The sequence below is a fragment of the Carex rostrata genome, chromosome 6, assembly GCF_964058835.1.
Source record: "Carex rostrata chromosome 6, lpCarRost1.2, whole genome shotgun sequence".
NCBI classification, from domain to species: domain Eukaryota; kingdom Viridiplantae; phylum Streptophyta; class Magnoliopsida; order Poales; family Cyperaceae; genus Carex; species Carex rostrata.
Window position 1 is genome coordinate 3,754,923 of NC_135923.1, and position 60,948 is coordinate 3,815,870.

Here is a 60,948-nt window from a genome sequence, read left to right on the forward strand (position 1 = left end):
ATCTAGATTAGCTAAGATAAGCAAAAATCTAGAAAATAGTAGCCGTCCCCGGCAACGGCGCCAAAAACTTGTTCGCGTGAAAGCGCAACTCAAGTTTCGGTACGCTTGAGAGCGTACCTTTTAAAACCGCGGTTACACCTTCCGATTAGGGTTGCAAGTGCACAACCCTATCGAGGAGTATAATCGGGTATCGATCCACAGGGACGGATTCTTTTTCTAGAGTCTACTTATCTCGACTAAAGACTAGAAGTGAGAAAGAAGGAGTTTTGGTATTTAATCTTCCTAAAGGATCAATTCAAACAATCAAACAATGCAATAGAATAGTAACTGTGCAAGGAAAAGTATAAACTGTGTTTTGATTTAGGATAAAAGATGTTTCAAGGGTTTCAGACTTCATCTCTGATTTGCCTCTAGTGGTACGGGTCTTACCAAGTTGGTACGGCTAGGCCGCACCAACCTGGTTCGACCAAGCCGTGTGGGGCTTGGTACGGGTAGGCCGCACCACTCTTGTAAGACCCGTACTGATGTACCAGAACAGAGCTTACAAGTTCGAGTTGATGCATTTCTTGCTGGTACCTCGTATAAAACTCTTGAGAAAGGTTCAATTGACCATACCTAAGGTTCCTAAACCTCAACTCTCGTTTGTTGGTTCAAGATCTAGGTTTTGGAGTCAATTCTTCACCTTCTAGGGTTTCTAAACCTCAACTCTCGTGTTTTGGTCCAGATCCTCTAGTTGATTGATTGGAGATCTAAGGTATCCTCTAATCTGTCAATTAGAGGAGAATTCAACCTTTCGGCTTCAATTCGAACAAGTCTAGCTAAAGGGATTGGTTTGGTTGAGAGAAGGCAATGGTCACATGACCTTGTTAGGGTTGATCTACCACTATAGGCACACCATATGCAATCACAGAAAGACAAATCAATTAAGACAAGCAAATACACAATCAATTCAATCAAAAGAGTTCATACAAGATCCAAATCAAGAAAAGCAAAACAAATCAAGAAAATCCATCATCAAACCCTAGAAACAATGATCAACTACTCACAAGTCATAGATCTGTCCAGAAAATACAAATAAAGAGATAAAGAGAGGCATGATAGAACTAGATCGAAGATCGGGAGTTGAGAAGAGGTTGATCCGTCGATTCTCGCCTCTTCCTCTTCCTTCTTCTTCTCTCCTTGCTCCTTTGCTCTCTTTCTCTCTTTCTCTGAGCTCTCAATCTGGAATGGAATGGAATGGAATCCCCGAAAATGGAGAGATCCCTCGCTTTAAATAGCCTCTGCCAAGATTTGAATTCTGTCAGGCGGCATCTATGTACGGCCCGTACCAAGGTGGTACGGCCAGGCCGTACAAGATGGGGGGAGGGGCTGAATTGGCTAAGTCTGGTAAGGGCCGTACCAAGCCTGGTAAGGGTCGTACCAGAGAGTCCAAAAACACCATTTCTTCGTTTATTTTGCTCCAATCCTGCAGAAAACAAACAAACTCTCAGCAGTACCAAATTCTAAAGATATATCAATGAAATGCACATGATTTTGACAATTTAGAACGTGAATTTGGTACGAAATCAAGTCAAATATAGGCTAAATATGCGAGGTATCAACGAGCTATAGCATCACTGGGCCCCTTGATAGAGTAAGATTATCTGCTAGCGGTATAATTACAAGAGTAATTATATTTGATAATCTGCTCAAGATCAAGAAAAGATTCAGTTAGCAAGGATGACACACATCTACCTTGAAACTAATCTGATAGCTATGAGATAGAAGAACAGACACAAGTAAATTGTTTACTGGATCGTGATATTGTACTGTACAGCATCATCTGTGTAATTGGATGGTCATGATGTGTTGCCAGATGCCGCTCATGATTATAGAAGTTAAAACAGTTTTAACTCTGTTTACCAACATAACACAGATCCTATTGGGTCACACCATATAGGAGTTAATCGGAGAATCTTATTGTGATTGATTATAAATTGGTTATGATCAATAGTAAGATGGTTATAATTAATTATACGTGTTATAATTAAATTATAAATGTTATGTAAAAATAACAAGCAAAAACATTGGTTAATTTATAAACGTGTGTGACACGTTGTATAAAAGTTAACCGGTTAATTTATAAATGTGCAGGGCACATTGTATAAATTACCGAAACAACAACCGCAAGAAAAATATATATAATTGTTCAGAATAATTATACGAATATTATTTGTATTCGGGCCGAGGGCATTCGGGTATTTTCATATTCGTGCTTATCCGCATGACATGTCATCGATCCTATCCAGATGACACGTCATCGATACCGAAACAAACAACCGCAAGAAAAATATATATAATTGTTCAGAATAATTATACGAACATTATTTGTGTTCGGGCCGAGGGCATTCGGGTCTTTTCAGATTCGTCCTTATCCGCATGACATGTCATCGATCCTATCCAGATGACACGTCATCGATCTTATCCACATGACATGTCATCCTTATCCATTCAATGGCATATCTTGTAAATAGGCCGAACTCGGAGGGCATTTTTGTCTTTTGGCAACCGACCCTAAACCCTATAAATAGGGGTGGAGGGGTAGAGAGAAAAATCGCTAATTCACTCATACCGTTTCGTGTCGAAACGGATCGGTATTTTCTCTCTTTCTCGGTTTCTCTCCCAAATAGTGTTTCGATTGAGAAAAGAAAGTTATACGTAGTTGACGTATAATCTTGCGAGTTGTTGTGAAGTATATTTACGGGATCGATGAATAGTGTTTTACCAAATTTCGCGGTATGTCATTTTTGCTTATTAATGAAACTGAGCAACCGAAAATTCGTGATTATGGGTTTTCATCTTTTCCCCGTGAATAGTGTTTTTGCAGAATTCTGCGGTTTACGGTATTTCTGGCAGAAGAAATAAACCGCTCTCCGGTTAGTCCTGGTGGATAACCGATAGAGGTATCGCACGTGTGATACTCCGAGTCGATTCCTTCCCTGGTGAGGCTAGATCTACTCGCTCGGTCTGCATTCCAACTGTGATTTGGAAACAAGGTATAAATATGCTATATTAATCTATTTAATTGGTAAGTAGATTAAAGTTTTAGAAATCAATCATGGAGTAGATCTGTAAAAGGGATTAAATTGGGTTTTGATGCCAAAGGAATACTGAAGGTGGACCGCCTTGGAAAGTTTCCTGACATACCCCGTTTAATCCTGAGCTTAAGTTGGCTGTAGAAATTTTTGTTCTACGGTCATTCCGCAGCTTAAGTCTAAACGGGCTTTGGTTACAGCACCGTAAACCCCAACAAATACTTGATATTTTAAGATGAATACTTGAAATTTTAGAAATAAATGCTTCATTATGAATCTCATTCGAAACAAAAAATTACGTAAAAAACATTTGTGGTTTTAGATTCGTAAAATTTATCATAGATTGTCAGAAATTTTGACAAGATTAAATGGAGAAAATAAAACTCACCTCTAAATTAAAATGTGTAAAAGATGGACGTGTAATTAGACAGAAAAGAAAATTGATGTCCAATTTTTTTTAAAAAAAAATACTTGATTCCTTAAGTATGAATAATATTCATACATGCACTCGCCTGTTGTAAAAAATTTCAAATATAGACAGTTCTTCAAGTAGTTAGTGGTCCCTTAAATAGTTAATACTTAACTACCTGAGAGCATTTAGAGAACTTCTGAGAGAGATTTTTAGTTGCTCCATAAATCGAATTTGAACCAATATCCATCCAACCGCCACCGATTCCATTATTAGCACAGCCCATGCTTCCAAAAAGTAACCGATTGCTTATTCAGTTTGTAATTATTTATGGGCCGCTTTTATGGATCACTAACCGTAGTTGCTAGGCTTGACCCAATATTTAGTCTTATTTCGTATCTTGGGTACTTTATTTCAATGTAAAGAAGGAAATACGTGAGACACCGTGACGTGACAAATACATTGTGATTTGGTGACGTGACGTGACAAACTTTTTTTTTCACGTGATGTGACTAAAATTGTTACGTTACGAAATTTTTACAATTAAATTCAAATGAATTAAAATCAAGAATCAAGTTAATTGTGCTAACAAAATGGAAGTTAAAACCTTAATTTAGGTTCCTCTAATTAAGTAAGTTAAGTGTGAATCGAAACCGCGTCGAAATTTCGAGAATTTGAGACTTTACAGGCTCACTGCGTCCGCACTGGTAGGTGACTGCGGGTGACTGACCCGCACTGACTTCTGTTTTCCTTAAATTGCCTTTGAAATTTCTGTGAGTGCGGGTGAGGCCACCCGCACTGCGGGTGGGTGCGGCCGCACTCATGATTTTCTGTGTTGAACTGAAATTGGCTAAGTACTGAGTGCGGGTGAGGCCACCCGCACTGCGGGTCAGTGCGTCCGCACTGGGCTCGGACTTTTTCTGAAATTCTGTCAAAAATCTACTAAGTTCTCACTGCGGGTGAAGTGACCCGCACTGCGGGTGAAGCCAGCCGCACTGCGGGTGATTTCTGTGTTAAAATTCATGCTGAAAACTGACTAAGTGCTGAGTGCGGGTGAAGTGACCCGCACTGCGGGTGGAGGACCCGCACCGACACCGATTTTTGCACTGGAAAGTGCTGGAAGGACCTACAAACTGCCGAGTGCGTCCGCACTCAGATCCAGTGCGGGTGAGTGATCCGCACTGGGTGATTCCAAGGGCTTATTTGCATAATTCCTGCTCTCTCTCTCTCCCACTTCATTCCTTTACCATTTTAAGTGAAATTTCTGCCAAGAGAGAAGAAAAAGAGCGAGAGAGTTTCCCGTTCCTCTCAAACCCCCGATTGTTGCGAGAAATCGAAACCGGAACCGAGTAAACGCCCGTGGATCTCTTCTAACTCTCCTATTTGGTATTTCTTTCTCTTTCTCTTTCTATTTCTCTCGAAAAACTCAGATTTCTCGATTTCTCATATTTTCGTTTTAAACTCGAGATTTGTGTTCGAATTGCTCGAGGACTAGTTCCTCTACACTCCTTGCTTGTTTATTTGTCAATCTTTTTCCCGATTTCTTCCGATTTGTGAAATCTGATTTCTAGGGTTTCGTGCCAAAATTGAAAGTTGGCATAATCGTGATTTGATTTGTTCAACCCGACCAATTAGACTTGTAATCGGTAGGGTTGCCTCCTGATCGTGAATTTTTAGAACGTTTAACGGTTAATTTGAGGTTTTGACCAAATTAGGGTTTAACCAATCGGTAAATTGAATTGATCCGAGAACCAAAGTATTGAAACGGTGATTGATTGTTACCAAAGTGAAATAGTATATGGCTAGAAGGCCTAGATGCATTTGTGCACCGTTATATGAGATTTTTAATAAGAAAGAAGGAACCGAAAAGAATTGATTTGAGACTGTACAAACCCTAAGTAAACGTATAGACCACGGAACCCGAATTAAACCAAGTAAACGTATAATATAGGTGTAGGCTCGGTCGAGCAAGATATCGCGAGACAATTCGAGACGCCCGATCCGTAATTAAGCGGTACGCTCATCATAATAAGGTGCGGGATTCTTGGACTTGTTTGATACTTTATTTTCAGGAATTAAACTGTTTATTCGTTTGTCATGTTGAATGTTTAATTGTTGCATATTGTGGAATTCATACTGCATATTGATTCGTGCATAAATGAGAATGATTGAATTGTTTTAGTTAAGATTGATTGGCATGTTGGTATGGTTATTATTTGTTTAGTTCTATTAATTGTACTTGTTGTGAATGAATCTGCCAGGCCGACCTGTTTAGGTGGCTGGTTAAGGTAACGGTGACCTATCCGTTGACCGGTGTTTATGAATTTGCCAGGCCGACCTGTTTAGGTGGCTGGATAGGGTGACGCTGCTGACTTATGCGTTTTGACCTGTTAGAATTTGCCAGACCGACCTGTTTAGGTGGCTGGATAGGGTGACGCTGCTGACTTATGCGTTTTGACCTGTTAGATTTTCCAGACCGACCTGTTAAGGTGGCTGGATAAGGTGACGGTGACCTATCCGTTGACCAGTTTTGTGAACTGTGCGAGGCTGATAGCTGTTTGTGATTCTATTTGGATGAAATTGCAAAGTTGAGCGGTATGGCTAACTTTGATTCTGTGTGGTTGCATTTGTGTCAAGTTGACCTGTATTGGTGACTTGTAACCGGACCTTAGGAAATGGTTAAGCCAAACAGCAATTGCAGATGGGTGTCTGATAAAGGGTCCAGCTTGGTTGGCCACCTGTAGGCGTCTGTAACCCTACAGATGTGGGTTTGATAACGGTTCAGCTCGAAAGAACATCTGTAATTGCTACAAGCCAAATGAACTGAGTTAGGAATCGAGTTAAGCCAAAATGTATGTTGTGTTTTGAAATCCATCTTGGAAATTCCGTGAACTGTGTTTCAGGTTGATTAACTGTTGTCGAGTAGTGGCATTCTGTTATTTATGTTTTCTTATATAACTGTTGCATTGTTATTGTTTGGGTTTCATTGTTGAATATAGAGTTTGATTGCAAGTCCAATAGTCTAAACTGTGGCAAAAATTCACACTGAGAATTTATTCTCACCCCCCACCCTCCCGATTATTTTACAGGTACTGGTGCGACTAATTCCGGAGAGGCACGAGAGTAGTAGGCCTTAGTAGCTTACCAGTATATGACCCTAGATATGTTTTGTTGTATAGATTTAGGGTAGGCCTCGTGGTTGGTATCCGGATGAGATACTTTTGTTGTATGATATTCTGACCAGACTGTGTACTCTGATCTGTGTATCTATAAACTTAGTTTATATTATTATCTGTTGAATTGTTGAGTAAGATTTGAATAGCCTTGTAAGTATACACGGCGTTGTATGCTTACGGCGGGAGACTGTCGCATCCCGTGGCCGCGGGGTGTGACAAAAATGGTGGTGGACAGTCACATCACATGTGTTCAGCTATGACTTACGTGCCGTGACATAAATTAGACAAGCAAAAATTTTTTTATATTTTAATTTAAATTGTTTAAAATTCAGAAAAAAAAGATATCAAAAATAAATAAATAATGTTGCAAAATTTTTTTTTTTTAAGAAAGGCCGTTGAACATCTTATATTATTTTAAAAATTCAACTTACAAATATTTATTGGACTAAATTAGAGAAAATAAAAACTAATACTATATAAGTACCAGTATCACTGAACTTGTACTAAAAGATGAACTTGAATATAGTATGCGTATAAAAAAAAAGTTGAAAATTAACTAGAAAAAACTGAATAATTTATTTTTCATACCGTGATGTGACGACGTAACATAATGTGACGTGACTAATTCGCATGACATAACGTAATGCAGTACGTGACATGCGAGTTACGTCACGTAATCGATACACGTAACGTGACATGACATAACGTCACGTAGCGTGACGTTCTGTGACTTTATTGATCATGGCATGAAAAATTTTATTCTCTAACGCAGTGCCATCTCCACAAAATCATAAACCCATCTTGCAATCTTGGCATTGACCATGCCCATGACACGTTAATTAATTATTGCAGATTAATTTTAGTTAAACTTATTTGATCCAATTCAAAATTTATAAGAGGTGGATCACATTTAAAAATTCACACTAATATTATGATGGGGCGATTATACGACGAGGACATTTCACTCTGGTCATGTGTTATCTCGATGCTTTATGCAAGAGGGTTGGTATACCAATCAACCAAAAATCTCGATGCTTTAGTCAATCCGAACCGTTAGATGCGATTTACATATTAAGATGTGCTTGGAGACCAAATTTTACATTTTTTGGAATTTGTTTACTATTTATTAAGCCACTTTGAAAATCGCTGATCCAATGGTCCAGAAAATGTAAAATCAGCGATTTTCAAAGTGGCTTAATAAATAGTAAAAAAATTTCAAAAAAATGTAAAATTTGGTCTCCAAGCACATCTTAATATATAGATCGCATCTAACGGTTCGGATTGACTATTCGGACTTTGAAAACAGCAAAAAAGAATTAAAAAGATAGAGTGCATTTGAGTGCACAAAAATTTGGGTGCATTTGAACCCTCCTCTTTATAGAAATAAGACTTAATATTGGAATAAGGTATTTACATTGGAATAAGGTACCCAAGATACGAAATAAGACTTAATATTGGGTCAAGCCCAGCAACTACAGTTAGTGATCCATAAAAGTAGCTCATAAATTAATGATTGCAAACTGAATAAGCAATTGGTTACTTTTTGGAAGTTTGGGCTGTGCTAATAATGGAATCGGTGGTGGTTGGATGGATATTGGTTCAAATTCGATTTATGGAACTAACAGTCTCTCTCAAAAGTTCTCTAAATGTTCTTTCAAGTAGTTAAGTATATATTAACTATCTAAGGGACCACTAATTGCTTGGAGGGGCCACTAATTGCTTAGAAAGACCACTAACTACTTGAGGAACCACTTACATTTGAAAATTTTTACAACTGACGCGCGCATGTATGAATATTATTCATACGCATTAAGTATTTTAAAAAAAAAATTGACATCAACTTTATTTTCTGTCTAATTACACATCCATTTTTTACACGTTTTAATTTAGAGGCGAGTTTTCTTTTCTCCGTTTAATCTTGTCAAAATTTATGACAATCTGTGAGAAATTTTACGAATCTAAAACCACAAATGTCTTCTACGTAATTTATTCTTTCAAATGTGATCCGTAATGAAGTATTTATCTCTAAAATTTCAAGTATTCATCTTAAAATACCAAGTATTCATATTAAAATACCAAGTATCCATCTCTAAAATTCAAGTATTCATACTACTTAAGATACTAAATATTTCTAAAAAAACTGGACATCAATTTTCTTTCATCTCTCTCATGACACATCCATCTTTTACACATTTTTAGAGATGATTTTTTTCTCGGTTTAATCTTGTCAATATTTCTAACGATTTGTGAAATTTTTTGTGAATCTAAAACCACGAACGTCTTTTACGTAATTTTCTCTTTCAAATGAAATATATGATGAAGTACTTTCGAGTTCTCTGTTGCGCAAGTATTCATATTTAATGATACAAGTATTCATCTCTCCTCATGCAGTATTCATCCACATCGTGCAAGTATTCATACTTTAAATCCTTGTCGTTTGTTTCAGATCCTACAATTGTCATCTTCTGTTGGTATTCTTATTTTTGAAAGAATATAGTTATCAATCTTGAAATAAATATTAACAAAATCATTGTAATATTTATATCACAAATATGATCGACGGTGATTATAAGTTATATTATTTGATAAACAGCGATAACAATAATAATGATTATAATAATATTATTATTATTTCAAAATTATTAGCATTTTAAATGCCACAACATTTTGTATTAACTTTTCAAAATTTTAAATCTAAGCTGTTATGTATTCTAGATGGAGAGATTGGAGCGGGACTAGTTTCTATCGAAGAGCAAATCTCAATTCTAATTATTCTTGTGTCTTCTTACAAACAGAAATATATAAGACAAGAATTAGTATTTGATATAGTGGGAAAGGCACATGATCTCTATGTGAGAGGTCATAAGTTAATTTGAAACTCGTATGCGGAAAATTCTTTGTTGTAATAACAATGATATTAAATAGTTAGACGGCTTGACCTCCAACCTTTACTCAAAATATATATATATATATAGGAATATGCTAGCATGCTATGCATAGCATAGAACTTCTCCATGCAACGCCTTGGAGTTCGACTTTTCAAAATCCTAACGGTCGATCCAAACCGTTCATCTTGTTCTCCATATTAATATGTGTTTGGGGACCAAATTTTATATTTTTTGGAATTTTTTTACTATTTCTTTAGATTTATTGAATATCGCTGTTTTCAGCAAATCTGGACCATAAAAAAACAGCGATTTTCAATAAATCTAAAGAAATAGTAAAAAAATTCCAAAAAATGTAAAATTTGGTCTCCAAACACATATTAATATGGAGAACAAGATGAATGGTTCGGATCGACTGTTAGGATTTTGAAAAGTCAAACTCCAAGGCGTTGCATGGAGGGGCTCTATGCTATGCATAGCATGCTAGCATATTCCTATATATATATATCTATATGAGTAAGGCTACCATACATTGCAATACATAGGCATTTTTGTACATTGGACTATAAATTACCGAAAGTCCAAATAACTGATCCAAACCATTTATATTCTTCTCCATATTAACATCTGTTTGAAGACCAAATTTTATATTTTTTTGGAAATTTTTTACTATACTTCTAGATTTATTAAATATCGCAGTTTTTTATAGTTCAGATTTGTCAAAAAATAATACGGCACGAGACTAAAGTCACAACTATGTTAATAATAACAGGGAACGCCACGACACTTTTTTTTTCAACTCTAGGCCTGGGTGCGAATTTGTATGTTTTTCTGTTGCGTTCTAATCACAGTGGTGCAAAAAGACAGAAAACAACATCTACATGGTTCGCTAGATTTGCTGAGATGTAAGGTGTGTGAATAATTTTCTCTGTTTTAATTGTTTTATTGGCTTGTGGTGCTTTCTGTGGTCTCTTTTTAGACTTGATCTTTACTGCCTCGGCTCTTTTGTCTATATATATCTCCATTCTTATATTATGCACGTAGTTGTCCTGATCCGCCAACGGCTGAGATTTAAATATGAACTTTCAAATTGAATATCAACCCTTCAATCACATAATCTATCTTCTTTTGATTAAATACATCTATTTTATGTGTAGAAGTCTAAATTTAGTTTAAAACAAACTCGCCACTAAAACTGCTACATAGTTCGTCACTATTAAAATTGAATGAATCCCTAACGATTCGTTTCCTTATTTCTCGTTACAACTAGCTTTAATTGGCTGCAGATTTTATAACATCTACAATTTTAATTCCCACAGATATGAGGTGAGACAAAAATAATTTTTGGACCAAATTATCCTTCGGTGGAGAAGGAAACAGTAAAATAGAAAATAATAGAATTGGATTCCAAATCTTTAAAAGACTAACAAATTTTCTATTCGGATTTTTTTAATAGAATTGGATTTCAAATAAAAAATAACTAGATCCGAATAAAAAATTTGCTTGCTAAAACAATTCAGATCGTTGACTTAGAATTGAATTCCAAAAACATTATGAAGTTATTTGGACCTGCTGACGTTAATTAGAAAAAATGTTATATTTTAAATAGACAAAATAACAATAATTACCACATGTAATTCAAATAAACAAATTAAGATTCACAACTATAATAAATAAAAAAATACTACCTGTTTGATAGTATAAAAAAAATTCATACAACTATAACATAATCAATTCATCAAAATTCATATAAATTCAAACTATAAAATTAACAACTTAACAAACAAAACATAAAAAAGATAAAAAAAAACAAATATTTAAAAGCTTGCGATCTAAAATTAAAAACTCTACTCCTAAAGACATTATTTTAACAACATAAATTCGAATAATGTGTTTGATAGACAATTTATTATTCTTCTAACAATAACTAAAAACTTAAAAAAAAAAATCATTTAAATTAAGCATAGTATTTGATTGTTTATACATGACTTGTGTTTTTTTTTTATGTTTTCACAAATTTAAATTTCTAAGGATATCGTTTGGTAGAACTTAATGCTCTTTGTTTTTTTTGTCGTTGAAGCCTACACTTGTTGCATGAAACTTTTGGTTTGAGTATCAACTCGTAATTGGTGATAAAGGAGTTGGCATGTAATAAGTTCTTTAGCAGCTTCCTTTTGTGAATAGGTTATTGTCGATACTTGAATTGAAACTCATTAAGTAAACTTAGCATTTCACTATCAACATAATTAGCCGCGTCGGTTGGTGAAGTATCTAAAAGTGTTCTATCAGTTCTGCATCGCAGATGAACCAAATCCAGATGTAATATTGAGTTTGTGAAGTTCATCATGTTATGGGCACATAGAAGATCCATCGTCGTCTCAAAATTTCCCGTTTTGTACAACTTTTCATATTGTTTGTAGTATTCAAAAGTCATATTTTTGATATTTTCACATTGTTTGTACAACTTTTCAAAGCATAAATTGAGATATTCGATAACACTGAGCAAAAGTTTCTTATTCAAATTTGACCTCATTTCACTAAGCAAATCAATTATTTATTCTCTTTGTGTTTGCTAGGCTGGTTGGATGTAACATGTATCAATTTAAAATTGTTCCGATAGAATGCTTAATCAAATATATCATATCTATAGTATAGCTAAATGAGCCTAACAGTAAAATCAAAGAACAAATGTGGGTGCACTGTGCATGGGTCCACACCAAGATAACTTTCTAATTTAAAAGATTTGAAATCCAATTCTCTATTGTTTCCTTTTTGACGAAAAGATAGTTTGGTCCAAAAATAAAAATTCTCTCACCTCTGATATGTGAAAATTAAAATTGTAGCTATTAAAATTTGTATCCTCTCAAATTCTTGCAATTAAATTATTTTCTTATTTCTCTATTTCCTCCATTTCATTTTTCTTCTTCCTCCATAGTTTCGAAAATAAAAATGAAAACTATCATATCTTTTCGGATTTTGTTTGGGGCTAATATATCTTTGTGAATAGATGAATAACAAATCTTGTGTTGATGGAAACAATCATATCTATATGTAGAGAAAATCATTATTTAAATCATATCTTGCTTGTGGAGAAAATTAGATATTAAATCGCAATGATACTTAAATTTTTTTTTTCATATTATATTTAATCCGTTATTTTTTTCATTTGTTGTTGTTTCTTTATTATTTTGATATCTATTTTTTCTCATTTGTGTATTTTATTTTCATTTAAATATATTTTTCTTAATTTTGTGTGAATGTCAAACAAAAATGTCTTTTTATATTATATTCAATCTTATAATATATTTCCGTTGCAACGCACGGATAAGTTACTAGTATATATATATATATACTTTTGCTATTATAATCCTACGACCTTACCAAAAAAAAAAGGACCATGACGTACATTACTTAAAAAAACATTTTTATTATCGGATGTGCTTCCGCACAAATGGTGTACATAACGAGTGGCAGCGCTGTAATTATTTCAAATAAATAAATATCAAAAATAAATAAATAATGTTGCAAAACTTTTTTTTCTAAGAAATGCAGTGGAACATCTAATATTATTTTAAAAATTCAATTTATAAATATTCATTGGATTAAACTAGAGAAAATAAGAACTAATACTATATGAGTACTGGTATCACTGAACATGACGTAACATGACGTAACGTGACGTGACAAATTTCCTTCTCTAACGCAGTGCCATCTCCTTAGAATCATCAACCCATCTTGCTATCTTGGCATTGACCATGCCCATGACACGTTAATTAATTATTGCAGATTAATTTTAGTTAAACTTATTTGATCCAATTCAAAATTTATAAGAGGTGGATCACATTTAAAAATTCACACTAATATTATGATGGGGCGATTATACGACGAGGACATTTCACTCTGGTCCTGTGTTATCTCCATGCTTTATGCAAGAGGGTTGGTATACCAATCAACCAAAAATCTAGATTTAATGCATCATCACAACAGCATGAACAATCTTTAATTTGTCCTTCAAACTTTTTTATTTTTACAAAAAAAAATTATAGTAAGTACTGCTTCTGATACTTAATATAAGTAACAAAATTTATACATATAACATTTTGCATTATTTTTTAATTAGTAATTTATGACAAATTTATATATATATATAACTTGGCAGCAACTGCCAAGCTGGTTATTGAGAGAGAATTCCTTATACATACGAAAAAAGCCAGAGATTATTGTTCAGCATGGTAACTTTCATCAGACAAATCAGTCGTTGAAATAGTGCCATTATTTTTTAAGAAATTTGAGTACCAATGAGCAGAGAGCCTCGGCTCTCTGGTCTTCTCTTCAGACTCGAAATGAACCGAGTATAACCCAAAAGTCGTGTCATAACCCGCAAGAAATTCAAAAAGGTCTATGAAAGACCATACAAAGTATCCTCTTACATTTGCACCATTCCTGTAAAGCAAGCAATGTTTAACTAATTAAGATAATTAATGGTTTCTCTCATGAATTATTTTAAGGCTAACAGTATTGGCCAGTAGTAGATTGGAAACCACCATTTGAGTATCAAAAGGGAAGATTTCAAAGTCACCCTTGTCAAATGCTGGAAATATCACATGTGTACCTCTATAAAACATGAAAAAAAAATTCAAGTGCTGTTGTCCCAATAAAAAATTTAAGTGCTTTCTCTCTGTTGTTTGATTCCCAAATTTTTCTAGAAAACATTTTTTTTATCCCCTTGATCTTATTCTCCTCATTTGTATTTCACCATATTTTTTTCAATTTTTTTGAGGGAGAGAAATATCCACATCATTGTCATGGTTTTAATAAATAATAATGATCATTTGAATGTACATCCACATTTTTAAGATGCATCATTTATCTCTGCATATATCATGAAAATAATTGTTGATTCTTAGAACGTAGAGAACTCATTTCCTAGTTTCAATAATAGCAACAAATTGAGTATCTTCTATATAAGAAAATTGGGTTAGGATTCTCTGACAACCACTTATCTTAGCAAACTTACATAATTTATCAAAACACTAGTATCGTACCCGTGCGTTGCAACGGAAACATATTATAAAATAAAAAAGATCAAAATTTTGATTTACAATTTGAATTTCAAACTTTGATGCAAGTAAAGTGATTTGATAAAAAAAAAGGACTAATGGCTTGTAGAAATATATATATCCCATACTCTCATAGGCAAAAACTAAAAGAACAAAAAAAAATAGTGAAACTGAATTCATATGAATAAATTAATTACTCTATTTTGTGGCACTAATTATAGTTAATTTTACTAAAATATCTCCTCAATATATATTCTCCATATAACATTTAACAACTGAAACTAAGAATGAACAACATACTGATAAAAAAAAATATTTTATCTTATCCAAATTGAAGAAGTAAAATTGTAAAAAGATTCACTGTAGCTTAAATTGAGTAATATAGATATCAAATAATTTGATAAGATATCAAATGCTGATGAAATATTTTTAAAATATGTCAGTTTTTGATATTCTTAAAAATATATTGATCATTAATCATAATTCTTAAATAAGGAAATAAGGAATGAGAGATAGCTGAAGAGGAATAAGGAAATGAATAAATTGATTTTCTCTCCAATTTTGTTCTCTATTCAATTTTAATTGTAACATATCGTGTGGTAGTATGTGTGACGAGTATGTTTCTAACTAAGTCTAGACTTTCACACATAAAAAATATGCATTTTATCAAAAGAAAACATATTATTTGATTGGAGGACTGATATTAAATCCGAAATTTCATCTTTCAATCATAGCCGTTAGCGGATCAAGACATCTACGTGCTTAATATAATAATGGAGATACCCAAAATATTTAAAAAAAAAAAATTATAGACGTGTTATTATCAAAATATGCCCAAAAAAATTGCCATTCTATCAATATTCAAGCAATTTAAGTATCATTTGATAATCTATAAAATGCCATGAAATATGGACCGTTACAAATTATCATGTTATTTGACGAACGGCGAAACTTATGTATCAAATTTCATTATTTTTTAATCATATTTTGATGTCTTGGATTCGCCCTGGTATGAATCATATTTTTAATGTCTAGTTGTGGCACAAATGACAACACAAGGAAAAGTAAAGTGGTCATTACCTCATAGCAGTGAGAGTGCTTCCAATAAAACCTCTTATAAATTCAATCCGCTTTTTATCCTCTAAACTGTTGTTAGTTTTCATTCCCAATCCTAATTACAGAAATTATGGATAATATATATCAAGGCAGTATAACTTGAAACTTGAAAAAGTTTAAAATGTGTATCCAAAATTGAAGTCTAATTGAGGAACCAATGATTTATTTATTTCTATAGACCACAACTTATTAAATGGATACTGGTAAATTTAATTAATAAAACTAACCATTTTCCTGAACATATATTGGTGGATTATCATAAGTTGCTTTTAAGTATTCTAGCATATGCTCCAAACCATCTGGATCAGGCACAACAGCACTTGGATCGGGGATATTCTGGTAATTAAAATAATAAAATAGCAAACAACATAAACTTTATTGAAACTTACAAAATTATGAAAAAAAACCATGTATTTTCTAAGAACATTACCTTGCCTCCTGGCGTTATATTCCTGCTAGCTGCAAAAAAAAATATCAACATAAAACTTGCCATTCCAATTGGGCATTCTCAAGAAAAAAAAAAGAGAAATTAAATTCAAATATCGGAGAAAAAGAACTAACTTGAAATTTGAGCAAAAGTATCAGCATAAACGTCACGAGGGCCCGAGTTTGTATTATTGGAGTCATCCATGATATAGCGAGAAGAATAGTGATTCAAGCCGATAAAATCAAAAGCACCTCTCAACATTTCAGATTGATACTTCGTAAAAACTGGTAGTCTGGGACCCACTATTTTCTTCATTATTGAAGGGTAGTCTCCGTAAGTTAGGGGATCTATGATCCTGAGTTTAGATAGTTTGATAGAATGAGTTATTAGGAACTTTCCTGAAAGAAATACTTACATCATAAAAAATAAAAAATTGGACACGAGAAAGCCTCATCTCCATGACTAGACAACTTTTGTTATATGAAATATCAATACTTGTTAGGACAACCCAAGAAGACAAAAATGATACACAAAATGTGCATAGTAGTATTTTAATGGGTTGGAGAATGGATTTTTTCGAATAAGAACAGGACCTAGTAAAACAAATAACATTTATAGGCAGTCACGAGTATCTAAGAAATGAAACCGTAACAAAAGGGATTACCTACCAACCAATGAAGAAATCACAGTAAAAAAAAAACTAAGAAATGAATTCAGAACAAAAGGGATTACCGACCAACCAATGTAGAAATCGCAGAATCTTTGCGCAGCTTCTTTGTCAGCATTTGAGTCTGAAAATGGATAGATCCCAAAGGAATATACATTTATCCCAACCATTCCGGCTTGCAACTCCTGCATGCAGATGCTTTTAGCATAAACCAGACCAGAGATGTACTGGTACTTATGGATTGGTATACAGAGGTAAATTATTCTATGACATCTATGGTAGGTGTTGAGCAATACAGATTTTCTACAAAATTGGTACCAAACAGTGTTCTAACCCAAGCATCAATATATGGTTAAATCAGAGGTCTGAAATAAAGAATTACATGATATTTAGTATGGTAAAGATTATAAACAGAGGCATGTGCCAAGAGAAGGTTGTGAACGACAATATAGGGCTCCACCGTAGAATTCCCGATGGTGCAATTTATGAGCCCGAATGGATTCGAACAGTGTTGTGGAGGCCATATGCCAGAGTCATAACTGCCTATGCCTAGAATGTTAGGCTCGGCCAAGGTGGTCCAGTACTTGACTCGGTCACCGAACTCTCTGAAACAGACATCTGCGTATGCTGTGAAATCCTCTCTGTGTATACCATGGATTAGTACTTGTTAGAAGGTAAGAGAAATTAGAGGTTATATTAGAAAGGTAGATTTTGCAACTTTGCGTGGAGTTGGGCATATTTTAATTCCATTGTGTAATAAACAAAAAGGTTACAGAAGTTATATAACCAAAAGGGCCAAATAATTAAAAAATATTTTTGTAAATAAATACAAAGCCAAGAAATTACATGATTTTAGGGCTCAACCAGCCTTGGTACTCATCTTCAAGCACTTGGGGTAGATCGAGTTGATAAATCATTACATGAATTTGAATTCCTGAATTTCAAAGCACAAAGATATTAGATGCTAATTGTTTTCTTTAATTGCTCTTCTTTCTCCCCAATACTAACCATGTTTGACAAGCTCATCTATGAGGCTATTGTAATATTCCAAACCCTTAGGATTAACCTCTCCTCTCCCATCTGCACAATCAAATTAACAAAGTCAAAATAAACACAAAACAAGAGGAGGCACAATGGAGGCACAAAAAATGGAGGCATTTGAAGTTTTGGACCCTCCTCCACAAAAATGTGGCTACAATATTTAGCAAGAGGTCACTGTAATTTCAGTAAACTTTCAACACGTCTTTTGCACACATACACACACAAAGAGGCACCTGGGATAAGCCTCGACCACGAAATGGAGAATCTATATGCCTCCAGACCAGTATCTGCCATTAACTTCACATCTTCCTGAAATTCATTTGGAAATTTTTTAAAATTTACTTCATATCAGTCAATTAATGAATTAATAGCTCTATGTAGTAACCAAAATGTTAAACATACCATCTCTCAATTTGATTTCAAAATATTTTTTGTAGTATTTTTTAGAGTTAAATTATGGTTTACCAAGTTTAGTCCAGTCGAGCAGTAACATCGAGATAGATAACATCAATGTATAATACTATAATTGATACAACCATTGGTAACATAACATTTTAGCCTTTACCAGCATGTAATGGTACGATTAGCATGATAATACCATTGTACCTTATATTTGTGATATCCGTCTGAAGCCACATCACCAGTACTGTTGTCTGGCATCTTTCCTGTATTGCAAAAGATACTACCACTGTAATTAGGGAATAAACGGATTTAATACAGACAGATAATGGCAAACCATATCCATATCTGTTTTTAAGTTTCATATATGTATACAGATATTTGAAGGAATAGGATACAACTCGGATATTAAACAAATGCAAATACATACATTAAAAGAATACGGATACAACTCGGATATTAAAATGGATCTATCACACAGTTCACAAAAAAAATAATCACCAAGTATTATTGTTCTATTAGTCAAAATATACAAATAAATTATAAGTCTTAAAAGAAGACAAAATGTGTGTAAATGTAATTGAGTTATTAGATGTAAGAATTATTAATTTGATTGACAACAAAATTTTATATACGGTTCAAAATCTCAAATTAAGGTAATGCATCGATCTCTAAAATGGATATCCAGATATAAAATAAGAAACATAAATGAATATTAGTTTATTGGTATTTGTCTCTGTATCCATAATCACTTCCTAATTATAAACCGTATATGTTAGCAAATATCTGTCAAATATCCTGAAACGAATCCAAATACAAATGGATATATTCGATCAGCATATACATCCCTAATTGTAACTGCTAAATGAAGTAGCGTATATGCATAATCCATGAGATATTTTATTCATCAGTATATATGGTAACAGATATTTTTCTTAAGAGAACTTGTATCTGAACCCCATAAAATTATTAAAATTAATTCATTGTTCACCCTCGTAGTTATATTTATGTTGAATGGATGTGATTATTGTATTGATATATACCTTTGATATGGTACTTGACCCTCAATCAAAACAATTTAGCTCTGAACTATTTATACGTCTTAGATAGAGATAGTGGTAAATAGAGAGAGAGAGAGAGAGAGAGAGACCAGCATGAGCAAAAGTATCCCAGATGGAGGGACTTCTCCCATCCTCAGCTGCAGCTCCCTCCACCTACACAATAAAAAAAGATCGAGGGTCTATCAGAAAAAAAATTAGCAAAGTTAAACTAATGTCAAAAAATGTCAATTTAGCAATAAAATATTGTAACAAATAACGAAGGGTTTACCTAAAAAGTTATATGCTAAGCCAAGAAAAAAGTTACTAAATCTGTAAAGTTTGGAAATGTTCAATTTTCAGCTCAACAACTTTCCTCACTGTGGTTTGTAATGTTCAAAATTATTACCTACTGAGCCCTCTTACAAAATTACTGAACATGGGCCCAAAGTATTTATGGAAAGCGGGGGGGAGGGGGGTAGGGGGGGAGGGGGGGGGGCCTTCAGACCAAATTCAGTATGATGTCCAATCAGAATAGTTCGATCCGTATCAAGATTCATGTGCACTTGATCTGCACGACTCTTGAAGTTGACCAAACAAATCTTGATGTAAATCGAACGGCTCCGACCTAACATTTTACAGAATTTGGTCATATGCCCATCGGACCACTCCCTATTCCTTCATGGAATTGCCACTTGAGGCAACAAAAAGTGAATATTCACTTTATTGAGGTTCCTAGTGTAAAAAATGAGTAAGACTGTGCTAATATGAATATTATAGATCGATCTGTGCTCTAGATTGATATCTCTACATTTAAAGTTCAAATAGTCGGATTGATTCAAACTTTTAAAGATGATTTCCCTATGAAAATGTATTAGGAGGAGGGATCCAATTACACCCTTTTTTGGTGACACCGAATTACAGTCTTCATTTTCAAAGTTTTCAAATTTCAAACAGTCGATGCAAACCGTTCCACATAATGGATATGTTAAAATATGCTTGCATCAAATTTTACATTTTTTGGAATATTTTTACTATTTATTAAGTATTTAACAAAATCGCTATATTCAGACCGTAGAATTTTTGTACCCATCTTAATAAATAGTAAAAAAATTAAGAAAAATATAAAATTTGATCTGCAAGCACATTTTAACATATCCATCAAGTTGAACGGTTTGGATCAACTGTTTGAACTTTGTAAACATAGGGTGTAATCCGGTGTCACAAAAAAAGAGTGTAATTGGATCCCTCCTCTATATATATATATATATGTAAATCACTGTTTTTGGATGGTAAAAAAAAAATATGTAAATTTTGATCTCCATGTTAAATTTTTCATAGTAAAAAAATAGAGATATGAATGAAAAATCATTGATCGATCCATAACATGTATGTTACCCATAATAGGAATAATTACTATCGGGATCGGGATCGGTCTCAGCCGATACCGATACGGGATCGAGGGATCAGCCGGTATCGGCCGATTCAGATCGGAAAATCGGTCTTCTTGGCAAGAAGCTTGTTTCACTAGTGGGAAAACAGGAATCAGGATCAGCTTATCTGGATCGGGTGTACAAAACAACCGATACTACTACTTACCTGAATTGGTTCTATCACTAAAACCGATACTAAAAGCTAATGAAAGCACAGCACATGCATTATCAGCATCGGTTCTAAGCTTAGAACCGATGCTGATAGGTCATATTTAGCTTTATCCCGAAGTCTGATTCTTCACAGAATCATTTTTCTTTCTTCTTCCTCCATTGCTTGGCGCAGCAGCTATCTTACTGGGCATTGATCAGCTATCTCACTCTTCGTTCTCAGGTTCATTAATTGATTAATCATCTCTTTTCTCAAGTTTGATGTTAGATCTAGCACAATTTAGGTTCTAATTCGGCCCATTTTATAAACCCTAATCTATCTTTAGGTTTTAATACATTTTTATATTTTAAGCTTTTCTTTATATGTGAAGATGAGCAAATTCATGATATATATGAATTTTTGATATAACTATATTTGCACATGCATGCTATATTTGAGCTTTTGATATATACCCATATATACCCTAGCATGCATCATATATATGTTATATAGTATTTGGCTAATATGCTATGGGTTGCATAGAGGCCTCCCGTGCTACGGCTCAATATTTGAGTTTTCAAAATACTAACGGTCGATCCGAACCATTCATATTGTTCTCCATATTAATATGTGTTTGGAGACCAAATTTTGCATTTTTTGGAAATTGTTTACTATTTTTTTATGGTCCAGATTTGTCTGAAAAACAACGATTTTCAATAAATCTAAAAAAATAGTAAAAAATTTCCAAAAAATGTAAAATTTGGTCTCCAAACACATATTAATACGGAGAACAAGATAAACGGTTCGGATCGACCGTTAGTATTTTGAAAACTCAAATATTGAGCCGTAGCACCGAAGGCCTCTATGCAACCCATATATAGCATCGTAGCCAAGTCCATGTTATATATATATATACATCTCTTATTTAGGTTCCGATGGTTTAATTTTGTAGTTTGGCTATTATTGAGAGATTTGGTACAGCGATCTTCATCTCACTCGGTACGGCATATAAAAATGATTATTCCTGGAGGTCCGAAAGCAACGAGTCACTGCAAGGCATTTGATGGTATCAATTTTGACAAGATGGGACAGACATTCAAGCATATTCGTGATCGGTTTTTGGAGCTAGATGGCAGCCCAATCGAAATCGATTCCCCAGCTGATCTTTTATGTTCAGATGACTCCATACGCGTCTATGCAGATGATTATGCGGCCTTGCTTACTCCACGGGAGTGGCTCACTGTACCAGTTGTTCAGATCTTGATGCTGTGAGTTAATATTTGTAATAATTGCAGAATTTTAGTACTTGTAATTCAAATTTCACAAAATTGAGATCACCTTTGTGTCTTTATTTTGTAGGTATTGGCACAAATACCTCAAGGAGGAATATCCCGATGAGCAGGTTGGTTTCATGGACCCCAGTCAAACGAATGCCACCCTGTTGAATGATGACCGAGGACGTGTTCTTCAATACATAGGGAAAGCACTCCGAGAAAATCAGGACAAGAGATTAATCTTTATACCATACCATCAGATGTTAGTGTTACATATATATATTCTAATTTTATTATATTTCTTTCAATTCATATAAATTGAATAATATGACATGCTACAAACCTAACATGCAGAAATCATTGGATATTGGTCGTGCTTATGCCAAGAGAATGTGCATTGTACGTGTACAATTCCGATAAGAAAGGTAAAAGAATGCTGATGATCAGTGCTGCTATCGAGGAGTAAGTGTCTTTCCTAAATTTTACATTTTTTTATAATACTAATGATTTTATTATTATATTATCATTTCAAAAATGTCTCATAAGTACTGATTGTTCAATGTTTTCATATTTCAACAGTGTCTTCATAAAGGAAATGGGTGCTTCTTTAACGGTTCGTAACGATTGCAAGGTAAAAATTCCTATTGCAATATAATTATAATGAATATACATATAAGCCATTTGTATGCTCGTAATATAAACATTTTATTTTTTTGAAACTTGTTATGTAGTGCCCACAACAACCAGCCGGCTGGGAATGTGCATATTATACCATGTTGCTCATGCAAGACATAATAAACCACTGTCTCGATGTTTTTCCGCAATTGAAGGTATATATATGCATTTATAAATTTTTCAAAAATAAGAATTGTTGCTTCAAATATAATAAAATACACAATTTAATTGTATATATATGCTCTTCACAAATTCTAAAAATGCAGGATATTCCCGCTAAATATACGTTACAACGCTTGGCCGACTTTCGCCAAATGTGGGCCAAAGTCTTGCTGAAAGAAATTAAGACGAGAGGAAGTTAGAAACATGAATTTTTTGTAATAAGTTAGGATGTGTATGATATATAATTAATTTAGGATGTGTTTTATTGATAATTAATTTAGGATGTGTTTTATTGAAAATTAATTTAGGATGTGTTTTATTGATAATTTAGGATTTGTGATAATTTGAAATTTCGGCCAGCTAAATAAATATGGAAGCTGGCCATTTAATAAAAAATATTTTTTAAAAAGAAAATATAGTATCAGCATCGGTTCTTACTTAAGAACCGATGCTGATAGTTATTTTCTGAATTAAAATACAAATCAACATCGGTTCTTAAGTAAGAACCGATGCTGATATTCTATTTTCTGAATTTAAAAAATATAATTTACAAAATACATCTGTATCGGTTGTACAGTACAACCGATTCTGATAGTTTTTTCCTGATTTTTGAAAAATCTAATTTACAAAATAGAACTGTGTCGGTTGTTAATTACAACCGATGCAGATAGGTATTATTAGTATCGGTTGTAACAACCGATACAGATTTGTTTGGTATCTGTGTCGCCCTCATCAGGATCGGTTGTGAACCGATACTGATAACTGTATATAACCGATACTGATTCTTTTTTTTCCAATGGTGTTTTACACTAAAAAATAGGAAAAAAATTGATAAAAAATTAATTTGTCGATAATTTATGTTTAGATAAATTATTACAATCAAATAATCCACTAATACAATATAATACAAGCATTAAAACTATAAACATACTCTTTCACTACCAGAAACTATGTCGTGCTAGCTGGATCACTTCATCATCATTTGTATTATGATAAAAATAGAGATATTGTTGTCCGGAATAAAAAAAAAAGACCTTGTAGAACCAAATGAAAGATTATTAAAATCTTTAATCACGGGTTCATATTTCTCTATTTCAGCATAGTTGATACTTGACACTCTATTTAATCAATGAATGTGACGAGTTTTCAGCATGTGCATAGTTTATACTCTATTTAATCAATCACCGGGTTCAAGTTTTCAGACAAATAATGACTAGAATTGGACCAAAATAGCCGAAATTGGACGAAAAACAGAAAATCCGTGAGGATTGACTCAGGATCGGATCGGGGTCGTCCGATACCGATCCGGATCGGTATCGGCCGATTATTCTGATATTACTGTCACTCATAAGAAATAGAGATATGAATCCAAATCATGGATCGATCCGTAACGTACATTACTGTAGTTTTACTCATAAGAAATTACTTGTTATCAGATTTCTACTTTCTACGGAACATCATGGGCTAAAATTTTAAACTGAATACAGCTTCAACATAGGATCAAAATTTCAAATCACAAATCGATCCGTAACATGTATATTACTGTAGTTCTACTCATAAGAAATTACTTCTTGTGAGATTTCTACTTTAAACTGAATATATACTGCTTCAACATAGGAACAAAAATTCAAGTATCTTAAAAATTCACACCTTGCTATAAAAAACTTAGGAAAAAAGAATAGACAAATCATGAAAACCTGATAAGCGGAGGTAGCAGAGCCAAAGACAAAATCAGAAGGGAAATCAGACCTAGTGAACTCCAAGCCAACCGCTCTCTGCAGTACAACCAAACAAAACAATACTGCGATGAACAAGCTCGATCTTGTACCTTCCATCTTTAGAGAAACTTTAGAGAGAGAAAGAGAGAGAAATAGGTGGGACAACTACCCTTTCTTTTGCCTTTTGATTGGTGTTGATGAGAAACGGCAGGAAAAAAAATATTGATAAGGAGGGTGGGGTGGAAATAATGCATTTGAATAGGGGACGGCTAGCTGTATATTAAGCCATCAATATGCCTACGGGCTTCTCTTTTAGAAAACGTAAAGAAAAAGAAAGTCATTGATACAGACAGGTACAATTGATTCCAACCATATATACTGTAATTGATATGACTGCGGGCTCCTCTCAAGAAAAAAAAAAATCACTGATGTTTGATGCAGACAAGTAGAACTGACTCCACCATACCAAGAGTTTGTATCGTCTCCCATAGTGACAAACGAATAGTTCGGGTTCGGGTTCGGTTTGACCGGGTCAAAAATTCGTGATTCAGATATAATCCGGATATAGTTCAGAAATGATTCAGCACAATAAAGGAGCAAAAAGAAAAACCCAAAAAAATTCTAAAAATAAAATAAAATAAATTCTGCATTTTTCTGGCGAATAATTCGTGACTTGCATTTTATTCGCGAATAAAACGTATTATACGTGTTTTTCCATTTTATTTGAAATTTGGTTTGGAGACGTAGAAAAAAAAACGAATAAAACGTGAATAATTTGCGAATTGTGTGACTATGGTCTCAACTATCGCACAAGTGGAGTCCACAATTTTTTGGTTCAGATTTACTCTCATTTGGACAAAATCAATATGTTAGAATCCGAATACCTCCACAACATCTCTTTGTTTAGAGGCCCATCCTATTCAGAACTACTCAAGACTACTTCTCAAGAGCGGGACAACAAAGAGATGTTGTCCAAAGGTCCATCCTATTCAGAATTCGGACCGCTTGTCAAGAGCGGGATGAGTTGAAGACCTGAATACAAATATCCAGCACCGTCTCCCGGGTCGAAATTTTTAAATATACCATTATTCAAAAAATAATAAACCAAAACATCATTTTTCTGTGAAAATTCTAAAAATGACATGGCCGCATCCCCTAGAAGCATCCACTTTTTTGGTGGCCGCATCTACAAAAATCGGCCACTATTTTGGGCCGCCTTTATGGGCTACGGCCATGGCCGCTTCTAGGGGATGCGGCCACCCGTCAGGCCTATAAATAGGCCGCTGATTTCATTTTTGGTCACAATTCCATTTGGTTCTCAATCCCTTCGAAGCAGGTAAATTTCTTCTTTTCTAATTTCAATTTTTAGTTTATATTAGGAATAAGAGTAGGAGTAGGTATAGAATTAGGAGTAGGGTTTAGAATTTAGGGTTTAGATATGTACCATTTGGGTTTTGCTTTTTTGAAACTTGAAATTCCTACGATATCCAATAATGACATTTTGGATGGTCCATAACTTTCAAATCAAGTGATTTTCTAAATATCTAAAAAAATAGTAAAAAACTTTTAAAAAAATTTAAAATTTGGTCTCCAAACACATAATAATCTTTGAGCCCTCTTAGTGGTCCAGGGACACTGTATCCATCCAAGACCAAAAAATTATATATGCTGGGTATCGGACCAGAGAAGCACTACTAGAATAATCGTTTATTGCATGACAACAAAAATGGCTTGTTGCATGGCCTTTGGCATGCAACAAGCCCCGAAATGGCTTTTTGCATGGCCTTAGGCATGCAAGTGCAACCATGCAAATGTCTTCCATACAAATAGTCAGTATTTATAAGGGCAGTCATGCAAAAAGTCTGTTACATGAGACTTGTCATGCAATAACTAGCCATGCAACTACTTCGAGAGTTGACCTAGTTTGGAGTATATGCAAGGGAATTGAGTACGGGTCCCATCATACTATTTGCAAGGAGTGGACGTGGGTCCCACCATAGTATTTGCAAGGCAAGGGAACGGGGGACCCACTAGACTATATGCAAGGATAGATAACGTGGGACCTACTTGATTATTTGCAAGGTTAGTTAACGTGGGCCCCATATGTTTATTTGCATGGGAGATGATTTTGTTATAACATGGGAGGAATATATAGTTATTAGATGAATAACTATTTGCACGGATATGATTGATTTGCACTTTTTGCATGCACATAAATTACCAATATTTACATGGAAAATTCGACGTCTAAAATTAGGTACTTGGAGGCAAGAAAGCATAATTCAATTTTACAATCCTCCTTTTCTGTACCAATCTGGTACCAACCCAGTACTGTTTACCAATTCCCAAATTACTATTCAACAAAATTTACATAAAACACATAGAAGAATACATACATAGAAAACAACTAACAAGATAAGAAGAGTAATTAACTTCGATATATAACCAAAAGACTATAGTCATCATACATTTTTCCAACATTATAAAGGCAGTAAAACAACACCTTTCAAACAATTATCAAGATAAGAAGATAAGAAGAGTAACTTCTATATATAACCAAAATATACCCACCTTTCAAGCATTAACAAAATAAAACAAACCCCCACTGAGTTTGCAAAATATACCCAAAATATTACGAAAATACTTTACCCTTAATATTGCCAACCACACTAGACCTCCCTGCTTCATGTTGAAGGTTGATTGGCCAACCAATCGAACATTGCGGCATCATGTCCGGCAATTTCTTGTACATTCTAAGAACTCAGCAATACTTGAAAAGGCCCCTGATTTGGTTGTATAGAACCAGCAGCATCCTATGTATATCAAATTGTTATATTAGAACATGTTATTGTTATAACAATTATTTATGCAGTTGAAGCCTCTAAATAATTTATTATTATTTCTAACTTTGTACAAGCAATTGTTGGAATAAGGGAATGAGTTGACGACACTCTCACTTCGTGACTGAGCTAAACCAACAATCTATTGCTTTACAGGAGAGAAATATAGCACATAGTTACTATAAGGGCCTATTATCTAAAGCCATAATCAGTCCAACTTTAGCCATAATCAGTCAAAGATAAAAAAAAGGCTGTTTTTTACAAAAAATAATTTTACAGGATTATGAACACAGTTTTGCCCTGATTTGAAAATTCAAGTACTTACAATCAAAATGTTGCCATCCCAAGATTCCCAATCAAAGACAACACAAAGGCCAGTCATGAAGTTCTCTCTGCAAGAAAAGAATGTTCATTTTATGTAAGAAATTACAAAGTAAAATATTAAAACTAACATGCAACACGAATGCTGAAATTATTCAGCTCATTTCAAATACTATGAGAAAAAATAACAGAAAAAATAATAATATAGGAAATTAAACTTACCACCAATTATACAGAGACTATTGCTCTTCACAATGGCAAGGCAATATCGAACCACATCACCCTATATGTGAAGAACAACTTATATTAAGTTATGAAATTTATTTATACAATGAAACATGCAAGTACACAAATAGTACATATTGAATATAATTTTGTTTTCATGTGGCTTCAAACCTAATTGAGAGAACTATACAAGAAGCACAGGATATATTTAACAGCATGGGGGCTTTTAGGGACTTATGGTGAAATTTGGAGCTCTAACTTATGGCCTTTAGGGACACCTGAAGGTCATAATACGGGGTACTTAATTTATTTTCTTTTACATATTATGCTGTCGTGTGGAGTTTAATATTTGATACTGTGTTTTATTCCTATATAGTAGCATGCATTATAATTTTATTCCCACATATAAAAATAGAAGACATTGTAAAAATAGGACCTTTTCTGTCAGAGGCCTCCTTTGGGGGTCATAACTCTTCCTTGTATGTGGCAATAATATCACCAATACAAGTAATACTTCAACCACTAAGGGGCCTTCATTTGAAAATGAAGCAAACAAATTAGATTCATTTTAAAGAATTAAATTAACAACTCAAATTGATGAAAATTTTGAAACCTGAAAATTGGTTGCTTTAATTGCATGCTTTAAATATATTCATACAACTCAAATTGAAACCTGAAAATTTTGAAGACAACGGAATGAACGACAAGTTAATTATACAAGTAAGAACAAAAACTTAACATATGAAAATAAGAAGAGGATTAGAAGCTCTGGAAAGAAGATGAAAAGAGTGGCAAACTTGTATTGAACCTTACCAATACTCATTAATTTACCCAATTAAGAATAAGTTATTTCTACCACTTTGCTCTTCCAGTCTACTTTATAGCACCTGGTCAAATGGTAAAGACATTAAAACAAGGTGCACAATCAAAACAAGAGAACTTAATTTTTCAATTATGCTGGTTTTACTGGTACACTATAAGGCATGGATTTAGACTGGTACAAGGATATACTGCTGGAACAAAATATATAAATACTATGCAGAAGACTGATGCTCCCAAAATCATAAATCACACTTGCTGGGCACTATAAATCTTAAATTGTTCATCATAAAGGCAAATTTTTGGCAAGAGGAAGAAATTATCAATTCAGCGTACTATCAATTTTGTTGAGAAATTATCAATTCTGTTGATAAATGGTGAAATGGTTGTAAAAATCAATAAATTTGAGCGAAATCTTACCAGCAGAAGTGAGAATCATCGATCACAGTGAAGAGCGTCAGTCACTCGAGGAATCAATAAATAAACCGTAAATTATCAATCCTACTGCACGTCCGCACTTGGCCAGCGATCGAATGAACCGGCCCCACCTGAGCCGCCTTCTGCCTTGCACAAGGGTTTGGTCGTGGGATTGGGCAAAGGTTTAGTGGTTAGATCGTAAGTGAAAAAGATCGGCAAATTTAAGAGATTAGGTTTGGTGATAGCAGCGGCGCCATTTGGAATTTCCGAAAAAATAAGAGGGAAAACGTGGATAAAATTGGAGGGAATGGAAAAAATTAGGAGGAGAAATGAAAACCTAAGTTTCTAAGGCGGCTGCACACAGGAAGGAGAGGAAAACGAAAAGTTAAGAGGCAACTAAAGAATTTATTTACTCCGAGGTAACATGATATTTGTGTTTAGATCGAACCGTGTGATCATCTTTACACACTACTATCGAAGGATCCTGTACCGCCCGATTTAAACAGAAATATTATGTTACATCAAAGTACAAGGACTTCCTACCCACATATATTCAAAATGAATAAATCAGAACCATTATTCTCTTATCAAACGGCATAAAAGCTTCATATTTACAAATCACCTAATAGATGTACATAAACACATATGAAAAAATTTCAGAAAAAATAGTTTTTTTTTTTTTTACATCTTATATAGCCAAATAATACTTATTATTGTCATTTTTATATACATTCATCATTATATGTCCCTTCAAATTTAGAAAACATTTTGGACCCTTCATTTTCACGCGGAAAATCAACGGTCGATCTGTAATAAAATCTTTCCAAATCTATTTTAAAATGATCAAGGGAGAACAATGAACGTAACCAACATAAAAGTTTGGAAGTTTTATTATATATGGACTTCGATCCAACACGAAGTTTTTATGGCCATACGATACTTCAATTTTCGATTAACTAGATGGATGGGTAAATAAAAACAAAATTTTATCAAACTTGGATACAAGACAATAAATGTAGTTTTTATAACTCACGAAACAAGAGTTTATATTTCATATTCATGCATAGAAGATGTGAGTCAAGTAAGCAACATGCATGTAATGCTATACAATTTAATGTGTCAAAATCATTTAATCAAGCAATAAATATGTTATAACATTAATAATTGCATAAATTTCATTAATATAATTTCCATTACAAAATATTTTATAAAATTGAAGTAAAATTTTGATGTAAAACTAATATTAACACACGTTGAAGGAAAATTTGAAAATATTTTCACTAAAATTTTGAAAATAGATTTTTTTTTTTATATTATTTGTTGTACTTTTGATTTTATTTGACCATAGAAACCATAAAAAATTTGAAAATATTGTTTTCAATTTATTTCATATTATTTGTCATGCATGAATTACCTAATTATATTTTGTTTCATCTTCATAATATTTTCTAAAAAAAACTGTTTTTCTAAAAAATATTTTGATTTAAAAAAGGTCACTAAACTTAATTTATTTTATCAAGTATCATTTTTTTTAAACAGTAAGGATTTAAAAGACCACTCAACTTAATTTTAATCTATACATGTGTAAATCACAGAAAAACAGTAAGGATTTCGAAAAACATACAATTTAATTAACTTGTACATATATTACGACTAGTAAAAATACAACAGTAATAATTTAGAAAAAGTTCAAGTATTAATTTTGAATTTTTTTTTTGAATTATTGTCATATTTTCAAAAATTAATAATCAAATTCTATAAAACTGACAATTACAAGTATGATTTGATCATAGAAACCATAAAAATTTTGAAAATATTTTCTTTAATTTTTTTTTCATATTATCTGTTGTATATGCATAATCTAATAATTTGTAAATTATTTATTGGTCACTTGACACATGAAATGTGAAAAAAATTCAAACAATTTTTTTTTCAAACAAAAAATTATTGACTTGTACTATAAATTTTATTTGAGAAAATACTTGTACTATAAATTTATTTGAGATAAAACTTTGCACTGAAAATTAATTTTATAGGTACATCACATAGGATAAATCAAATTAAATCGGTCACTCTAAACCTCTCCGAATTTTTTCAATGAAATTATAAAATATCCATAAATTTTATAACTTCATACATGACATATGATTATTTACCCTATAAACTTTATATATTATAAAATATGTTGTTTTAACTAATCATATGTTAATTCCAACTTCTCTGTGTAAGTTGTTTTAAATTTTTTTTGTTAATTATTGTAATATTTTTTGTAATGCCAGTCTAAAACTTTTATACATCTTAATGAACCGTATGGTGAAGGATTATTTTGTGCAGTTAATACATCAAAATCAACAAATTTTACAATCTCGCCTTAGTACCATATTTTCCATTTCCCACCAAAACTCCCAAACAGCACAACTATACTTCTCATTTCCCTCTAAAACTCCAAACTTTTGACAACTTCCCTCCACATTTTTTGGTTGCCACCAAACCAATTTTTTTACCGTGAAATCGGCGATCAGTGTTATTTCTACTGTTATTCCATTGAGAAACCATTAGAGAGGGGCAATTAGACTCGGAGCTGGCGCATCGGTATTTGGTGTGTCTCTCTACACCAACGATTGCGCTCAGAGAGCAGTGATCTCTGATTGGTTTAGAGGGGTGTTGCCAAAGACTGTCGCAGAAGGCACCCACTTCCTATTCCCATGGCTTCAGAAGCCTTGTATCTTCGACATTCGTTCCAGGCTTCACACCTTAACCTCTTATTCTGACACAAAGCATTTGCATATGGTAAAGTTGTTCTAGCGTCATTTAATCTAATGATGAAGATTAAATAGTACAATTAGCTTATAGTAATTAGTTAATTGAATTTTGTTGGTATCATTGTTGTTAATTTGGCTACACACTTACCCTTTCACTGTGCTTATGAGGTGTTTGATGAAATTTCCCTACTCTTTCACTACGCTTACGAGGTGTTTGATGAAATGTGGTTACACACTTACACTTTCACTACGCTTACGAGTTGTTAATTTGGCAACATTTGTTCACTGTAGACTAAGGGTTTGAGAAAAATGCGAAAATGGCCCTAATAATTATGAATTTTCTGAAAAGGGCAAACTTGTCTTAGTGTACTCTTAGTGTGCTCTATTACCACCACCGTAATCAATTATAAGACCAAGTGTAAATAGATGGTATGTTTCAAGTAAAAGACCTAATTTTAAGTTTATTTGGCATCATAATTCCTGTTTCAAGTATATTTTCATAGTTTTTACAGGATTTAAAGTGGTTTATTTCTTCAAGTTTCAGGGTATGAAGGGCAGTTTTGTCTTTCTCTGGCATGCTGCCTTGTGATTTTTGCACAGAGCAAACTACAGCTCCAAATCAGGAGTTCTTGGTACCAAAATTCTTAGAACATCATGTACTATCACCTAGATTAATCTCAAAGTTTTCTGAATTTTCTAACTGGGTCAAACTAGTAATTTTCTACTGTTCACTTTTGGTACCAATCACCCATTGTACCAGTTGCTGGAATTTTTGAAATCTGATTTTTGAAAGTCCTTAATTAATTGTATAAAAATCACAAAAATGTGAAGTTTGTTTCTGTGAGTTCCTGGTAATGTCTTATATCTATGCAAGTATTTGGTTAATTTATGACTTTCTTCACTAGTTTCTGGTCTGATTTGCAAGAGGGTTCTGTTTGAGGTATCGAGTATCTGAGTAATGTATATACTGGTACTTAGTAAAGAAAAAAATTCACTCAAATAAAATTATGTTTATATCTAATCATGTTTTAAGTAGTTGCATGGCCATGGAGTTGAGTTGTTGCATGGACCTCGAATTAATTATAATATATGACCTTCAAAACTTATTTGCATGACTGAACATCACACAGTTGCATGGTTGCACTTTACACAATTGCATGCGATACCTGTTACATGAGAATTCGCATGCAACAAGTTTAAAAAGTCAACAAACGCCATTTCTTTTGCATGAGCCGTCTCTACCATGCAACAAACTGGTGCTGGGCATGCAAAAAACGATTATTCTAGTAGTGAAGCTAGACAGAACGGAGAAAATAATTAATCTATTAGCAGCACGTATCGCTGTACATACAGCCGTATCAGGACAATATTAATCTGTATCAGAGAAGTATCAGGTATCAACAGATACGCCAGCTAGTGTATCGGATACGTATCAGAGCCGTATCGGGTGCATATCCGTATCCGATACGTATAGGATACGGATATGGGACCCTAAGTGAAGTATCGGGTAACATAGTCTGAACGGATTCTAATTTTTTTTCTTTTTTTGTTGTTGTTTATGTTTTTGATTTAGATCGTTTTTTTAGTGTTGTATATATTATGTAGTGCTCCAACAATTTATGATATTTTTGTATCGTTTTCAAGATGATGTTTTTTTTTTAATTTTAGAATGCACACTGCGTCATAATTATATTTTAATTTTATAATTTAACTAATTAATTTCTCCTTATTAATAATGTTAGATATGTCAAAATATAATTATATTTCGAATCAGTGTTGGACCAAATAAAGTAAAATGAATTTGATAGTTTTGAATTTTAGCAGGTATTTTTTTTTTATTAATTGATGTACGAAGCTACTGAAAAAATGAGGTTTTTATGAAATCAACATAAAAAATACTGACAATCAAATTCCTGTTAACAAATTTTGAATATCGAATTAGAATTAGAGCTTAACAGGTGGATCACATTTAAAAATTCACACTAATATTATGATGGTGGCGATTATACGACGAGGACATTTCACCCTGGTCCTATGTTATCTCCATGCTTTATGTAAGAGGGTTGGTATACCAACAACCAAAAATCTTGATTTAATGCATCATCACAATTGTTCTTCAAAAAATTTTATTTTTTACAAAAAAAATTATAGTAAGTACTGCTTCTGGTACTTAATATTAAATAACAAAATTTATGACAAAATTTATACATATAACATTTTGCATGATTTTTTAATTAGTAATTTATAACAAATTTATATATATACATATAACTTGGCATCAACTGCCAAGCTGGTTATTGAGAGAGAATTCCTTATACATACGAAAAAAGCCAGAGATTATTGTTCGGCATGGTAACCTTCATCTGACAAATCAGATGTTGAAATAGTGCCATTATTTTTTAAGAAATTTGAGTACCAATGAGCAGAGAGCCTCGGCTTTCTGGTCTTCACTTCAGACTCAAAATCAACTGAGTATAACCCGTAAGTCGTGTCATAACCAGTAGAAAATTCGAAAACGTCTATTAAAGACCATACAAAGTATCCTCTTACATTTGCACCATTCCTGTAAATCAAGCAATGTTTAACTAATTAAGATAATTAATGGTCTCTCTGAATTATTTTAAAGTTAAACGTATTGGCCAGTAGTAGATTGGAAACCACTATTTGAGTATGAAATTTGTATGTTAAAAGAAATTGATTTCAGCCAAAATAAATTGTTTTACCAGGCAGATTCAGGATTCTCGTCAAGGGCAAAAAATTATCGAATCAGATTTAAATAGCTAATCGGGTTTAAATCCATTAACTAATTGGATACTTGATAAAAAAAAATAATACTTTGACTTATATTTTATAATAGTCTGACTTGTAATTTCTGATCCTCTAACTTATAATTCTAATTACCAATCATAATTCAAGAAATTTATTTTGATTTTAACCCTATATTTAAGTCGAATTAGAAATTAAACATCTAGAGAGGGACAAAAAAATTTCCATGGAGGGAAAGAGTTGATCAAAATCGATAAATCATCATTAAAACTCAAAATCCAGGGGGGGCGCCTGCCCCCCTCTGGTTCCACATGAGTCCGCCCCTGGTTTTATGGATAGGTTCCTTAACTTTCTCTATAGATATTACATCTTACATTCAAGTCCCTTGGGCTTATATAGAGATTACATCTTACATTCAAGTCCCTCAACTTTCTCTATATTCCTATTTTACGAATAGGTCCCTAAACTATATACAAATACCAAAATGGTATCAAATGTCAAAACTCCCCCTCAAGATGGGCGAAAGGTATCCATTAAGCCCATCTTATCACACAGTCTAGCTAGATCTACCGAACTGAGCCCCTTAGTAAGACAGTTTGTCACTTGCTCTCCAGTAGCAATATGACTCAGCTTCAGTACTCCACTACTCAGCTTCTCTTTGATGAAGAACCTGTCGATCTCCACATGCTTGTTTTGATCATGTTGCACCGGATTGTTGGCTATTCTAATTGCTGGCTTGTTGTCACATCACAACTTTATTTGGGCTCCTCGGTCAATCTTTAGCTCTACCAGGATAGCCTTCAACCACAACATCTCAGCAACTCCTAAGACCATAGCCATGTATTATACCTTCGCAGTTGACCTCGCTACTACTAATTGTTTCTTGCTTTTTCATGAAACCAAGTTTCCCCTACGAACATACAGTGTCCTTATGTGGACCTCCTATCATCGGCACAACTTGCCCAGTCAAAATCACGATAGCCCTCAATGTCAACATGACCATTATTTCGGAAAATCAACCCATTTCCTAGTGCACTCTTCAGATATTTTATAATATGGTACACTACGTCCATGTGGCCCTTCCTAGGTTCGTGCATGTAGCAACTCACCACACTCACTGCAAAGGAAATATCGAGATGAGTGTGACTTAGATATATCAATCGGACTACCAGTCTCTGGTATCTCTCATGGTCAACTAGCTCTCCAGCCTCAGACTCAACTTGAACTTCGAGTCAATTGGAGATATCGCAGGCTTGCATCCCAACATTCTGATTTCTATGAGAAGGTCTAGCACGAACTTCCTCTAAGACAAAACTATCCTCTCTGCCCCACGAGCTACCTCAATACTAAAGAAGTATCGAAGCAAACCTAGATCCTTCACCTCAAATTATTTCCCCGACTTCTTCTTTAGTTGAGCAATCTCCCTTTCATCATTCCTTGTGATGATCATGTCGTCCACATACATAGCAAGCATCATGATGTGACCTCCATGTCTCATACAGAACAATGTATGGTCTACATTGATCTGCTGATATCCCATACCTACCATAGCCTTCCTGAACCTGTCAAACCAGGCTCGAGGAGACTGCTTTAATCCATAAAGTGACTTCTTGAGCCTACACACCTTACCAACTGTCTGGTTTGTACCAAACCCCGATGGTACATCCATGTACACCTCCTCCAACAAATCACCATAAAGAAAAACATTTTTCACGTCGAGTTGGTGTAACTTCCACCCACCGTTCTAGGGAAACCAACGTCTTCACTGTACTCATCTTCGCCACGGTTGTAAAGGTCTCATCATAGTCAATGCCATAGGTCTGATTGTACCTCTTCGCTACCAATTGAGCCTCGTAGCGCTCAATGCGGCCCTCAGGGTTTTGCTTCACTGTGAAGACCCCACTTGCACCTAATAGCCTTATTGCCTAGTGGCAGTGACACAAGCTCCCAAGTATTATTCTTACCAAGGGCCCCGAGCTCTTCTAGCATGGTTGTTTTCCACCTCGGATCTTCCTTAGCAACCTACAAACACTTAATGATAGAGATAGTGTCCAAAGATGCAATGTATGCTCCAAGTACAAGTGATATGTGTGAGTAAGAAAAAAACTGGGCAATATCATGTGGAAAATCATATCGGTCAGGAGGATGGCCTGTATTGGAATAAACAGTCCTCTTTACCAATAGGGGAGTGGGGAGAGAAGAGAGAGGAATCATATCACCTGTATATTCTGAGTCTGAGATGGATAGTATAAGTGTCTCATGAGTCGGGGTAGGCAGAGACAAGAGACTTGGCACTAGTGGCACTGTAAGTAGGGGTGTCAATGGGTACGATACGGGGAGGGTGGTACCATTTTCATACCCATACCCACTAAGAATTGACCTTACCCATACCCTACCCATACCCGTTAAGAATTTGTCTTACCCTACCCTACCCGTACCCGTTATGATTAACGGGTAACGAAACAGTAGTGGGCGAATAACGAAAATACTAATATAATGGTTTGGACAGCATAGGGTCAATTTTGTCACTTGTTACATTTTTTATTTTAACATTTCATTCCATCTCATTCAATTATTAAATATATATATTCATAGTATAACCTTGAGAAAGCTGACATGCAATGCAAAATTCAGACGCTAACACCTGAGCTGACATTAATGGATTACTTATTTGGACCAAACAATACATTATTGCCAGAAAATAAGGTGAGGATATATTTTCTTTGAAACATGAAATATTTTCATTTGTAGAATTGAGAAAAAGGTAATAACGATGAATAAGGAAGAAAACAAGAAAATGAATTCGTTGATATATATGTCTCCAGCGTTGATATAGGCATACAACAATATGAAAAGAAGAAAAATAAATAAATTGGATTACCCGTTACCCAACAGGTACGAAATAACCTTTACCCGTACCCATACCCGTTTATCTAACGAAAAAAAATCTTTACCCATACCCAATAAACTAACGAAAAAAAAAATCTTACCCATACCCGTCTTATTGAATATGATACGGGTAGGGTAAACGGGTAAACGGGTGTCATTGACACCCCTAACTGTAAGCATGAGTAGCCTACAAAGACACATTTCACAACCCTCAGATCCAATTTTCTCACATTTGATTTGTTGTCCTACACAAATCACATACAACCAAAGATTTTCAAAGGAAGAATATCTTCATTCTTACCTTTCCACATCTTGAATGGAGACTTCCACTCCAATACTTGCGAGGGCATCCTATTGATCAGTTGGGCACCTGTCAAGACCACTCCAATACTTGCGAGGGCATTCTATTGATCAGTTGGGCACCTGTCAAGGCCTCTTACCCCCATAGTTATTTCGGAACATTCATTGAAATCATCATACTCCGAGCTACCTCAAGGAGATGCATGTTCTTCTGTTTCTTCTACCCCATTCTGTTTCAGTGTGTACGGACAAGTGGTTTATGTTGTATTTCCTGGGATTACAAGTACTCCTCAAACGTCTTGTTGGTATACTCTGTCACATTATCAGACCTCAATACCTTCACAACTGCACCGTATTGAGTCTAAACCCCTTTGTGAAAATCCTTGAAGTAAGCAAACACATCACTTTTATTTTTCATCAAATAAATCCAAGTCACACAAGAAAAACAGTCAATAAAAACATAAAATATCTAAATCTATTCACAGTAGTTGTGGAATAAGGTGCCTATACATCATAATACACTAAATCAAAAACACAAGAGCTCCTACTACTAGAACTAGCACGAGCTCCTGGTATGCTTGCCTAACTTGCAAACATCACACACAAGTTTTTCTTTATTAGCCTTTTCAATCAAAGGCAGATAGATGCGACTCAAAAGACTAAAGGAAGGATGACCTATGGAGCAGCAACAAGTCCTCCCAACTCCTCCAGATCCCTCTACAATAGATGAAAGGACCAAGTCCATACCCTCCCTATCTAGGTACCACAAGCCACTATGCCACGTGTTAGTCCCAAGTCTCATGCCCGTCCCCTTCTCTTGGAAGATCACCTTGGGAATATCAAAAGAAACAACACATTTCAGTTGAAGTATAATGACACTTACGAATAAGAGATTTATAAGAAAAGAAATAGCATGCAAAACATTGGACAAAGTCAAAGTGTTGGTACATTTCACAATACCTTTACCAACCACGGGTTAGATTGTACGATCAGCAGTCTGAATACTCTTTGGGACTGCTAGGTGAGTATAGGAAGAGAACTACCAAGCAGTACATGTCACATGTCGAGATGCACCAGAATTGACTATCCATTCTGGTAATCTAATGGTGGATATAGAAGCAAGAGCATGTGTGTGACAAGTACTTATGGCTGAATGAGCGGATAAAGCAAAGTTACCCCTGGATGAAGATGAGGTGGATGCACCATCTTTCACACCCTTCACATCACCTGTTGGTTTCTGCCTACTCGTAAGTATCTACGAGTAAGCCTTCAAGAGTGCCTGATCATCCTTCGCAAGACCCACACCAACTTCTTTATCTTTATCTGCAACCATCAGATTTGGCTGGTTGCCTCCTCTTCCACCTCTTCGACCCCCACAGTCGCGTTCACGGTTCCCAGACTGTCCCCTACCACTTGCATCTCTCTCCTTTGGTGGCTCAGGGCAACCCTTGATCAGATGGCCTGCTTCCCCGCAGTTGTAGCACTTGCGAGCCTCTCTCTGGGCACCTGTCATACCTAAGCTCGAGGCGACCAAAGCTGATCGCGCACCTGAAGATCCACTCAGCTCAGAATATAGCCTCATGCGGCTCTCCTCATGTATCATCGCAACAATGGCCTCATCTAGTGAAGGGATCTTCGTATGGGCTAGGACGACTGATCTCCTCTGATCAGGGGCCAGGTTCAAATGAGCCAAAAACTGCATAGTCCTCATCTATGCAAAGAGCTCCCCTTTCTTGCACCTCAGATCACTACAGCTCGACATCAGTGAGAAGTGATCAAGATCTACCCATAGCCTCTCCTGATCTATAGAGTACTCCTGAATCGATCTATCACCCTGTACCATTACCTCTATCTCTCACTGAATATGGAACACCTTCATGTGGTTCTCAGTCCCACCATAGGTCCTCTTTTAGATGTCCCTCACCTATCGAATGCCATCTACTGATAAGGCAATTGACGGAACCATCGAGTTGAGTATCCAAGTGTAGAGCAAGGCTTGTGTGGTCCTTCACTCATCGGCCCCAGCACTATCACTCGCTGGCTCAACCCCTGTCATATATCTCTCAAGTCGCTTCCCTATTAGAGCGTCCTCAATCCTGCGACTAACTCAAATATGTGGCCGATCCATCAAGCTTCAGATCCACATGAGGGAGTTCTAGCTTCGCCTGCGCTGGAACACGTGCCAAGGCATTGGTCCAAACACTAGCTCCCTGTATGAGCCCGGCCTATACCTTTAGAACCTCAAGATCCATCTTCGACAGTACCTCCAAACCTCATTTACCTCCCAAACTCTCCTCATCTCCTGACATCTTCACTCACAAGGATCTAAGTCTCTAGATCACACGCGGCTTCCTTCCTTTTTTTGACCCGATCTTGATCTACTTCATCATCCCCCTCATCAACCCCACCTTCCTCTTCTTGACCCGATCTTTATCTACCTCATCAAGAATCGAGATCCAAACCTGTATCGTGAGGTATAGACCCCCCCCCACGCCGGCCTAATCAACTCAAGCAACCAAACCCTAGGTGGCCAATCGACTTAGAAAGAGAAGGCTCGGCCTAAGGAGGTGGTGGCTAAGCTCGGCGAAAGAGAAACCCGAGCGGTAGACTATTGTAGCAGCGATCACTATTGCACGGCTACTGTAGCGGCGGCTGTGGAGAGAGAAGGTGGAGCCTAGGATTTAGATGACTTTGATACCAAATTGATTCCATCCAAAATTGTTATTTTATTAGAGAGCCCCTTGGGCTTATATAGAGATTACATCTTACATTCAAGTCCCTTGACTTTCTCTATATTCCTATTTTATGGATAGGTCCCTAAACTAGACACAAATACCAAAATGGTATCAAATACACTACTAATAAGCACCGTAATTAATAGTGAGGACATAGGTGTGATTTCTTATTTTTCAGGGGTATGAAATTTTGTGGAGATATGTAGACACGGACCAACTTTGCCCCCTCCTAAGTAGAATAAATTCCTTGAATTCGGATTGATAATTAGAATTAGAAGTTAGAGTATTCAAAATTATAAGTTAGAGTATTGGATTATAAGTTAGAACATTGTTTTTTATCTAGTACCCGATTAACTATTGAAACCTGATTCGCTATTCCCCGTGCCCCCTCCCCTCGACAAAAATCTTAAATCTGCCCCTGAATATGAATCATATTTTTGATGTCTGGTTGTGGCACAAATGACAACACAAGAAAAAGTAAATGGGTCATTACCTGATAGCAGTAAGAGTGCTTCCAATATAACCTCTTATAAATTTGATCCGCTTTTTATCCTCTAAACTGCTGTTAGTTTTCATTCTCAATCCTAATTACAAAAATTATGGATAATATATATCAAGGCAGTATAACTTGAAACTTGAAAAAGTTTAAAATGTGAATCCAAAATTGAAGTCAAATTAAGGGACCAATGATTTATTTATTTAGTAGAACTAGGATGTTCTTAAGCTCACCAAAGTGTTTGGTGAGCTTAACTCCAAAACTCATTAAATCGGTTTCAAATGACGAATCTGAATGTTGAAATCCGCCTACCTTACGAGTGATGCGTCTACATGTGAAAATTTTAAACATTTGAATTAATTTAGTATAAAGTCAATCGGTCAAAAAACGTTCAAAAAATGAATGCACTAAAATTAATTTATTAACGTTCTAATTTTGACCGATTGACTTTATACTAAATTAATTCGAATGTTTAAAATTTTCATATGTAGACGCATAACTTGTAAGGTAGGCGGGTTCTAACGGTTCAGATTCGTCATTTGAAACCGATTTGATAAGTTTTAGAGTTAAGCTCACCAAACACTTTGGTGAGCTTAAGAACACCCTAGTTCTACTCTTATTTATTTCTATAAACCACAACTTATTAAATGGATATGGTGTATATAATTAATAAAACTAACCATTTTCCTGGACATATAAAGGAGGATTATCATAAGTTGTTTTTAAGTACTCTAGCATATGCTCCAAACCATCTGGATCAGGCACAATATCACTTGAAGCGGGGATGTACTGGAATCAGATTCATCCAATCACAACTTGGAAATGGTAATTAAAATAATAAAATAGCAGACAACATAAACTTTATTGAAACTTAGAAATTATGAAAAAAAACCATGTATTTTCTAAGAACATTACCTGGCCACCTGGCGTTATATTCCTACTAGCTGCATAAAAAGATATCAACATAAAACTTGCCATTCCAATTAGGTATTCTCAAGAAAAGAAAAAAAAAAGAGAAATTATTCAAATATAGGAGAAAAAGGACTAACTTGAACATTGAGCAAAAGTATCAGCATTAAAGTCACGAGGGCTCGAGTTTGTATTATTGGAGTCATCCATGATATAGAGAGAAGTATAGTGATTCAACCCGATAAAATCAAAAGCACCCCTCAACATTACAGATTGATACTTAGTAAAAACTGGTAGTCTGGGATCCACTATTTTCTTCATTATTGGAGGGTAGTCTCCGTAAGTTACGGGATCTATGATCCTAAGTTTAGATAGTTTGATAGCATGAGTTATTAAGAACTTTCCTGAAAGAAATACTTTAATAATAAAAAATAACAAATTGGACACGAGAAAGCTTCATCTCCATGACAAGACAACTTTTGTTATATGAAATATAAATACTTGTTAGGACAACCCAAGAAGACAAAAATGATACAAAAAATGTGTATAGTTGTATTTTAATGGGTTGGAGAATGAATTTTCTCGAATAAGAACAGGACCTAGTAAAACAAAAGAAAAAGAAATAGCATTTATAGGCAGTCACGAGTATCTAAGAAATGAAACCAGAACAAAAGGGATTACCTACCAACCAATGAAGAAGTCGCAGTAAAAAATAAAAAAAAATAGAAAAATAAGAAATGAATTCAGAACAAAAGGGATTACTGACCAACCAACATAGAAATCGCGGTATCTTTGTGCAGCTTCTTTGTCAGCATTTGAGTGTGAAAATGGATAGATCCCAAAGGAATATACATTTATCCCAACCATTCCGCCTTGGAACTCCTGCATGCAGATGCTTTTAGCATAAACCAGACCAGAGATGTACTGGTACAGAAGGAAACTGCCTCTACTGGTACTTACGGATTGGTATACAGAGGTAAATTATTCTATGACATCTACGGTAGGTGTTGAGCAGTACAGATTTTCTACAAAATTGGTACCAAACCCAAGCATCAATATATAGTTAAATCAGGGGTCTGAAACAAAGAATTACATGATATTTAGTATGGTAAAGATTATAAACAGAGGCATGCGCCAAGAGAAGGTTGTGAACGGCAATATAGGGCTCCACGGTAGAATTTCCGATGGTGCAATTTATGAGCCCGAATGGATTCGAACAGTGTTGTGGAGGCCATAAGCCATTGTCATAACTGCCTATGCCTATAATGTTAGGCTGGGCCAAGGTGGTCCAGTACTTGACTCGGTCACCGAACTCTCTGAAACAGACATCTGCGTATGCTGTGAAATCCTCTCTGTGTATACCATGGAGTAGTACTTGTTAGAAGGTAAGACAAATTAGAGGTTATATTAGAAAGGTAGATTTTGCAACTTAGTGTGGAGTAGGGCTTACAGAAGTTATATAACCAAAAGGGCTATTAAATGGTCAAATAACTAAAAAATATTTTTGTAAATAAATACAAAGCCAAGAAATTACATGATTTTAGGGCTCAGCCAGCCTTGGTACTCATCTTCAAGTACTTGGGGTAGATCGACTTGATAAATCATTACATGAATTTGAATTCCTGCATTTCAAAGCACAAAGATATTAGATGCTAATTGTTTTCTTTAATTGTTCTTCTTTCTCCCCAATACTAACCATGTTTGACAAGCTCATCTATGAGGCTATTGTAGTATTCCAAACCCTTAGGATTAACCTCTCCTCTCCCATCTGCACAATCAAATTAACAAAGTCAAAATAAACACAAAACAATGCCTCCACAAAAATGTGGCTGCAAAATGGCAAACCATGGCACATAAACACACACACAAAGAGGCACCTGGGATAAGCCTCGACCACGAAATGGAGAATCTATATGCCTCCAGACCAGTATCTGCCATTAACTTCACATCTTCCTGAAATTCAGTAGGAAATTTTTTTAAATTTACTTCATGCCAGTCAATTAATAGCTCTCTGTAGTACCCAAAATGTTAAACATACCATCTCTCAATTTGATTTCAAAATAATTTTTGTAGTATTTTTTAGAGTTAATTTATGGTTTACCAAGTTTAGGCCAGTCGAGCAGTAACATCAAGATAGATAAAATCAATGTATGATACTATAAGTCTATAATTGATACAACCATGAACCATTAGTAACAAACTTTACATTTTAGCCTTCACCATCATGTAACGGTATGATAGCATGATTATACCATTGTACCTTATATTTGTGATATCCGTCTGAAGCCACATCACCAGTACTTTTGTCTGGCATCTTTCCTGTATTGTAAAAGGTACTACCACTGTAATTAGGGAATAAACGGATTTAATATATACGGACCGATAATGGCAAACCATATCCATATCTGTTTTTTTTTTTCCGATATGTATACAGATATGGATAAGAGGCATATATGGAAGGATTAGGATAAAACTCGGAAATTAAACAAATGCAAATACATACATTAAAAGAATACAGATACAACTCGGATATTAAAATGGATCTATGACACAGTTCACAAAGAAATACAAAATTTCATATTAGATTCAAAATCTCAAATTAAGGTAATGCATCGATCTCTAAAATGGATATCCAGATATAAAATAAGAAACATAAATGAATATTTATAGGTATTTGTCTCTGTATCCATAGTCACTTCCAAATTGTAAACCAGATATGTTAGCAAGCATCTGTCAAATATCCAGAAACGAATCCAAATACAAACGGATATATTTGATCAGCAAACATTCCTAATTGTAACTGCTAAATGAAGTAGCGTATATGTATAATCCATGAGATATTTTATTCATCAGTATTATACAGATATTTTTCTTAATAGAACTTATATCTGAACCCCATAAAAATATTAAAATTAATTCATTGTCACCCTGGTAGTTCTATTTATGTTCAATGGATGTGATTACCTTTGATATGGTATTTGACCCTCGTTCAAAAAAATTTAGCTCTGAAGTCTTAACTATTTATATGTATTAGATAGAGAAAGTGGTAAAGAGATAGAGAGAGAGAGAGAGAGACCAGCATGAGTAAAAGTATCCCAGATGGAGGGACTTCTCCCATCCTCAGCTGCAGCTCCCTCCACCTACACAAAATTACCTATTGGGCCCCTTTACAAAATTACCGAACATGGGCCCAAAGTATTTATGTATTTATGGGTAATTGGGGCATCAGATCAAATTCAGTAACAGTTCAATCTGCATCAAGATTCATGTGCACTTGATCTGCACGACTCTTGAAGTTGGCCATGCAAATCTTGATGCAAATCGAACGGCAGCTCGGACCTAACATTGGACAGAATTTGGTCATATGCCCATCGGACCAGTCCCAATTCCTTCATGGAATTGCCACTTGAGGCAACAAAAAGCGAATATTCACTTTATTGAGGGTTCCTAGTGTAAAAAATGAGTAAGACTGTGCTAATTAATATGCATATTACAGATTGATCTGTGCTCTGGATTGATATCTCTACATTTAAAGTTCAAATTGTCGGATTGATCCGAACGGTTAAACATAATTTCCCTATGAAAATGTATTGGGATGGTAAAAACAAGATATATGTAAGTCACAGTTTTTGGATGGTAAAAAAAAAGATGTAAATTTTGATCTCCATATAAATTTTTCATAGTAGAAAAATAGAGATATGAATGAAAAATCACTGATTGATCCGTAACATGCATATTACCGTAGTTTCGCACTTTTACTCATAAGAAATAGAGATATGAATCCAAATCACGAATCGATCCGTAACATGTAGTTTTACTCATAAGAAATTACTTAGTTGTGGGATTTCTACTTTCTACGGAACATCATGGGCTAAAATTCTAAACTGAATACAGCCAAAAATTCACACCTTGCTATAAAAAATTCGGGAAAAAGAATAGACAAATTATGAAAACCTGATAAGCGGAGGTAGCAGAGCCAAAGACAAAATCAGAAGGGAAATCGGACCTAGTGAACTCCAAGCCAACCGCTCTCTGCAGTACAACCAAACAAAACAATACTGCGATGAACAAGCGCGCTCTTGCGCCTTCCATCTTTAGAGAAACTCCAGAGAGAGAGAGAGAGATATATAAGTGGGACAACTAGTCTTTCTTTTGCCTTTTGGTTGGTGTTAAGAAACGGCAGGAAAATAATATTTAAAAGGCGGGTGAGGTGGAAATGCAATTGAGTAGGGGACTTGACTGGGCTGTATATTAAGCCTATAATATGCCCACGGTTTCTCTAGAACAAAGAAAAAGAAAGCCATTGATACAGACAGGTATAACTGATTTCAACCATACAGTAATTGATATGCCTACGGAGTACGGGCTCCTCTCAAGAAAAAAAAGTCATTCATATTTGATGCAGACAAGTAGAAGACCGTACCAAGAGTTTGTATCGTCTCAGTCACAGTGACAAACTAATAGTTTGAGTTCGGTTTGGTGGAATCAAAAATTCATAATTTGGTATAATTCATGTATAATTCGGATATAATTCAGAAATAATTCGGTACAATAAAGAAGTAAAAAAAACCCAAAAAAATTAAAAAAATACTAAAAAAAACTTATATATTAATTTTTTTGAAGTCATGCACAAAAGTGGGTAGAATTTGAAATTTATTAATTTTTTGGATATTAATAAAAATTTCAGTGCAATTCATCTAATATTATATATTATTTTTATATAATTTATAAAAATAAAAAAAATTCTGACATGGACATTTTTCTGAGCTGTTTATTCGATGAGATTCGGAATTGGTGGTCTCCTATTGAAAGAATTTATTAGACCCTGTTCGGACATTTGGTAATTCGATGGGAAGAGGTGGGTTTTGGGTACAATCCATTAATTTAACCCAAGTCCGTTCGGCAGTGTATTTTTATTTTTGTGCTTTGAAATGCAGGAATAACTGTAGGGCGCAGAAAGTTGTACGGCGTCAGGTTAGCTAACGGTGCGGGTTTCATGTGTGGGTGAGTGGAAATGCTCCCAGCTAAGTTCAATGCTCTGGTTCATGAGCAGGTCACCGAACTCAGGGGAAGGCATCCACTGGGTACTTCTTTCTGCATTCCTTCCGGTTCACCCCTTGTGACAACCTACATTCATGATCAGTTGTCGGAGGTTTTATTATTTTTGATTGTGAGGACGTTTAACTCCCGACGGGCGCAAGCCCCCGCCGTTAATTACATCAGAAAGACCTTTCGAGTCAGACTGAACACCTCATGCATTCCAGGATTTGTTCCTATGGGTTGTGAACTGAATAATGGGGCTAAAAAAAAAGGGCTCATGTATTATTTATTTTGGTCATGTGGTTGGTTCTCATTTGACTTTGGGTTCCTTTTAGTCAGTTACCATGATGTGTGCATGAAAACACGAATTTTATATTTAAAATATGAGAATATGCATGAGAAATATCATTTATGTGTTTTAAATTTGAAAGGAGCATTTAAATATCATTTTTATTTATAAAAATATGTCAAGAGAGGGGCATTTTGGTCATTTAAGATTATGGCTGGGACCTGGATATGTTCAAATGTTGTCTAGAATTATAGAGGATTGAATTTGGGTTCATTTGGAACTGATTTGAGTTGATTTGGCCTCAGTATGAGAAAGTTATGGTAAAAAAGGACTTGAAAGGACCTATTTGTAAAGATTTTGTATTTCCAGGGACTTGTTTGTAATTTCTGGAGGACTTGAAGTTGTAATTTGGGCCTTTGATGGGGTTTATATTGTAAAATGGGCCTTTAAGGGGTTATTTGGGAAGATTTTATGCTGACAGGGGCCTTTGTGTAAATTTACAGGGACTTCTCTACATATTTTAAATAAACAGAGGGGTTTATGTGCAAAAGGGATCTTCTGGTCATATGTAGACTTTAAGATTGGTGCAGAGCTTTGAGATTTGGGCTTTTAGGCCTTTGAGATATGCACAAGACATTGGATTGAGATCATTGGGCTTTGAGATTTGGGCTTTTGGGCCTTTGAGATGTGTACTGGGTCATCAATTAATGTACAAGGCACAGATGCCACTCATTTGAGCTTTGAGATTGGTGCAAGGGAGTTTAATCAAATTGACAAGTGCGTCCCATGCTGTCAGAGAGCCATTGAATTTGATTTTTGAATTTGGTTCATTGGATTAAACAGATTGCTTTAAGATCCGTGTTTCTTGCTTTAATGTCTGTGCAAAGGGTTTCCCGGCTAGGGTTCTTCTCTGACAAGCTCAGTCCAGCCGATCTAGGCCACGGTGGCGCTGGCCAAGGGCATGGTTGTGATCGTGGGGTTGTCAGGGATCAATTGGTACCATTGTCGGCCATCGACGACCATCAGAGGCTGCGGGATAGGCATCTACAGTACCTATCGGTACCGATTGAGTCTCAGATCGATTCTGATCGATATCTTCATGATTTCTTTTAATTAATTGGTCATTTGATATTGTGTGAGGCTATGGAAGATATTGGAAGCATCAATTTTATGTTTAAAGAAGTTTTGAGCATGATTGAAGTTTTATGGTTCTGGTTTTAATACCAAATTGGTACCAGAGCTCAATTCAGAGGGTTCCAAGCTAAATTGGACATTCAAAGAAGTTACTTATGCCATTTGAAAGGTTTTAAAGGAGCCTGGCAACTTTAATTGACATTGGATTGGATTTTGGATCAAGTTGACATGAAGAACATGTATTTTTCAATATTTTTAAATCCTTTTCTCTTGAATTTTGTACAAGATGTATGATTTTTATTTTACAGATTCAAAGATATGTATATCAAGGATTTTTGTTCCAAATTTGGAATTTATCTGAGCTCATTTGTTCAGTCAAATGGTTGATTAATGTTCAGGGGTATTGAAGGTAATTTTGCCAGTTTAATTACAGAATTTCATTTTTAAAAAGTTGAACTTTGAAACCTCATAACTTTATAGGAATGTCCAAATGAGACAAACTTTATATCAATTTTGTGTGTTTTAATGTGCTTTATTTGACTGTGAAGTCCATTTTTCATTTTGGCCCTTTTATTGATATGAATTAACTGATCTATCAACAGGGGTCATTTTGTACATTTCAATGCATTTAATTGTACCAGTAGTGCTTTCAATGCTTTATAATGCTGAGTTTGGACTTGGTATGATACCAGAGAGTACCAGGAGGTATCAGGTGACCTAATAAAGGTCTGGTTTATTTCAGAACAAGTTTTCAAGGGCTTAAAGCCACTGTTTTTGTACCAGTAAACATAAAGAAAGAGATCAAAGGATTCAAGACTCATAAGATCATTGTTTTAATACATTTTCAACATGTCAGAGCTTAGAAATATGTGTTGGGTTTTGACGGTTCAAACCCATTGATTAAGTATGTTGGGATTTTGACGGTTCAAACCCATTTATTTGCTTAAGGTGCTGAAAGAGTAAAACAAAATTTTTTACATCTACCTTAAGCTACGGATTAAATGAATCAAGAAGATTCGTTTAATCCTATTTACAGATCTACTCCATAATTGATTTCTAAAACATTAAATCTATTTATCAATTAAATAGATTAATATAACATGTTTATACCTTGTTTCCAAATCACAGTTGGAATGCAGACCGAGCGAGTAGAGCTACATCAGGGAAGGAATCGACTCGGAGTATCATACGTGTGATACCTCTATTGGTTATCCACCAGGACTAACCAGAGAGCGGTTTATTTTTTTTGCCAGAAATACTATAAACCGCGGAATTATGCAAAAACACTATTCACCGAAATTTTTCGCTTAATCAGATTCACTAATAAACCAAATCTGAAATACCGCAAAAATTCAGTAAAACACTATTCACCGATCAAAAAACCGTAAACAGAGAAAGAGAGAAATTCCAATTAACGAAGTAATCAGATTAACACGTGAATTAGTGAGTTTTCTCTTTCACCTATGCCCCTCTATTTATAGGCATTTGAGGAGGTTCGCAAAAGACCGAAATACCCCCGAAGTTGCCAAAATTACCTAAATGCCCTTTTGGCATTCAAATTTGATTTTGCAACTTCATATTAGTTAGATTAGTTTAATGGATTCTAAACCCATTAACCCAAACCCATTATGAATAGTAAATATCCAAATCAAATATGTATAATTGTCATGTACAATTATATTCGTATACGGTTTTCGTTTGGTAATTTTTATACAACATGTCAAACACGTTTATAAACTAACCAGTGTTTCTGTTTGTCATTCTAAATGATGTACAATTAATTATAATTAATTATACCAAGTATAACTAATTATAACCATTAGTTTTTGCTTTGTCATTTTTAACATGACAAATATAATTTAATTATAACACGTATAATTAGTTATAACCATCTTAATATTAATTACAATCAATTTATAATTAATCAATAAGATTCTCCGAATAGCTCCTATATGGTGTGACCCAATAGGATCTGTGTTATGTTGGTAAATAGAGTTAAAACTGTTTTAACTTCTATAATCATAGGAGGCATCTGGCAGTATACACTATGACCATCCAATTACACAGATGATGCTGTACTGTATAATATCACGATCCAGTAAACAATTTACTTGTGTCAGTTCTTCTGTCTCATAGCTATCAGATCAGTTTCAAGGTAGATGTGTGTCGTCCTTGCTAACTGTATCTTTTCTTGATCTTGAATAGATTATCAAATATAATTACTCTTGTAATTATACCGCATGCAGATAATCTAACTCTACCAAGGGGCTCAGTGATGCTATAGCTTGTATAGAGATACGAGGGACAAATAGTATTCTTGGCAGACTATCACTTCCTCAGCTAAGCTATACATATGGAAATGCTACCGTTATGACTGTTTTTTACGGACAGCGTTAGATAACACTCACACATACATATTTCTTAGTGGGAACGATAAATACCTCATACTGTAGAACTTGACACTGAATGAAAACATTAATGACACGAACACAATTCTATTTAATGTTTCATTCGGGGTCTGTCAAATACCATGTTCCTAGAACATGTATCTATGTGATTAAAATGACATCTCGTGTCAGGTGGTTTGTAAAACTTAACCATCTTTTAATCCACATACTAACCTTGTAGCGGTAATTAGTGTTCCTGCTAATTACCTTGGCCAGTGACCTTTTAAGAGTATATATCATCTATATTATGGAGTTTCACAATTTCAGTCATGAACTCGAAATGATCCATAAATGCAATAATACTCAAGGCAACAAAATGATATACATTCAATTCATGAACAAAGCTTTATGATAATTTATCGTATTATTAACTTCTAGATTATTACAAACTAACAATATGCAGGGAGGTCCCTGATCTTTCTGAAAATCATATTTAAGTATTCTTTTATCAAAATTTGGACATGATCATTAGGATATCCTTGTTTTAAGAGCATGAATGATCTAATTCAGTACATACTGATACCTATTCATGTCTTGAACTCCATCCCTCAATACATATACATTGATTTTGTTTATATCCCCTTTGCTGCATGCAACATGATGCATATGGCTTGTCCTTAGCCTTGCACTAGGGTTTAAACTTCTCAATACATTTTATAGGTCCATTTTGATTAAAGAAATTAGTAAGGGAACCAGCTGGCTCAACCTCACTATTTTTGTTATACATTTTTCTTTATTCCTCAATCTTCTAATTAAATAATTTTCAATCAATCCAATACAAAGGGAGCCAGCTGACAACCCTTATATTATCATGATTTTAATCATTTAATTCAAAGATTAAGGGTTATGTTTTAAAAGTGAAAGGTAAAAAGGGTCAAGAAAAGGAAAAGAAAAGGGAAGAGGGAAGTTTTGATCATTGAGCTCCATGCCATGGCATGGAGCTCTCTCCCTTATGCTTCAAAACAGCAATATTATCAATCAGATCAAGCAAAACAAAGAGATCAAAGCAAAACACAGAAAAGTACACAAGAGAAATGAAAATTCTTCAACAAACTTTGTTCACCAAGGGAATTAATACATCATACAGCCATCAAGGCTTCTCACATGCTAAATTATACCTATTGACTTGAAGAAAATGAAAGAAAGCACAAAGCTTGACTATGAATTGAAAGAGAGCTCTAAGTCTGTGTATATGTGTGTTACAATGTGTATGTGTATCTCTACTTCTTCTTATCTGTGTGTGAATCTCTCTCTCCAATCCCCCCCTTGCCTTCATCTATGGGTGCCCTTATATAGGCTATGAGCTAGGGTTCAGAATTGCATTGGCTGAGGTGGTCTCATCTTGACCCTTAGTGTTTGATCAAATGCTAGAAGCTATTTCATATCATCTGTAGTGCCATCAAGGCAGGGGATCACCCAATCATCATTTGACATGCCATTTAAAGTTGCTGGATTAATCTCAGCCCTTGGATCAGCCATCAAGGCATTACATGGCATAATAGCCTTTGATTTACTGACTTCTTGAAGAAGTGTGATGAATTGCATGTTTCCATTATGCAGAGGAAGATTCCCCTATTTTGGACTGACCTCAGGTACTCTGGGCACGTGTCCTGGGGACCAGAGTGACCTGTTAGAAGCTAACAAGCCGAGTTACATTGGACACGAGCTCACACAGGACTTAACATGTGCCCTTCTTGATTATTACGCTTCAAGGCATGCTGCATTGACAGATAATATCGTTTTAACTCCCTTACAATGTTCTAAGGTTCAATTTACCCTTTGCACAATCAATTTGATGCTCTCAGCCATGGCGGGAGCTGAGCTGGTGCTCTTTGTTCAATTCATTGTATTTAGTCCATTAAACTTCAAATTGAGAGTGTAGATAGGATCGCCTACATCTCTTTAATGCTTTTGCCAAGTTTCAAGGCTTAATTGCACCTCTAGCTTAAGTTCATAATTTTCCTTTTCTTCTCTTCTCGGTTAAAATCAGAACTTGTGAGAGAGAGATAACCTTCAAGGTTTGAGCAGGGAGGAGAGGGAAGGTATTCCTTTTAATCCCTCATACGCTTTGTTTCAATCCCTTCTTTATTTAGGCGAATTTAGAGCTCAAGAATCGGCTCAGGCCATGGGAGAGGGGAAGAAGAAGAAGTCAGAGTAAGGGGCCCGCTTGTCAGCGGCTCAAACCCGACGTTTTCTTTTGTTAAGACATGGGTGAGCTTGGCGCATCATAGGCCGCGCAAGAGGGCAGTGGCATGGCTTATGGTGTTCCAAGAGCACACAAAACGAAGGGACCAAAGGCGCTGAGTTTAAACTCAGCACTTCCCTTGTTTGATCTGGCTGGTAATTGTCTGATGGTGAGTTTAAATCACATCCCGTGTAATTCCATAACAAACAAACAGGCTCGTAATTGTCTGATGTGGGACTAAACAAAACTCCAATCCGGACTTGGATTTATTTTTTTGCAACATTTTGTACATAATATATTAATATTATTTTTTACAAATCATGCACAACAGCTTTGGTACAAAGTATCAATACTCATTTTTGTAATACTTATTATTCAAATCGTGCCCGACTGTTTTTTTTTTTCAACGTTTTGTAATTAATACTCATTATTTTTGCAATATTAATTAATACATTTAAATTAAATAAACTGGTGAAAATTTTATATACATGACTAATTTAAATTACATTATTACAAATTATAATAATATTGATAAGTAATAAGTAATGTTTATATTTTATAAAATAATAATTATAATTTATAAGTAATGTTATGTCATTATTTAATATATTTTATTTAATTTCACTATTAATAATTTTAGTAATAAAAATAATTGTTTAATATGAAGTATTTTAGAAAGAAAATTAAGATTTTCCACAACTAATCTCACTGTACAACCGAACGCCTATTTCAGCATATTCCTATAATCAATTATGCACATATCCCTTCCGATGGGTTCCCACTTTTTCAAAAGTGAATTCTCATACCCATTCCTATTCCCATTTCATAATTCTGTGACATCCGAACACGCCCTATTGGGGCCTAGACACATCTCATCTCTTTATTTCTAGTCTTTATGTGTGGTCAAAATTAATGGGACAGGTAGTGGTAGGTTAATAATTTTCGTATTACTGTTCGGATGGTCATGAGATCTTGGGAATTAACATGATTTTCTGTCATATATATTTCTAACACCCGTTTGGTTAGTAAAATTGAACCCAGACGTTGAATTTTTCTGTCATATATATTTCTAACACGCCCTATTTTAAGTGAGTAAATAGTGATTCTGAAATCACTGTTTTTCTAAATCCAGACGTTGAATTTTTTTTTAAAATAAATCTCGAAGCATCTCTTTTCAAAAAAATTTATGTACACGCATTTCAAAATAGTTCAACGACTGAATTTAAGAAAGCAGAGATTTTAAGAGTTACTGTTTACTCTCTGGAATTGCAGTAGATTTGTATCCCGAGTAGAACTAGGGTGCTCTTAAGCTCACCAAAGTTTTGGTGAGCTTAACTCTAAAACTCATCAAATTGATTTCAAATAACGAATCCGAACCGTTGAAACCTGCCCACCTTACGTGTGATGCATCTACATGTGAAATTTTTAAACATTCGAATTAATTTAATATAAAGTCAAGCGGTCAAAATTAGAAGGTTAATAAATTAATTTTAGTGCATTCATTTTTTGAAACGTTTTTTGACCGCTTGACTTTATACTAAATTAATTCGAATGTTTAAAAATTTCACATGTAGATGCATCACAAGTAAGGTAGTCGGGTTTCAACGGTTCAGATTCATCATTTAAAAACGATTTGATAAGTTTTAGAGTTAAGCTCACCAAAACTTTAGTGAGCTTAAGAGCACCCTAGTTCTACTCTTGTATCCCGATACAAATTGACATTTTTTTTTTCTCCCAAGTCGCTGATTCATCTCTCTCTCTTTCTCATGTCCCCTTTCATTTCCTTTTCTTTTTTATTTTTTTGAGAAAGGTAGCTGCCAACCCATTTTCTCTCTCTTCTCTCCTCTATTTTTCCAACTTCACATGTAAATTTGAATATCTATACAAGTAGTCTCTTCTTACTTAAATTTTGCTTGTGGAACTATATAAATTTGAACGGATTCTAAATTTTTTTTTTGTTGTCTATGTTTTTGCTTTATATTATTATTTTAGTGTTGTACATATTATTTAGTGCTCCAACAATCTATGATATTTTTGTATTGTTTTCAAGGTGATGTTTCCTTATTTTAGAATGCACTGTGTCATAATTATATTTTAATTTTATAATTTAACTAATTAATTTCTCCTTATTAATAATGTTAAGATATATCAAAATATAATTATATTTTGAATTTTAGTGTTGGACCAAATAAAGTAAAATGAAATTGATAGTTTTGAATTTTAGCAGGTATTTTTTTTATTAATCGATGGACGAAGCTACTGAAAAAAATGAGGTTTTTATGAAATCAACATAAAAAATACTGACAATCAATTCCTGTTAACAAGTTTTGAATATCGAATCAGAATTAGAGCTTAAGAATTGAAAAGAAAAAAAATAATTTCAGATGCAACTTTGATTCAAATTAAAAAAAATAACTGAAATAATTAATGTCCACATAATTAATGATTACCGTGTACATTGAAAAAACTATACATATGTTTAAAATAAATTATAATTTTTCACAACTAATTTCACAGTACAACCGAATACTCATTTCAACACATTCTTATATTCATTCCCACATAACCCATATCCATGGATTCTTATTTTTTTAAGAGTGTTCATCTTTCTCAATTCTCATCCCGTATAATTCTGTGATAAATAAACATGTTCTTAATGCGGAGGATCCAAAACCCTAGATTTGGAGCCACCTTCAAATTGGATCCATCCGAGTAAGATCAGAAGCCAATTTGGCACGTCTAATAGATGTGTGATGTTGGGTTGACAAAAATCATCGTTGCTTTAAGATCTATATTTATGTTAAATATAAAAACAGAAACATATATATTTCACAAGATTGGGGGGAGTCCGCATATAGGGACCTCTGCTCTCCCTCTAAGGCGTTTCAGAAGAGAAAATCAAATTTGAGGTTTTGAGGGTTGTTTGATCGCTTTCAAAAAAGAATAACTTGTGTATAATTTTGGAGGACATCTATCAGTTTAGAAAATTTATATAATAAAAAAAAATCAACAACACATATGTGACTATGTGAGCCGTGAGATATATTTCCCTCTTTTATAATATCTTATTTTGACTTTCTACCTCTCTGACTCTTTCTCTCCCAATATTATATTGGAGCAAGTAGCGAGCCTAAGGGCTTTATTCAAAAAAAAAAATAAAGTAGTGACTAGCGAAAGTTGTGAAACCCCCAAATTGTTTTCTCACTAAACTTTTTATCTTATTTTAAATCATTGCACAGTTGTGTGTCAACGCAGTTGTGCCAGCGCTCCTGTGTTCTTGTGCCTCCTCGTCACGTCTCTGCTTTGTGCCCGTCTCGCCTTGCCACAATGCTCCTCTCGGCTCGCCTTGTCCGGCTGTGACGGCTGCTGCAGTGCCTCGTACCAGGTTATTGTCTTGACCTCTTTGTATTTTCTGGTGACATCTTCAACATTGAGCATTGATTACTTGAATTCCAACTGTGTTTTGGTTATCCCCTTAAATCAATTTCTTGATATGTAAATTAGTAACTATGTATCTCAATTTTGTGGTTGAATACTTGAATTAATTTGTAAGAGTGCCACTGACTTATGGTAATTGATCAATAATTTCATTATCGTTTATTCTATATAGAATCTTCTCAATTGGCATAATAATTGCAAAGCTTGCCTAATTAGTAATAAGATATACATATTTTTGCATTTTCATAAACCAAACGACAATTTCTGTCCTAGACTATACCATAAGCAAAGAGGTGCCTTGTTTAACTCATTGTTCTCTAAAATATAGAAGGTAAATGGAGAAATTTCTGAAACGAGGGCCTCAAAATGCATCCACTTCTCAACCGTCAAAGCGAATTGAAGTTTGTCCAAGAAAATATCCAAATGACCCTACACTTTGACCAAAGATCACCAAGTATTCACTTAACGAGAGGGTTGAAGTTAGGAGATACTATTTACAAAAAGGTCCTTCTCAACCAAAAGCTATAGATTTCAAACAAGTTGAAATGAGTGGTTTGATGCGCAAGTTCAATCCGAGTTGGTTTAAGGAGTTTGGGAGTTGGTTAGAATACAATGAATATGATGGAGGAGCATATTGTTTGTATTGTTATTTGTTTAATGAGAATAAACAAGGTGGTAATACTTTTATAACCGAAGGGTTCAAAAGTTGGAATAAGAAAAACATATTAATTAGACATATTGGTAGGCCCAATAGCTTCCATAACCAAGCAATGAAGAAGTGTGATGCTTTGGGAAATCAGAAGCTATCAATTCGGACATTTCTTACTAATCAGACCGAGCAATCAAAACATGACTATTGTTTGCGAACGAAGGCGACAATCACTACAGCGAGGTTATTGCTCCATCAAGGATTACCTTTTCGAGGACACGATGAATCATAAAATTCTCATAACAAGGGTAACTTCCTTGAGTTCTTAAAAGTTTACTCTAAAGCCAATGAAGAGATGAGTAAAGTGGTGAAAAATGCTCCCAAAAACTCAAAAATGATTTTTCCTGAAACCCAAAAGAATATCGCTAATGCCTCAGCTAAAAAAGTTTTAAAAGCCATAACTGATGATGTTGGTATTTTGGTGGATGAATCTTGTGATGTTTCAGATAAAGAGCAAATGGCGGTTCTTTTGCATTATGTGGATAAGAGGGGTTCAGTTTTGGAAAGATTTATTAAAATTGTGCATGTCTTTGACACAACTGCTTCGTCTCTTAAGGAAGCAATCTGTACCTTACTTTCTAGTCTCAATTTAAGCTTGTCAAGAGTACTAGTGCAAGGTTATGACGGTGCAAGTAACATGTATGGATCATTTAATGATTTGAAAAGCTTGATCTTGAGGGAAAATCCTTCAGCCTATTACATCCATTGTTTTGCCCATCAACTTTAATTGGCACTTGTTTATGTAGCAAGGTGTAATGATGATGCCGATTGGGTTTTTGTTTTGCTCTCTCAATCTTGCAATATTGTTAGAGGTTCAGCAAAGCGTCGAGATTTGTTTCAAGAAAAACAATCTATAAAGATTATAGAAGAATTAAGTCACAATAATCTTGAAACTGGAAAAGGATTGAATCAAGAGCTCGATCTTAGAAGACCGGGACACTCGTTGGGGCTCTCATTATGGAAGTGTTTTGAACTTGATTGCTACTTTCCCATGTGTCATTGAGATACTTCAAATTGTTGGAAAAGACAGCCCAAAGCAAGAGCAAAAGGCCGAAGCAAATCGACTTGTAAAATTTTTGCAAAATTTTGATTTTGTTTTCCTCTTGCACCTAATGAAAAATGTGTTAGGAATAACAAATGAGCTTTCTTTAGCATTGCAAAGGAAAGATCAAGACACTGAAAATGCGATGTCTCTTTGTTAAAGTGGCAAATGACTGCTTGCAAGCCTTGAGAGATAATGGATGGACATATTTATTAGATGAGGTGTCTTCATTTTGCATGAAACATGAAATTAACATACCCAACATGGAGGATAGATTTGTTATTCAAGGAAAATCAGCTTGTAAGGCTCCTCATATTACCCATCTTCATCGGTACCGAGTAGATATATTTTGTGTCATTATAGGTACACAACTACAAGAGCTTAATAGTAGATTTGACGAGATAAATTCAGAACTTCTTTGTGTGGCTTGTTTGAATCCAAGAGATTCATTTCAGGCTTTTGACAACGAAAGATTGGTGAAGTTGGCTTCATTTTATCCTAGAGAATTTTCCAATGTTTGACTCCTAGCTCTTCCCAATCAGCTAGAGAACTTCATTGTTGATGTGCGCACAATGGATAAATTCTAAAATTTGAATGGATTAAGTAAACTAGCTAGTGTTATGGTACAAACCAATAAGCATATAGCACATTCTCAACATTTTCTTCTACTAAAGTTGGCATTGATTTTACCAGTAGCTACAGCTTCTGTAGAGAGAGTATTTTTCGCAATGAAATTCATTAAAGACAATTTGTGAAATAAAATGTGTGATGAATGGATGAATGATTGCTTAATAACTTATGTTAAGAAATAGTTGTTTGAGAGAGTTAGTGATGGTGCCATCTTACGTCGTTTTTAAAAAATGAAAGATCGAAGAATACCATCGAACAATAAGGAATGTGAAATTTGAAGTGATGAAAAGCATTTTGGTCCCTTTTTGTTGTTTATTCATAGAACTTTTTTTTTTGAGATGGGACACTTTTGGACTTTTGAAGCTTTTCTTGTCCAAGTATGTAAATATTAAATTGTTAATGTAAATTTTATTAAAAAAATTATGTTATTGATTTTTTTAAGTATGTGTTTGACCCCCATTCGGTAAATGTCTAGCTCCGCCCCTGTCCGTCTCTATCCTTGTTTGTCTAGTCTACTTCGCTTTACTCCATTTGAGTGGATGATTTTGTCTGATGATCTGATTGCCGCTCGAAGCTCTGCCTCACTTCATCTGAGCATGTGCTTCCTATTAGTATGTAATAATCTAGAAGTCAACAATATGGTAATTTTATCATATGTATTTTGTTCATGAATTGAATGATTAATAAAGATCGTTTTGTTGCATTGAGTATTATTGCATTTATGAATCATTTCGAGTTCATTACTGAAATTGTGAAATTTCATAATATATATGATATATACTCTTAAAAGTCTCTAACCGAGGTAATTAGTAGGAACACTAATTAACTGCTACAAGGTTAGTATGTGAATTAAAAGATGGTCAAGTTTTACAGACCATAGACAAGAGATGTCATTTTAATCACATAGATACATGTTCCAGGAACATGGTATTTGACAGACCCCGGATGAAATATTAAATAGAATTGTGTTCTTGTCATTAATGCTTTCATTCAGTGTTAACTTCTAAAGTATGAGGTATTCATCTTTCCTACATAAGAGATATATATGTGTGAGTGTTGTCTAACGCTGTCCATAAAAGGTAGCTATAATGGTAGCACTTCGGTATGCATAACTTATGCAGAGGAAAAGATGTTTTACCAAAAGTACTATTGTCCCTTGTATTTCTATACAAGTAATAGTATCACTAGGCCCCTTGAGAGAGTAAGATTATATGCATGTGATACGATTACAAGAGTAATTATATTTGATAATCTGCTCAAGATCAAGAAAAAATTAAGTTTGCAAGGATAACATACACCTATCTTGAAACTGATCTGATAGCTATGAGACAAAATAATTAACACGAGTAAATAGTTCACTGGATCGTGATATTGTACAGTACAGCATCATCTGTGTAATTGGATAGTCATAATGCATTCTGCCAAGTGCCTCTTATGATTTGTAGAAGTTAAAACAGTTTTAATTCTATTTACCAACATAACACATATCCTATCGGGTCACACCGTATAGGATGTAATCGAAAAATCTTATTGATTAATTATAAACAGATTATGATTAATAATAATATGGTTATAATTAATTATACATGATATAATTAAATTATAAATGTCATAAAAGATGACAAGCAAAAACAAAGGTTAATTTATAAACGTGCACGACACGTTGTATAAAAGTTACCGAAACAACAACCGCAATAAATATAATTGTTCAGAATAATTATATAGATTTGATTTGGATTTCAAATGTTAATTATGGATTAATATTTTGGGCCTAAAGCCCATTAGAATTAAAACCTTAATTAAAATTAAAAGTCTAAAGTCAAAGCTCAAATCAATTCAAAGCATAATGGGCCG

At 34.5% G+C, this 60,948-nt stretch overlaps 3 protein-coding genes and 1 long non-coding RNA gene across 4 annotated transcripts; 1 reads left to right on the forward strand and 3 right to left on the reverse strand.

Moving 5' to 3' along the window:
• Positions 1-13,527: 13,527 nt before the first annotated feature.
• Positions 13,528-24,914, reverse strand: LOC144555079 (beta-glucosidase 22-like). The gene is made up of 13 exons (XM_078303290.1): positions 24,681-24,914; positions 19,405-19,468; positions 18,462-18,520; positions 18,089-18,164; positions 17,823-17,894; positions 17,661-17,748; positions 17,197-17,455; positions 16,884-16,999; positions 16,282-16,502; positions 16,151-16,179; positions 15,948-16,056; positions 15,685-15,775; positions 13,528-13,987 (listed from the first exon to the last, which is right to left on the reverse strand). Exons 1-13 carry the CDS (start codon positions 24,816-24,818, stop codon positions 13,762-13,764), a joined length of 1,548 nt encoding a protein of 515 aa, XP_078159416.1. The 5' UTR covers positions 24,819-24,914; the 3' UTR covers positions 13,528-13,761.
• A 2,203-nt stretch (positions 24,915-27,117) lies between these two features.
• LOC144555084 (uncharacterized) lies at positions 27,118-28,249 on the reverse strand. Its single transcript, XR_013511965.1, has 3 exons — positions 28,085-28,249; positions 27,867-27,933; positions 27,118-27,514 (listed from the first exon to the last, which is right to left on the reverse strand). It is a non-coding gene; the product is annotated as an uncharacterized LOC144555084 (long non-coding RNA).
• A 6,056-nt stretch (positions 28,250-34,305) lies between these two features.
• LOC144555081 (beta-glucosidase 22-like) lies at positions 34,306-46,397 on the reverse strand. The gene is made up of 13 exons (XM_078303293.1): positions 46,135-46,397; positions 45,257-45,320; positions 44,441-44,499; positions 44,058-44,133; positions 43,877-43,948; positions 43,715-43,802; positions 43,274-43,532; positions 42,947-43,062; positions 42,321-42,541; positions 42,187-42,215; positions 41,952-42,060; positions 41,269-41,359; positions 34,306-34,648 (listed from the first exon to the last, which is right to left on the reverse strand). The coding sequence occupies exons 1-13, from the start codon at positions 46,270-46,272 to the stop codon at positions 34,423-34,425; spliced, it is 1,548 nt and encodes a 515-aa protein (XP_078159419.1). The 5' UTR covers positions 46,273-46,397; the 3' UTR covers positions 34,306-34,422.
• Positions 46,398-57,717: 11,320 nt separating this feature from the next.
• LOC144555281 (uncharacterized) lies at positions 57,718-58,985 on the forward strand. Its single transcript, XM_078303561.1, has 3 exons — positions 57,718-58,054; positions 58,169-58,234; positions 58,585-58,985. Exons 1-3 carry the CDS (start codon positions 57,718-57,720, stop codon positions 58,983-58,985), a joined length of 804 nt encoding a protein of 267 aa, XP_078159687.1.
• The last annotated feature ends 1,963 nt before the right edge of the window (positions 58,986-60,948 follow it).

Excerpts from the sequence above, each read along its gene's own strand:
- LOC144555281 (XM_078303561.1), top strand. The coding sequence starts at position 57,718 with ATGAGTAAAGTGGTGAAAAATGCTCCCAAAAACTCAAAAATGATTTTT. Across the intron at positions 58,055-58,168 it reads GCAAGGTTATGACGGTGCAA|CAAGGTGTAATGATGATGCC; the intron begins GTAACATGTATG and ends TTGTTTATGTAG. Across the intron at positions 58,235-58,584 it reads ATCTTGCAATATTGTTAGAG|GAAAGATCAAGACACTGAAA; the intron begins GTTCAGCAAAGC and ends AGCATTGCAAAG.
- LOC144555079 (XM_078303290.1), bottom strand. The coding sequence starts at position 24,818 with ATGGAAGGTACAAGATCGAGCTTGTTCATCGCAGTATTGTTTTGTTTG. Across the intron at positions 18,521-19,404 it reads GGATACTTTTGCTCATGCTG|GAAAGATGCCAGACAACAGT; the intron begins GTCTCTCTCTCT and ends TTTGCAATACAG. Across the intron at positions 15,776-15,947 it reads AATATATGTTCAGGAAAATG|GATTGGGAATGAAAACTAAC; the intron begins GTTAGTTTTATT and ends TTCTGTAATTAG.
- LOC144555081 (XM_078303293.1), bottom strand. The coding sequence starts at position 46,272 with ATGGAAGGCGCAAGAGCGCGCTTGTTCATCGCAGTATTGTTTTGTTTG. Across the intron at positions 45,321-46,134 it reads CTGCTACCTCCGCTTATCAG|GTGGAGGGAGCTGCAGCTGA; the intron begins GTTTTCATAATT and ends AATTTTGTGTAG. Across the intron at positions 44,134-44,440 it reads ACGGATATCACAAATATAAG|GAAGATGTGAAGTTAATGGC; the intron begins GTACAATGGTAT and ends ACTGAATTTCAG.